Here is a 72,089-nt window from a genome sequence, read left to right as displayed (position 1 = left end):
ACCATGAACCTGAACCACAAAAATCAACCTCAGAGAAAGCCTCTGAGACAACTCCAGAAGCATCCGCTTCTGATAAAGTTGTTTCAGAAGACCCCCCACAACCAAAACCTACAACTTCGTCACCCCCAACTGTTCCTGAACCATCTGTTCTTGAACAAGTCACTCCTCAAAAGACCGTTCCTGAACATATTGTTCCTGAACAACTAGTTACTAAACCCATTCCTGACCTGAATCTGAAACTGCTGCTCCTGAACACATTGTTCCTGAGCCAACTTCTGCTTCCATAACTCCTTCACCAGTACAAATTATCAAGATCACCCACCATACTGGTGTATGTGATATGGACACAGACTCTGAGGATGATCAAGATGATCATGCCTCTGATATGGCAGTTGACCCCTCTCCTGACCAACCATCAACTAGCCAATCCCTAACTACAAATGACCAATCATCATCAAACCTACCCATGGTACACTTAACAACCTTCACCTCCCACCATTTTCCTGGATTCTCAAGTGCTACAAAATGTGTGGGAAGATATTGCTTCTGAAGTTCTCAGACTGATAGCAGGAAGAAATGACTTGGGTCATCAAGTTACCTATCAGAAGCAAGGAGAAGGATCAAGGAAAGGGTCATCAACCTGATTTCAGCACTGCATGATTCCTGCATTGAGGCTCATGAGCAAGCCAAACAGAAGCTGGAAGATTGGTTGAATGGAATGAAAGAGGATACTGGAGATGTAGGAATTCTTGGTACTTGGGTGAAGAACCCACTCAGTATCAGAGGCAGAGAACCTGGTGAATTCCTGTCTAAGGATTTGCATCTGATTATCCCTTCTGAGATCTTGGAGAAGAATGATGCACCTAACCTGGCTCTAGCTCAAAAAAACAAGGAGCTCAAAGAAGAAAATGAAAGGCTTGAAACAGTGCTACTAGAACAGAAGCTGAAGATATCAAAATTGGAAGCTGATATGCAAGAAGCCAAGATCAGAGAAGACAACTACGGAAAAGAGATGGACAAGAAGTATGTTGATGTTCAAGAGCTTCTGAAGAAGATTTTAGAGAAATAAGCCAAATCCATAGTTGCACACTTTTAGCTTATTTTTTTTTGTCTCTTTAGGCTTTTAATTTTCTATGATCATCTCTGCTTCTGATTCAGTTCTTCTTGCTTCTGATATTATATGCTTCTGAATTCTTCTTGCTTCTGAATATCATTAACTGTTTATATCATATGTGTTGTTATTTGCTCTGATAATAATGCTTTCTATGCCGTGTTTATTTAATTTTTAAAGATGGTTAATATGCTTTAAAACAATTTGAATTATGCTCTGAACCTTTAATCTTACGTTTTTCTCATCTCTTCTTTTTGTTTATATCTTTTTGCTAATGACAAAAGGGGGAGTATATGTGATAGTATTTAAAGGCTCTGAGCCCCATTAATAATATTTGAAAATTTTGAAAATATTCTATCCTTTTGGTTTTTACCTTAAAACGGTGTATCAAAAAGGGGGAGTATCAAATTTCAAATAAAATTAATTAACCATTCTTCTTATCTATAAGTCAATTCTTTCAATTTTTTTAAGCTCTGATATTATTATGCGAAAAATGAATTTAATTAACCTGGATAGAACTTAGGGGGAGCTTACAAACCTCACCTTAAAGACTATCAGACTCAGGGGGAGTTAGAGCTTACAAACCTCAGACTCTGAGCTTACAAACCTCAGAAACCCCAAAGTCAACTCGTTAATTAGATTAACAACAATTGACCAATTTTAAATACTATTGTTTGTCATCATCAAAAAGGGGGAGATTGTTGGAACAAAATGTGTTTAACAAAGAACCTTAAAGAGTTTTGATGATAACAAGGTATTAAAAATTGTAAATTGGACTAGCTAATATTTGTTCAAGTATACATGACCACAGTTAAAAAGTTACATCATTAATTGGTTCTGAATGAACAAATAAAGAGCAAAAGAAAATGAAGCTTAGATGCTTCTGAAGGCAATACGCTCCTGAAGACGGAAAGCGCTTCTGAAGTCAAGATGCTCCTGAAGAGAGTAAAGCGCTCCTGAAGAAATGGTGCTCCTGAAGATTACTGCTTCTGAAGATCAGAGGTCCAGAAGCCACATCATCAGAAGCTGCGTTATCAAAAGCTGCATCATCAGAAGCTGTCTCATCATAAGTCATTTCACCAGAAGCTGAAAATCAACTGGTTTTGCAAAAGATTCAAAGATTGAAGAATCAACACTGTAAAAGCTGTCTATTGGATTCGAAAACATAGCAGAAAATTAGTGGAACATTGCAACGGTCATTTCAAAGGTGTTTGAAGGCATGTGCTTGAAATTTGGACGAAAGCGTTGACATGGTACTATTATACGAACTGTACAACCACCTTCTCCACTACTCTATTTTGTGTCCACACTACAAGACAAGAAAACAGCTCCAGAATACGGCTTCGCCTGCATAGATGTTCCTTTGGATGAGGAATGAATTTCAAATTGGTTCTTCATAGGACAACAACCAAATCAAGCAAAAGATCATTGGTGAAAGATCAAGCTTCAACAACGACTCTTTGATGTGCTGGCAATTTCACAACGTCTTTTTCATACCTCTATATAAATGAGTGAAGACTTAGAGTTTTGGTAATGCTGAACGAAAGACTCTCAACATTTTTACAAGTGCCAAACCTCTGCTGAAATTGTTTTGCATTCACTTAGAATTTCTGTGTCTCAAAGTCATATCTTAGAAATTCTTAAGTCATTGAGTCTGTATCTGATTTGTATTGTGAGCACCTCTGATTGTATATCAAGTGTTCAACCTTAAATAATTTTCTGTGTAATTTTGTTTAGTTAGAAGTCTCTTGCAGTTGTGCTTGAGCAGGGAAGTCTCTTGATTGTGTTATTGTGCAAAGGAAGTCTCTTGCTTGTGTGCTTGAGCAAAGGAAGTCTCTTGCTTGTGTGCTTGAGCAATTGTAATCAGATATTACTCTTAGTGAAATCTCCTTGGAAGTGCAAGAGGGACTGGACTACTTCCGGATTGTGGAAGGAACCAGTATAATTGCTTTGTGTCGTTCTTCTTCTCTCTCTCTGTTTTATTCCGCTGCATTTAGATTCTGATAACCACTTCAGAAGCTGTTTCACTTAGCTTCTGACCAGTGTGTTCAGTTTTTTAAGAGAAACGAAGAATTTTCCAAAACACAATTCAACCCCCCTTCTTGTGTTTTTCTCACCTTCATACTTTACTCTCGTGTTGGCTCTTAACCGCCCAACACTCCGTACTATACAACATTGCCGGTCTGACTGCTATCTAATAGAACTTTCCTTTCAGCTTAAGTGGTACTTTCTTATCGCACAAAACACCTGAGGCTCTTCTCCATTTCAACCACCCGGCTTGAATACGATGATGTACATCAGCTTCTATTTCTCCGTCATTTTGTACTATGGACCCAAGATGTATAAACCGTGTAACTTGGGGTATGATATGATCTCCAACTTTCTCCTCCAAGGTAGACCCACTTCTCATTTTGCTGAAGTTACATTCCATATACTCCGTCTTGCTTCTACTCAGGCGGAAGCCATTCGTTTCTAAGGCTTGCCTCCAAGTCTCTAGCCTCCCGTTTAACTCCTCCCTCGACTCACCAAGCAAGATTATATCATCTGCAAAAAGCATACATCTCGGTGCTAACTCTTGGATGTGTTCCGTCAATACATCAAAAACTAAAGTAAAAAGATAAGGACTTGGGGTTGACCCTTGGTGTAGTCCTATTGTTATGGGAAAATCTACGGTATCCCCATCCTGCGTCCTCACACTAGTCGAAGCCCCCTTATACATATCCTGGATAGCTCTAATATAGGCAATCCTCACCCCTTTCTTCTCCAGGGTTTTCCACAAAATCTCTCTAGGTACTCTATCATACGCCTTCTCCAAATCAATGAATGTAACACCCATACTAAACGTATCTAGAAAGTTTAGCACGTGCGTTATTTTTAGTACTGGATACATTAAAATATACAACATAAAAGCTTCGAAGGAATATATTATACAACAAAACGCGTTCGTACATTATCAATACAACATGTCTTATCTAAGCTAAGATAAATACATCCTTGAATCCCATGATCTTCTTGCCTCGAGTACGAACAAGCCATTGCTAAAATATCCATCTGACTACTACCTTGTCGTCCAACCTGTTTATCTAAAACAAATAAGGATTGGGATGAGACAAAATGCCTCAGTGAGTTCCCCTAAATCCTAGGCTATAGGTAACCTCAGGGGAAACCTACGGTTGCCACGTGTCTACAATACAACCTGACGGTTGATTATACGTGTGTGGTCATGCTATCCTAGATGGTAGTGCATGCTAGGCCAGTCATAGGTTCATCTTACTTGTTATAGGCTTCACTTCCTATACATGTCATGGCGGTCAAGGGGGAATCTAAAATCGCATCGCCAAGAATACGCTCTACGTATCGAGGCCCTAAAATAACATAATCATGACACGAACCTAAACCGGACGATTAGGGGAAACCTAAGATCGTCATCGGTATCATGTTCTCTACTTGTTCTATACATGCCTTGTACTTGTCTTATAGCATCTCATGCTCTTACTTTTAACTTAATCATACATGAAATCATAAGCATAACATAACATACATGATCGTGCATAAGTTCATTCATTAGGTTAGCGTTGAACAAACAGTCATTATCTTGATTCATTTTACGGAGAGTCCCGGGTGGAGTAACCCCGAGAACAATCCCATACATGACCGATGTACGTACATCGGACTCCGTCGGTGTCGTGCGGGTCCCTTACGGCTTGAATCGTTCCCCTTGGTTTGAGAACCTCTCGTATCCCCCTGACGTGGATAACAAGAGACACGAGCACCGACATGCGGTTATAATCTTAGTCTTGACATCGTGAAAGATTAAACCTATTCATGCTTACATGTTTACCTCAGAACCTTGATCGATCCGATTAGCGGTAACTCATACTTGTTCATACTTAATCATGGTGGAGAGATTAACTATTCAAACCACGGCTTAACATACTTGCTAATCGTTCTTGTTCATGTGCGAAGAGATTACACTTTGCGTCTTTATATACTTAACATCCTAGTACATATACTAGTCATACTTAGGGATTCTTGTTACCATTCTAGTTCTCGACAAGCTATGTCGAGGCTCTACATTTATTCCTTTTCTTAGTTCATCTCTACCCGAATAAATCGGCTTAAACTCTCTTGTGCCTTCTTGATGTACATGTTAAGATTACCATGATTCTTGATTCAAGGATCATTTGATGTTATGTGCATTGCCTAGATGTTGTTTTGGGGTTATAAAGTTGTAATATGTTGATAGAAAGGCTTCAGAATGCACCACCGGCCCTAAAATGAGCCAACAAGCCAAAAACATGTTGGCTGGGACAGCAAGGTTCGCTAATAGCGAAATATTCTGGGATACTGTCTGAATAATTTCGCTATTAGCGAAAATTTCGCTAATAGCGAGTTTCTTCGGGTCTGTGGTGCAGATTTTACAATTTTGACCCAAAACTCGTCCAAATTGATCCTGCAATGCACTATAAACATCCAGCAACTTATATATCATTATAAAACATCTTTCATAGCAATTTTAACATGTACAAAGCAAGATCTGTAATATCCCGCCTGTTGGTATCGGTATATTACCCGTTAATCGTGCCAGAGGAAATAATTTATGGAAAGTGGATTAATAGTAAATATTTTATGACATGTCAGCGTAACACGGGAAAAGTATCGGGGTCGTTTTAAATACTCTTGAAGCAAGGGTATTATGGTCATTTCATGCAAAAGGATATTTATTGGATTGGGATCAAAGAATATCCCATTATTCCTTTTATTCTTCTCTTTCCAAAAGTTGGTAAAGGCAATTTCTTTCTTCCTCTCCTCTTCTCCATCGTCCTCTTCTCTCTTTTCCCTCCACAATCTTTCCAAAACCTCTTCCTCTCATGGTAAGTTTTTAACCCTTATTCTCTCTTGATCTCCTAAGTTTATGGAAACTTGTTTTGTTGATTCCTCTTTTCTTCCTTTCAAGAATGGTTTCAAAGTTAGGGTTTTGATCAAGTTGGAACTTGAAGCATGTTTTGGTGTAAGCTATGGTTTATTCATGGTTAAGAAACAAAGAGGAAGATGATTAAAGATTGATTGGTAAGCTAAGGCCTTGGATGTGGGACAATCAATAATTAGGGTTTGTTAAAAGAAGCTTTGGGTTGGATTTGAGATGAGCTAGCAAGGATGAAGATGATATGGATTGCAAGGAAACAACAAGAATGGAATGGTATGATCAAAGAAGCAAAAGGGAACAAGAAGCTAGGGTTTGGTTTGTTGATGATTGAAGCTTGGGAATCATGTGTGAATCATGTTAGGTGAGTTCCTTAGATAGTTTTCCCACCTTGAGTTTATATTATTGACTTGTAAGTTAAGAAATGAATTTTAGGGTTTGCATATAGTGTGTAATTACCCCTTTTCATGTTATGCTTGCTAAGCTTGCCAATGCTTGCCATTCAAATGTTTTATAAGTATTTTATGACCTCTAGAATCATATTATGCATAAAGATATTTGGTTTTGAGGCTTTTGGGTCAAGAACACCTTTTATGCAGGGCTGGACTGTCACAGCTCGCCTCGCGAGCAAGTGAGCTCGCCATGGCGAGCAAGACTGTCGAACCAGGGGTACTGCTCGCCCCTAGCTCGCCTCGCGAGCAAACCAACTCGCCACGGCGAGTAATGCTGCTCGCCTCGCGAGCAAGATTGTGCTTGCGACATTGTTTGCTCGCTTCAGGTCTTGTTGTCGTCCTTTGAGCCGGTGTTACCCGAGCAGTCTTTTATGAACTAAACCCCTCAATCCAAGATTCTATTGGCTAATTTTAAGTAAAGATTTCTTGAGAAGAGGCAAGTGTTCGGTATAGTTAGCAAAGCATGGCAAAGAAAGAATGTTAAGATAAAGAACGGATAGCAAGTCAACCATTAAGAAAGGGAAGAACTAGAGCCTCGGTATAGTTATCGAGAATTAGAATAGTTAGAAAGGAATAGAATGCTTTGCATTAGTTTTATGCTCGATAGACGCGAGGTAATGTGAGTATTACCTTCGCATAGAAGCAAGTGCCATACGAGTATGGTAAGACGTGAATCGATTTTATATCCATTCACAAAGTAAGTTAAGCAAGCATATAGTTACCTCTAGTGGGATCGTCTAGGGATTCGAGGTAAAAGAGATAGCATGTTTAAGTTTATTTCTCATGCACAAGACTAAGGCTTATAAGAAAGTAAGAAAGAGTGTCATGTCTCTTGTTATCCAAATTGGATTCAAGGGGTTCCCCAAGGGGGAATGGTTAAGCCGCAAGGGAGCCGCATTTCACTAAGTTAAGGTGCCGTGTCTTTTGTATACCTTCCAAGGTTGGGTACAAAAGGTTTCCCAAGGGAAATGGGGTAAGCCGTAAGGGACCCGCACGTTCACTAAGGGAGTCCGGTGCGCTATTGCAAAGCATTTTCACCGGTAGTAAGGGATTATCTTCCGGGGTTACTCCACTCGGGACTAATCCATAAAATGAACCAAGATAATTGTTTGTTACACGCTAACATAATCAATGAAGTTGACTATGCATATTCATCATACATTTATGTGTTATGTCATAGAGCCTTGGCATAGACTGTCGAGAACTAGAAAGAATATAGAAACAAATAGTCAAGAACTAGCAAGCTAGAAAGAGTCACTTTTGTGGCAAGAGATGATATGTTGTTAGATGCAACATATTCAAGTAACCAAGTAAGCAAGTTAAGAGAGTTATACCGAAGACGATCTTAGTTTTCCCCTAATCGTCCGGTTTAGAGTTGTGTCATGACTTTAGCAAGTGAAGGCCTTGATGCGTAGATCGTATCTTGGCATTGCGGTTTTAGTTTCCCCTTAACCGCCATGACACTTGTAAGATGAGAAGCCTACAACAAGTAAGATAAGCCTATGACGGGTCTAGCATGCACTACCGTCTATAAAAGCAAGACTCCACACACGTATAATCAACCGTCGGGTTGTATTGTAGACACGTGGCGACTATAGGTCTTTCCCCCATGGTTGCCTATAGCCTAGGGATAGGTGGAACTCACTGAGACATTATGTCTCATCCCAAATCCTTATTTGTTTCAGATATCAGGATGGTTTGCAAGCTAGTGGCCAGATGGATGCTACGACAAGTGTTGGTTCGTACCCGCTGCAGATTGACGTGGATATTCAAGGATATATGCATGATATATTAGAAAAGTTAAGATGTAATTTCTTGTACGAACGCACGTTGTTGTATAGTTATTCATTCGAAGTTTTATTGTTGTAAATTTTAATGTATCCAGTACTAAAGATAACGCACATGCTAGACTTTCTAGATACGTCTAGTATGGGTGTTACATTTGGTATCAGAGCAGGTCGATTCAGATCGTGCCTTGGGTCATTAAGTTACAACAAAGGTAGTGGGATCATTGGGTTCCGGGTAAATGTTCTAGTTGTTGATGTTAGTTGAGCTTGATCAACTCAATTTAATATTCGACGATTAGAACGGATGCCTGAGAGCTGAATAGGACCCAGGAGGAACGAAGCATAAGATGGAGATGCACTGGAAAGTGTAAGATCAGAAGTAAGAACTCGGAATGAGTGTTAGTAAGAAGTTGATCGGGCCAGTAGGTGGCCGGTGAACTAAGTAAGTAGAAGTATGAATCCTCCGGGAATGTAAGATAGGGAAGAGAAGGAACGTTCTGACGGCGTTAAGTAAGATGTTAAGGATAATTCGTATACCCATAAGTGAAGAAGTTGTATATAACTAAGCATGACCTGAAGCTTCGGCAAAAGTCGTAGGTAGAAAGGAATTGATCCTGAGATGTAAGCGCAAGGCTTTAAGATAAGGAGAAGTCGACGTATGTTGACGGAGTTAGTGAGCTCCCAAGAAGTAGTTATGTGATGGAAATTAAGAACTTGTAAGTTTAGAGTGGAAAAGGTTCTAGTGTTCTGAAAGTGCGTTAAGTCGCAATGTAGCAAGGCAAGTTACTCGTATTAGAAGAAGTTAAGGATTTAAGCGATAGTTTATGTCATCAGGACTAAGACATTGATTACCAACGGGCCGAATTGTATCGAATTAAGTTGATGCTTGCCATGCATAGATGATAAAATATTTTATGAAGTTAGGAGTGACTGATGTGCATTGGATTACTTGAGAAATGATAATTGTATGTAAAGTATTTTTCCAGAGAATTGAACTGAAGAAACTCGCCAATAGCAAACCTGGAATGAGATTCCATATTTTCCAAAAACCGTTATTTCATCTCCAGGGTTTCTTTAACTATTGGAGGGTTGTTTTCATAATCTTTTTGTATCACAAAAATTTTCCTTTGACATCAAGTAATAAATGCATATCACACCCTAAGATTCCCAAGGGAAAAGGCATGGGCAACCATTAACGGAATTGATTCGGCTTGAGGTAACCTTGGGAAGATAATGTATCAGAAGTTAAGTATGAGCTTAGATCAAGAATTTAGAAGTTCCAGTATTTGGATGGATGTCATGGATGTGAAGACATGAAGTAAGAAGTTAAGTGGCGAAGAGTTACGTGAAAGCACAAAGTTCTTGTTTTGTGGAACTAAGAGTATCCCCCGAATCTATGTTTTGTTTAATTGACTTGCTAAGGCTCGTTACGATGTTAAAGCATAAAGTTTATATAATTTTAGAAAGATATATGCATATGGGTGATAGAAGTTGACATTTTTGAAATTTAAAATTTAAGTTTTGTAGGTACCGATTTGTTACAACTCGCGTAGAGTGGGCTAAACTCACTAGAACCAAGGTTTGATGACACATGAGTGTTAACAACTTGTTCTGTGAATTTTAGAGTAACAATTGGGGCCTTGGTTTAGTATATGTTTTAATAGTAAAGAATCGTCAACGTCAATGACCCATGTGCTAGTTTATAAAGTTTTCTTTAAAAGAAGGACCAACGAGCAAGCATAAGAATGATTAAACAAAATGTAGAATAAGAAGATGCAAGGTTAAATGTTTGAGGAGTATATGCCCGAGAGAAAGAGGAGTTTACCATGGGAAGTCGTGAAGACGACTCATGAGAATAGCAAGTAAGTAGTAGCAAGGAGGTACACCAAGAATCAAGATAAGCTCTTTAAGTCAAGGTTGCTCGGAAATAAGTTTCAGGATAATGAGTATACCGGAAGGTAGAAACAACCAGTAAGAACATAAGGTCTATTCCCAAGAAAAGTAAAAGAGTAGTTGGTATGTTTATCGTGAGAATGATCTAGTAAGCAGTGGTAAGTGTAAGGTTGTAACATAGAAAGTTTTTAGGAGAGTTCAAGAAGATATTAATGAAGCGATAGAAGAAGTGTAAAGTTATTCGTCTCAACGGGTTAGAGTACTGGTTAAAGCTAACCGGTGGTAATCAGAGTAGCGTAACAGAAGTCAGTCAGTAAAGTGTGAACAGTAACCATAGGACCTGGAATTTTGTGGTAGAATCTTCGTGAAGAATGCTCGAGTTAGTAACACAGTTTAGTGAAGAAGCATTAAGAGATGAGCAAAGAGTCTTTGATGAGAAGTAAGCATCAATGCTTATAGAGGCAGAATTGATTAAGGAAAAAGTATAAAGGATGTATCTCTACTTTAGTAAGACAAGGAAGACTAGGGTCATTGGGTTGCCTAATTGGTAATGTCGAAAGCATAGAAGAGCTATTGGTTAGTCAGAAGGAGTATATACTAAGTTGATGGAGTACGATTCATGAGATATGCACGAAGAAGTACATACCCTCCAATGCCAAACTTGTAGAGTGATAACGATACTTACTAGAATAAAGACAAGCCATAATTTTACGACCATTAAAAGTGAAGATTGGTATTAAGGAACTTGGGAACGAAATTGTTTTAAAAATATGATTTTTAAACATTGACGAAACCGATGAGGTGCGCCGTAAGTGAGCAAGCTCACTTAGGACGTAAGGACTTCAGGACTAACTTGATATAGACAAGTTTGGGCGAGTTGTAAAACCTTTTTAGTAAAATTTAGAGACTCATCCTGTGGTTCTGAGGCACCATTACGAGCTTGGTTTCAAAATGAGATTTTCTTTATTCAAGTAAATATTCGTTCCAAGAACCTATGTACCAAAGTTTATAAATTTCTTGAAGCAAAGTACTAGACTGGGTATCGTTGTTAACTAACAAGAAGCGGTATTAGGAAGTATGCTAGTATTATGAAGACAAGGTTTTAAAGAGGAGATGGCAATGTTCGTGCGATACCAATATCATACGGGATGCACGGTTTTGTACTAGAGTATTCAATGCAAGTGCAAATGGACTTAGTGGAAAGTTTTACGGGAAAGTGAATCACAATAACATAAGTAAGAGATATTAATCGCAAGATGCGGTAAGAAAGATTATGTATGCATAGTAAGATGTATGCATGATAAGATGTTACAGATGCAAGAAAGCACTGCAGGGCAAACCTGGAATCCGGTAGGACCCCAGTATAAAGGCAAATCCTGAGTGTTTTAGTTAGTGGAAGATTACTTACGTGAGTGGTTATGCTAAACAGATGAGATATGGAATAGAGGCAACTAGTCCACTTGTAGTAGAAATGAGTTTCAAACACAAAGTTCTGAGAGAGTTCTGTGATTCGGAGAGAGATATTAAGAATGAAGAGATTATATTCGTTTATGCGAATAAAGTTAAAGGATGAGTTATATGTTTCAAACCCTTTGGAGTGAGTATGAACAGATTATGTTTAACTGAGAATTGAAGAAGAAGAGTTTAATCTCAAAGTTTGGTAGATGATTTCTAAATTTCGAGGACGAAATTTATTTAAGGGGGGTAGAATGTAATATCCCGCCTGTTGGTATCGGTATATTACCCGTTAATCGTGCCAGAGGAAATAATTTATGGAAAGTGGATTAATAGTAAATATTTTATGACATGTAGCGTAACACGGGAAAAGTATCGGGGTCGTTTTAAATACTCTTGAAGCAAGGGTATTATGGTCATTTCATGCAAAAGGATATTTATTGGATTGGGATCAAAGAATATCCCATTATTCCTTTTATTCTTCTCTTTCCAAAAGTTGGTAAAGGCAATTTCTTTCTTCCTCTCCTCTTCTCCATCGTCCTCTTCTCTCTTTTCCCTCCACAATCTTTCCAAAACCTCTTCCTCTCATGGTAAGTTTTTAACCCTTATTCTCTCTTGATCTCCTAAGTTTATGGAAACTTGTTTTGTTGATTCCTCTTTTCTTCCTTTCAAGAATGGTTTCAAAGTTAGGGTTTTGATCAAGTTGGAACTTGAAGCATGTTTTGGTGTAAGTTATGGTTTATTCATGGTTAAGAAACAAAGAGGAAGATGATTAAAGATTGATTGGTAAGCTAAGGCCTTGGATGTGGGACAATCAATAATTAGGGTTTGTTAAAAGAAGCTTTGGGTTGGATTTGAGATGAGCTAGCAAGGATGAAGATGATATGGATTGCAAGGAAACAACAAGAATGGAATGGTATGATCAAAGAAGCAAAAGGGAACAAGAAGCTAGGGTTTGGTTTGTTGATGATTGAAGCTTGGGAATCATGTGTGAATCATGTTAGGTGAGTTCCTTAGATAGTTTTCCCACCTTGAGTTTATGTTATTGACTTGTAAGTTAAGAAATGAATTTTAGGGTTTGCATATAGTGTGTAATTACCCCTTTTCATGTTATGCTTGCTAAGCTTGCCAATGCTTGCCATTCAAATGTTTTATAAGTATTTTATGACCTCTAGAATCATATTATGCATAAAGATATTTGGTTTTGAGGCTTTTGGGTCAAGAACACCTTTTATGCAGGGCTGGACTGTCACAGCTCGCCTCGCGAGCAAGTGAGCTCGCCATGGCGAGCAAGACTGTCGAACCAGGGGTACTGCTCGCCCCTAGCTCGCCTCGCGAGCAAACCAACTCGCCACGGCGAGTAATGCTGCTCGCCTCGCGAGCAAGATTGTGCTTGCGACATTGTTTGCTCGCTTCAGGTCTTGTTGTCGTCCTTTGAGCCGGTGTTACCCGAGCAGTCTTTTATGAACTAAACCCCTCAATCCAAGATTCTATTGGCTAATTTTAAGTAAAGATTTCTTGAGAAGAGGCAAGTGTTCGGTATAGTTAGCAAAGCATGGCAAAGAAAGAATGTTAAGATAAAGAACGGATAGCAAGTCAACCATTAAGAAAGGGAAGAACTAGAGCCTCGGTATAGTTATCGAGAATTAGAATAGTTAGAAAGGAATAGAATGCTTTGCATTAGTTTTATGCTCGATAGACGCGAGGTAATGTGAGTATTACCTTCGCATAGAAGCAAGTGCCATACGAGTATGGTAAGACGTGAATCGATTTTATATCCATTCACAAAGTAAGTTAAGCAAGCATATAGTTACCTCTAGTGGGATCGTCTAGGGATTCGAGGTAAAAGAGATAGCATGTTTAAGTTTATTTCTCATGCACAAGACTAAAGGCTTATAAGAAAGTAAGAAAGAGTGTCATGTCTCTTGTTATCCAAATTGGATTCAAGGGGTTCCCCAAGGGGGAATGGTTAAGCCGCAAGGGAGCCGCATTTCACTAAGTTAAGGTGCCGTGTCTTTTGTATACCTTCCAAGGTTGGGTACAAAAGGTTTCCCAAGGGAAATGGGGTAAGCCGTAAGGGACCCGCACGTTCACTAAGGGAGTCCGGTGCGCTATTGCAAAGCATTTTCACCGGTAGTAAGGGATTATCTTCCGGGGTTACTCCACTCGGGACTAATCCATAAAATGAACCAAGATAATTGTTTGTTACACGCTAACATAATCAATGAAGTTGACTATGCATATTCATCATACATTTATGTGTTATGTCATAGAGCCTTGGCATAGACTGTCGAGAACTAGAAAGAATATAGAAACAAATAGTCAAGAACTAGCAAGCTAGAAAGAGTCACTTTTGTGGCAAGAGATGATATGTTGTTAGATGCAACATATTCAAGTAACCAAGTAAGCAAGTTAAGAGAGTTATACCGAAGACGATCTTAGTTTTCCCCTAATCGTCCGGTTTAGAGTTGTGTCATGACTTTAGCAAGTGAAGGCCTTGATGCGTAGATCGTATCTTGGCATTGCGGTTTTAGTTTCCCCTTAACCGCCATGACACTTGTAAGATGAGAAGCCTACAACAAGTAAGATAAGCCTATGACGGGTCTAGCATGCACTACCGTCTATAAAAGCAAGACTCCACACACGTATAATCAACCGTCGGGTTGTATTGTAGACACGTGGCGACTATAGGTCTTTCCCCCATGGTTGCCTATAGCCTAGGGATAGGTGGAACTCACTGAGACATTATGTCTCATCCCAAATCCTTATTTGTTTCAGATATCATGATGGTTTGCAAGCTAGTGGCCAGATGGATGCTACGACAAGTGTTGGTTCGTACCCGCTGCAGATTGACGTGGATATTCAAGGATATATGCATGATATATTAGAAAAGTTAAGATGTAATTTCTTGTACGAACGCACGTTGTTGTATAGTTATTCATTCGAAGTTTTATTGTTGTAAATTTTAATGTATCCAGTACTAAAGATAACGCACATGCTAGACTTTCTAGATACGTCTAGTATGGGTGTTACAAGATCAGAGGCTAAGCTAAGAAAATCTTAATTTCCTAAACTTATCTCAAATCATGTTGCAAAATTAAGCACATAAACCCATAGGTAGGTTCTATCTAAGAACTCACATAATATTTGCAGCATCTAACAAGCTTAGATCCATCTTGCTCAAGCCCAAACCCTAACTTCCAAGTTCCTCTAATCATGCTAACTTCTCCTTCTTGATGTTTCTTGCTCACAAAGCTTCTTTGATTCATGTTTGATCACTAATCCCATGTGTTTGGAAACTTTGAAAGGTTATGGTAGAGAGTGGCGTGGCTAGAGAGAAGGAAGAGAGGAATTCTTTCTCTCAAAACCTAGAGAGAAAGAAGAAGGAAATATGAGGTTTTCACCCCCAAAATCACTTAAATACTCTCTTGTGCTAGATTACTTAATTGCCCTTCGTCTTAGTCGCGTTTAGCCTGACACTGATACATAAACCCTTGCTTGACTGATATTTCATAAAAATATCTTCCGTCGTACTTAACACGCACCTGACTTATGCCATTAATAAAAATTCCATTACCCTTACTTTCCATGAACTTCGTCCCCTTGCACGTTTGACTGGTAATATTCCGATACTGACAGGCGGGATATTACAATGAATACTAAGTGTAAGTCTTTTTTATCCGTCCGATATCGCTCCATCACGCGTCGAAGTAAGTAGATCGCTTCCATAGTCGACCTCCCAGGCATAAAACCAAATTAGTTATCCGTAACGTGAGTCGCTTTTCTTAGTCTTCGCTCAATTACCCTTTCCCACAACTTCATGGTATGACTCATTAGCTTAATTCCCCTATAATTCGCGCATGTTGTATATCCCCCCTGTTCTTATAGATTGGAATTAAGGTGCTTCTTCTCCACTCGTCTGGCATTTTCTTCGTCCTCATAATCTCGTTGAAAATTTTTGTGAGCCACACAATTCCTCTATCGCCAAGACTTTTCCACACTTCGATAGGTATGTTGTCCAGCCACACTGCCTTACCATTACTCATCCTTTTCAACGCTTCTTTCACCTCGTGCTCCTGAATCCGACGATAATATTTATAGTTCCGGTCATCCTCTCTGATGTCTAACCTGTTAGAGTCTGGTAAGATCACATATCCTTCATTAAATAAGTTGTGGAAATACTTCTTCCATCTATCCTTAATATCTCTTTCTTGCACCAAAACTCTACCCTCTTCATCCTTAATACACTTTACTTGGTCCATGTCTCTTGTCTTTCGTTCTCGTCCCTTCGCAAGCTTGTATATAGATTTCTTCCCCTCCTTGGTACCTAAAGATTGGTATAATCCTTCAAATGCTTGAGTTCTCGCTTCGCTCACCGCCTTCTTAGCCTCTTTCCTAGTTATCTTATATTTATCCCAAGTTTCGGCATTTTTACACTTAGACCAATCTTTAAAACAATCTCTCTTGATCCGAACTTTACTCTGAACACTGTCATTCCACCACCAAGATTCTTTACCCCTAGGTCCAAAACCTCTAGATTCTCCCAACGTCTCTTTTGCCACCTTCTTAATATCATGAGCCATCCTCTCCCACATATCATTAGCGCTTGCATGTGGTTGTTTGAAACCTCCCTCTAATATCTTGTGTTGGAATATCCTTTGTTTGTCACCCTTTAAATGCCACCACTTGATTCGCGGAGCCCCGCTACGATCTCTTCTCTTTGCCCTCCTCTTAACCCTTAAATCCATCACCATTACTCTATGTTGGGTAGTTAAGCCCTCTCCAGGTATGACTTTACAGTCTAAACAGATCTTCCTGTCTGTTTTCCTAATGAGAAAGAAATCGATCTGAGAACATGAGGCCCCACTCTTGTAAGTGATGAGATGTTCCTCTCTTTCCATCTATCTATCTATCTATCTATCTATATATCTTTGAATTAGAAACTTGAACTATTCTTAGGATTCCATTTTGCTGATGTGGCATGCTTTAGAGATGTTTCTCATCTCTAATTTAAAAGCTTCTATCTCTAATTAAATATTTTGTCAAAAAAATCTCTAATTAAATATGACCCTCTATATTTTACCATCACAATAATGTCATGCTTTAGTAGTGCTTCATTGAACATCCCTTCATAGTCCAATCCAATAAATTATGTAACTGCTTAAGAAATTTTGGCATAACCAATCAAAACCACAAACCCCACTGTATCATTGGTTTGTTACGGTATCAGAAGTGGAACTTTAACAATCATTTGTAAAAAAAAAAAATTTAATAATCATATATAAATCCACAATAAATAGATATGTTACTAATTCTTCCAATTCCATTTCATCTTTTGGTTCATTTTTGTTTCTACTACACTTTCTATTCTATCAATTAATTCTTAGCCACCACTAACCTTTTATTTTCCCTCAATTAGTAACAACTCATGTTACTTATTATCCTCCTCCCATTTTTCTTTCATTTCATTTTTTTGGTAGTTTTCATTTTCATTCTTTCTAATATTTGTTATTTTATTAGTTTCATTGCAGGTTTTAGAAACAGGTGAATTTTTTTGAAATGTCACTTCTTATATGAAAAGGTAGTCATCTTTACATTTTCTTTCATTTCATTTTTTTGGTAGTTTTCATTTTCATTCCTTGTAATGTTTCTTCTTTTATTAGTTTCATTGCAGGTTTTAGAAATAGGTGAATTTTATTGAAATGTCACTTCTTATATGAAAAGTTACTCATCTTTACATTTTCTTTCATTTCATTTTTTTTTTGGTGGTTTTCATTTTCATTCCTTCTAATATTTCTTCTTTTATTAGTTTCATTGCAAGCCATAGAAATAGGTGAATTTTGTTGAAATGTCACTGAAAAGGTAGCCATCTTTACATTTTCTCTCATTTCATTTTTTTGGTGGTTTTCATTTTCATTTCTTCTGATATTTCTTCTTTTATTAGTTTCATTGGAGGCCATAGAAATATGTGAATTTTGTTGAAATATCACTTCTTATATGAAAAGGTAGTCATCTTTACATTAATATTGATTTTTCTTCCATTATTCTTACTTATTCTATAATTTGGTGGTTTGTTACATTTGTCATTAATGACTTATAATTATTTTTTGTGACAAAGCTATAACATATTCTATGGTATATGAAAAGTTTTCTAAAAAGATTCACTTTTAGAACCTTTTTTTTTTTGGGTGATAATTCCCTCTTGTACCTTCAATTAGCATTAAAAATACACTATAATATATTATTTTGAGTTGGAATAATATGATAGATTTTGGAGTATTTACGAAAAAAACTATAATACTATCGGTAAACTAAAATTGAAATGAATCATCAACCAATATTGATTGGAAATTTATTTAAATTCCAATCACTATATGCATATATCCCATGCAACTTCAATATATTTTGTGTTATTTTCATTTCTATAAAGTACTTTGACCCTTCCATTCTAACTCCACCAATTCTTACCTATTAAATGTCATTTTTCCTCTTGGTTATTCTTAATCTTGGTTCATCCACTAAAGTTAAGAATTATCCATTAAAAAGTTTGATTTATGTGTAAACTTCCTCACATTAATTTTTTTTTTCCTCACTGTAACGGTGATATATGTATTTCATATATCAACCTAGGTGTATCTCACAAACAATTCAGCTAATGCAATCATTCAAATGAGAAATTTTTATCTCAGTTTCATATTTATTTTCATGCCACACTATATTTACACGTCATTATGCTATTGCAGAAGTACCAATGATATGTATATGTTTGAAAATTGGACTCTCATGCCTTTTATTGTCTATTCCAAACCAGATAGGACGATGACTATATTTGAAATTTTTTTGTTTTACAACATCAAAGAGTAATCTATCAATATATATATATATATATATATATATATATATATATATATATATATATATATATAGAGAGAGAGAGAGAGAGAGAGAGAGAGAGCATATTTTCTTGGACAGATGCAGTTTTGTTTTCAGGTTTCATCCATAACAATAGAGAGAGGTGTAATTACTAAGATGTACTTTTATATCTATTAATTTATTTTAATAGATTTCTTCCTTTTCAAAACTATTTGTTAATGGCCTTTTTGATAGTTGAGAGTCAAAGTTTTTTTTCCTCATGATTTATTATTGAAAATCCTTTAAAAATAGTTGACTATTTTTTTTTGTAAGTGTGATATATTTTTGGAATTAGTTTGTTCATGATCTTTACATGAAAGTTATTCTCTCAAATTTAGTTTTGTATTTAGTTTCTTTTGAAATACTTTTATACATTGATTTCGATATTTGGTCATCTTACATTTCATAGAACGTATTTTAGTTAGGTTTGTTTGTTATCTAACTCATGATGACATTTTTTTGGGAATTATGATTAAAATTTATAAATAATTTTTTTAGTTTCATTACGTGATATTGGAGAAGGTTTTATATTGCATGAAATTTCATCCCAAGCTAAGATAAATTGAAGTTTTCTCGAATATCACAAGTTATGTTGATTTATGTTTTGAGAAACTTAGTTTGGCAAAGCTTACCATTTTTTAAGTCAAACTTAGATAAATTGAAGATTTCTTGAATCTCAAAAGCTATGTCTATTCATGTGTAAAAGTTGCATTGTACTTATACTATATACTACGAGGGTTATGGAATTTGAGCAATTGTTTGTTAGGAGTAAATTATCAATTCGATCTTTGAAATTGTTATGCTCAGTCAATTTAATTCAAAAATAATTGATCAATTTCCTTCTATAATTTTTCATCATAATGTTAATGTTTCAATATTTTTTTTTATAGGAAAAAAATTGTGCATATTTCAATAATTTGTTGGGAATAAAGCCAAATTCATGATATGGTAGATAAATAATTTTTTATAGTATTTACGAAAAAAACTATAATACTATCGGTAAACTAAAATTGAAATGAATCATCAACCAATATTGATTGGAAATTTATTTAAATTCCAATCACTATATGCATATATCCCATGCAACTTCAATATATTTTGTGTTATTATTTCATTTCTATAAAGTACTTTGACCCTTCCATTCTAACTCCACCAATTCTTACCTATTAAATGTCATTTTTCCTCTTGGTTATTCTTAATCTTGGTTCATCCACTAAAGTTAAGAATTATCCATTAAAAAGTTTGATTTATGTGTAAACTTCCTCACATTAATTTTTTTTTTCCTCACTGTAACGGTGATATATGTATTTCATATATCAACCTAGGTGTATCTCACAAACAATTCAGCTAATGCAATCATTCAAATGAGAAATTTTTATCTCAGTTTCATATTTATTTTCATGCCACACTATATTTACACGTCATTATGCTATTGCAGAAGTACCAATGATATGTATATGTTTGAAAATTGGACTCTCATGCCTTTTATTGTCTATTCCAAACCAGATAGGACGATGACTATATTTGAAATTTTTTTGTTTTACAACATCAAAGAGTAATCTATCAATATATATATATATATATATATATATATATATATATATATATATATATATATATATATATATATATAGAGAGAGAGAGAGAGAGAGAGAGCATATTTTCTTGGACAGATGCAGTTTTGTTTTCAGGTTTCATCCATAACAATAGAGAGAGGTGTAATTACTAAGATGTACTTTTATATCTATTAATTTATTTTAATAGATTTCTTCCTTTTCAAAACTATTTGTTAATGGCCTTTTTGATAGTTGAGAGTCAAAGTTTTTTTTCCTCATGATTTATTATTGAAAATCCTTTAAAAATAGTTGACTATTTTTTTTTGTAAGTGTGATATATTTTTGGAATTAGTTTGTTCATGATCTTTACATGAAAGTTATTCTCTCAAATTTAGTTTTGTATTTAGTTTCTTTTGAAATACTTTTATACATTGATTTCGATATTTGGTCATCTTACATTTCATAGAACGTATTTTAGTTAGGTTTGTTTGTTATCTAACTCATGATGACATTTTTTTGGGAATTATGATTAAAATTTATAAATAATTTTTTTAGTTTCATTACGTGATATTGGAGAAGGTTGTATATTGCATGAAATTTCATCCCAAGCTAAGATAAATTGAAGTTTTCTCGAATATCACAAGTTATGTTGATTTATGTTTTGAGAAACTTAGTTTGGCAAAGCTTACCATTTTTTAAGTCAAACTTAGATAAATTGAAGATTTCTTGAATCTCAAAAGCTATGTCTATTCATGTGTAAAAGTTGCATTGTACTTATACTATATACTACGAGGGTTATGGAATTTGAGCAATTGTTTGTTAGGAGTAAATTATCAATTCGATCTTTGAAATTGTTATGCTCAGTCAATTTAATTCAAAAATAATTGATCAATTTCCTCCTATAATTTTTCATCATAATGTTAATGTTTCAATATTTTTTTTTATAGGAAAAAAATTGTGCATATTTCAATAATTTGTTGGGAATAAAGCCAAATTCATGATATGGTAGATAAATAATTTTTTATTATTGGAGTAAATATTATAAAGGGTTAATAGTGCTTTTCACCCTGGAAAAAAAATTAAATTTCTAAAAATCTGGATACATTTAGAGGGTTTTGTCATCGTCGTGGAAAAATGATTTTTTTCCAATATTTTATAAAAATTGTGGAATAAAAAATCTGAATTTTCAAAATTTGTATACAGATTTTTAAAATTAAAATTTTTCCAGAATTATTTTTTAAAAAATCAGACCTTTTTTTTAATTTTGAAAATTTGCTTTTTTTGTATTTTGAAAATTAAATTTCAGAATTTTTTAAAATATTTTTAATTTTAAAAAAGATCTGATTATATTTTCTAATTTTTAAATTTCAATAAAAATCTTATAGTTTTTTTCTGATTTGTTAATTTTTTGAAAAAAATAAATTTGATTTTTAAATTTTTTGGAAAATATCCGACTACTTTTCTGTTTTTTTCTATTTCGGAAAAAATCTTAATATTTTTTCTGATTGTTTTAATCTTTCATTTTTTTTCGATTTTTCAAATTTTTGGAAAAAAACATGAATATTTTTATTTTTAAAAATTAATTTTCAAATATTTTAAAAATAAAATCTGATTTGGAATTTTTTTTTTACACGTGGCCAATTAAAAAAATGAAAAATGAAAAAAAATGTCAAATCAGTGCCACGTAAGTGAATTTGCTGAGTTAGATGGGAGAGGGGGTATTCTGGAAAAAAAAAATTACGAGGATGCAAATCAAACCGAAAATTTAATAGGGGCGAAAACCGGAAATGACATATATTACAAGGGTGAAAAGCATTATTAGCCCTATTATAAAATAAAGAGGTTTGATTATAGTTTTGCTCTCTTTATTTTCACTCACAAAATTTGTCCACTATATTAAAATTCAACAATATTGGTCCCACGATAATATAATAGACTTGAGTTATTATAGCATTAGTATTATCCAACAATATTATATTTTTCTTAACAATGTATAATAGACTTGAGCTTTTATATAATTATTAAAAGAAAAAATAAAATGAAACAATATATGTTAATATGATTCTTTGCTGTTATTTTTTATTGAAATGTTACTAAAAAACATTCATATATTAATTTGATTCTTTGCTATTATTTTTTATTGAAATGTTACTAAAAAGCATTCATTTAATGTATGTGATGATGTGCAACTTTTAGAAAAAAATTCCACTCTTAAGCGTTGGTTACAGAAAAATATCACAATTTATTATTCCATAATGTTTATATATGATTAAATAAAAAAATAAACAAACAAAAATATGAATTAAGAAAAGTGACAAGAAGGTAAACCAAACTGCTGACTAAAATAATTTGGACCAATAAATGTCAGAATAAAATGTTAAAAATGAAAGTTTGATAGGAAAGTTCAAAGAACGTGGTCAAATGATGAAAAAGACAAAACCACCAAAGATTAATCATATCCTAACTTGAACTTATTTCAACATATTTCTTGTGAGTAATATTGACATGAAGCATGAATGACTCTAATATGATTGCATTATTAAGACCATAAAAGAATTTTCTTATATGATTGCATTATTAAGATAAGTTATATATATGCCTTTCAACTTATTAAATATTATAGGATCCACCAACAACCATATTATTTGTTCTTAAAATATTTACACAAATTTACAATATAAATAAATACAAATTGTCCTTAAAATATTTACACAAATCTACGATATAAATCAATACAAATTCTCATATGTTTTAAGGAATACTCCTATTTTAGTATAAATTGACATATTATAAAGCAATAAAATATATGTGATTATACTTCTTATAATTTTTATTTTCTCAAATACAACTTGTTGCACGGGTTAAATATACAGTCTTTATTAATTTAGACCTTCAAAGTATCCTCATAACATCTCACCTCTTTCTATGCCACATCACTCAACTTTTGCCACGCCACATCACTCAACTTTTGCCACATGAGATTGAAGACGGATTTGTCATGTTCAACTCAACAATCCACTCTCTATTTCTAATCATACACAAAAAATCACTTAGATTAACGTTCAACACACCGTTTCCAAAAATCCCTTGAATGTCCAACCAAGTCATTATAAACCTGCATTAAATTTATAATTGATAGTACCAAATATCATTCAGATTTTTACTAATGTGTTTTAGAGAGTTCTCTCCCTCTTCAACATATGATTTGATTGGAGGAAACAATGTGATTCATCAAAGTGTCCACAATCTTCCTAATGTTGCCAAGTATGTTTTCTTTCACATCCAAATGATTTGGGTTTTTCAGATTTCATATGATCTTTCAGATTTTTATTACCAATGAAGGATGTATGTTGCTTATGTCAAAAGTTTTTTTTTTTTTTATGTATTACTACCAAAAGCTGCATGCATGTCTAAAATATCCATAGTAAAGGTAGAAAAGATTTTGCGACAATGAGTAAATGAATGATATTGTTTAGGCTACTTCTTTGTGCTCACAGTAATGGTGATTGTTTCATGTTTTCTGTTCTCTTTTCATGCTCGTAATAAAGGTTAATTGTTTCGTGTTTTTCGCTACATATATATCTTGCTCACCGTAGTAGTGATTGTTTCATGTTTTATGCTACTTCTTCGTGCTCACAACGTTTGTTTCTTCTTTCTTTTGACAAAAAAGAAAGACCACACTCTTCAACTCTGTTCACCATTTCCCTACATAATTTCTTTCTAGAGGATAGACAACTCTACACCACCCTTGTGATCCACCTCTATAGAGATCCATGTCAATCAATGGTGTTGCTTTCTCTATGGCATTGGTTGCAAAGAGTAGGATTTCGTAACCTTTCCCTTCTTCAAAGCCTAATAGTAGGAAATGGCATATCTCTCACATTCTTTCTTGAGAATTGTGTGGAAGCAATTTGTGGCATGGAGAAAACAAGACAAGAAGGAAGAGGATAATGGACTGACATCATGCATGCAACAATGGCTATGAAATAGTTATATTTTGGTATGACTCAAGTTCAAGAGTTGTGCAACAACACAACAATGGAGGAGGAGGATCAAATGTTCCAACTGATGAAAGGACTTTGTGTGTAACATTTTCTGAAGGGTATCATGTGGAGGAATGAGAGTGTAGGTAAATTTTTACTAGGATGGGTTTTGGAGGATGTTAATGCAGAAAATTTCACAAAATGAACAACCAATTTACGTTAGGATTGTTCTTCGTGAGTCCAATATTATGTATATGATTTTGAAAGGGAGTATATAGTCTAACTTACAATAAATGATATACATGTTTCGATCAAAAAGCACAAAAAGAATTTTGTTGCTAAAGAACCTTGCAGGGTGGATCTGGACTCACTAAGGCAAATATTTTTGTCAAATAATTAAATAATACTAAATCTGATTAGAAATTATATTAAAAATGGTTGTAGCAACCAAAATTATATATATATATATATATATATATATATATATATATATATATATATATTACAAGAGATGAATCAAATGCTCTAGTAGGATAATACCGTGCATACGGACGGGTGAGCGTGTTGCGCTATTTTTTTAAAGCAAGTCGCAATGACGTAGAAATTAAAATAAATAAATCTTTATATTGATACTCCCTCCATTCCTTTTCTTTTGATGTCTTAGCTCTTGGCACAAGTTTTAAGGAGTAATTAAAGTATATAAATATTTATGTGTTTTTGACTAAAATGTCCTTATTAATCATTAAATTCACACGTGATAAACCAAATGTCACAACTACTTTAATAGTTTATGGTGTTTTCCAACAAGGGTAAACTTGAGAAAACAATAATAAATTCACTAAAACTTCAAAAGTTTTGGAATATAATTGAAACTCTAAAACATCAAAAGAAAAGGAATGGAGGGAGTATATAAATAAAAATATAGACAAATATACAAATTGTAAAAAAAATTATTTATTTACTAAATATGAGTAAGAATATAAACATGTGTATAAATTAAATAAATACATTTATTAATCAAATTTTTTAATCAAATATATTAATTTTTGTTGATCAAAATTTCTTTTATAAATAAGATCGGATAGATGGAGTGATTAATACGAAAATATTTGTTTGAATGAAAACAATGACATTTCTTGCTCTTGTCATAATTAAGTGTGTCTGTCACACGTGTCAAAGTCAATTAAGTTGTCGCCAGCCACCACCCAAAAAATCACAGAAGCATTTCCACACTCTCACTCAGTTTTCTGTAAAATCATTTTCGAAATTGAGAAAGAAAACGTAAGGGGCGTGACCTGAGATCATAATAAAAACACATCAATCAATCAATCATGTTACGAAGACTACTCGTTTCTTCACACCTCAAAACCCTAACTTCTTCTTCTTCTCTCCGATCTCCTTCCCCCGCCGTCGCTGTTTCATTACTCTCTCGCCACCACTTCTCTACTCAATCCAGTTATTACTCTCTCTCTCTCTCTCTCTATTCGCATTTCTCGTTTCGTGATTTTGATTATTCTTTCCTGTTCCATTGTAGGTGACGACAGTACTACTGGAATCAAAAAGAAGGTTGAAGATGTAATGCCAATTGCTACTGGTCATGAGCGTGAGGAGATTCAGGCTCAACTTGAGGTCTCTTCATTCTATCTTACCGATAATTGTTTTCATTTATTCATTTTTTTATATTATATTCATTTATTATTAGTGTCTGTTTGGTTAGACTTAATATTGAGCTTATGGCTTATAGCTTATTTTCATGAGCTTATAGTGGTTCTTGATGATAAGCTCATTCAAGTAGCTTATCACTTTTTATCTCCATTTTACCCCATCAATCTTAATTGAAAAAAATAAAGGCTTAAACACCTAATTTTGCATTGGTTGCGATTTTGACCCCCTATTAAAAAAAACACATTCCAGCCCCCTGAATTTCCCTCTTTTGTTTCAATTTTGATCATTCAAAATCAACCATTCAAGACAGTAAAACCAAGTGGGGTGTTTTGTTGAGCAAGTTTCAGATTTATGGGGCAAAGAATATGGCTTGGGACTGGTTTCTTGATCTTCTTCATGACTCATGAATGGTTGATTTTCAATGATCAAAATTGAAAGTTGCAAAAGGGGTAAACTTAGGGGGACTGGAATGTGTTTTTTTATTTTATTTTTTTGTAATAGGAGGCCAAAATCACAACTAGTGCAAAGTTAGGGGGGCTAAAAGTGCGTTTAAGCGAAAAATAAATATTAATTAAATGCACATTTTTTACTGAACACAATTCAATCAACTAGCTTATCCGATATAAGTTAACTTGTAAGTCATCCACTCTAAACTAGTTTATCAGCTATCCACTATTTTTTACCAAACATAGCCTTAAGTTAAATGTTAGTTTAAGTTTGAATATAGGCCTCTTTGGATCGACCTATTTGAACTTATCTATTGAGATAAGCACTTGTGATGCTGTTGGGAGAATTTGTGGAAAGAGCTTATGACATGTTCATAAGCTCTCTAAGATATGTTATGAAAATAACTTATAACTTATGCAAAATATAATTTAACTTTATTTTATTTTATCTTTTGTTATAGAAATTTCTTATACATAAGTGCATATCATGACAAGCGCTTATGCTATAAGCTGCAAACTAAGTTGTTTATACAAATGGGACCTATGTTTATGACAAAAGTTAGTTGAGCAATAAGTTTGAGTGTAAAAATTATGTTTGAAGTCAAGAGCTACAAATCATAGAATTCTTTTGGTTTGGCGTTTGGAATTGAGTTCCCGCATCCTGATGCCACTTCAATGTGACTTATAGGAATTAGGAAGCTAGATATTCTTGCTTCAGTCTGAATGTGTGTTAGGTGGCCTGTCATTCGTAATTGCAAACAATGGCTTAGCCTTCAAGTTAGAATAAATCCTAAAGGCAAAACCAATTCTAATAAAGAATTTCGAAACATATCAATTTTAAGTTTTTAGAATCACTTTAATTTGTAAATTAAAAAAACATGTATTTAATGTTTTATTGGGGTAAAAAGTAGAAATTCTCTTTTCTTTTTTGACAGTTAGCTTATTTTGTGTTCATTTCATAGAAAACTTATAATCAAAATACTGAAGAAAAAGCTCTTGATTGAGTGTCATTCTTTGTATATAGGCTGAGAATTTTGTTGTATAGTTGGCGTTTTTTGCATTTGAAGGGCGATTATGTTTTTTATTTTCACATGTGTGTTGTTTTTGTTAGGGTAGGGATATTCTTGAAATTGACCATCCTGAAGGTCCTTTCGGCACTAAGGTTAGTGTTATTTTATTGTTTATCTTTTCTAGTTGTATTTAGTATTTATGATTATGCGTAATTTCCTATGAAGCATAGACACCAAATACGACACTGGCATGATGAACACACTAGTAATAATTTGTGAAATGGAACTGATTGAATGTAATTACATGTGTTGGCACCGACACGTTTTTGATACCAGACATGACTTCAGTTCAATATGAAATGTTGGTGCTATGTGGCTAATTTATGTTCTGTGAGAGGAAATTAAAAGAATCACATAGCATTGTGTGTAGAAATCTTTTTCTTTAAATGTATTCTATATTGAAAATTAAATAGAATGATGTTCTTTATTTTATTTTGAGAACAATGAGAAGCACTACCAACAGTCCTATTATTGGTTTAAATTTTTGTGTCCAACATAAGTTCATGGAGCCGTCGTGAATTTTAGTCAATTGTGAAGAAAGTGTTGGTACCACTCCTCTTTTATCTTTCTTTTTTGTGAAGAAGCTAAACTAGCCCACCCAAATTGGCACCGGAGAGAATCGAACCTGAGACCTTGAGGGGGAGACTCCTTTTTTATTTTATTGCATCTCCTGTTCTTGTTTTGTCCTTGTGCAATAGTTAATATTCTTTTTCATATTTGAAAGTAAGGAAAACATGTAATCCGTTGTTTCTTGGTTCTCTTCATATCTAGAGCGAACTTGTTGTAATTGCTGCTGGTATTTTATTGTTTAGATGTTAGTATGACCAAGCATTTTAATGTGAAACTGGCGTATGGAAGTCTTGATACAGAGAGTGTTTATGTTACTTAAAGTGAAAATTACATATTGGAGGCCATTAGCTTCAAAAGCTATTGATATTAACCATATGGTTCACTAGATGATAATCCTCGGTTTTCATTAGATTTTAGTCTTTATTAACCCAGTAAATCAGTCTCCATTATTTTTATTGCAATATGTGTCCCTATATTTTCACTCAGTTGGGTTTTGACTCTTAGTTCCTACCATCATTATTGGTTTCTATATTTTTCACTTATTTGGATTGTAGTAGTTCCTGTAGTTTCTATTTGGTAAGGTTTTGGTCGCAATTGTCCCTTAAAAGCTGGCCCCCCTGTAATTTTCACATATCGAGGTGTTGGTCTTTGGTAGTTTTTTCAATTATTTGGATTTTAGTTCCCTATCATTTCTGTTCATCAAGGTAATATTTGGTCCCTATTTTCCGATAAGAATTGGTTTCTGTAATTTTCACAAGTTGAGGTATTAGTTCTTATTTTCTTCAATTAAGAATCAGTCCTTGTAGTTTCCACTTTTCACTTATTAAGATATTGGTACCTCAGCAACCAAAACCCAAATGAATGTAATTTTATTAGCCGTAGTTTTTAATTGTTTGTCAAGATGTTCATATTTTTTTCTATTTTGATGCACCCTTAACTGAAATTTCAAAAACTCTTTAACATGTTTATAAGGTTAGTATATTTATTTATGTTTCATTATATTTATACGCGTTAGTGTACTAAATAGAAGCTAGGAAGCCTGAAAGCAACAATGGATATATTTCATCATTTATACTTAGTCCAATGATTCTTCCTAAATTCAGTTAGCTACTTTTGAACAACTGCTACCTGTTAAGTCACTACAAAAGTTACTGATTTGTTTTCTTGAATTGATAGCACCTAAGTATCCAACAAATTGGAATAACTAATGGAAAGGATGTTGTGATAAATGAATATATATGTGCATAAATTTTGAATTTAGGGATAAGATTATGATCCTCCTTAGAAGTATTGCCAACCAACATAAAGTTATCCCTGTAAGATGTAAAAGAGCTTGACAACTTTTATATGGTAATGGTGGTAAATTGTCAGTCTATGCTGTCGCGGTGGTAAACTGTCATGTTTGGTTGTGAAATATAAAAAATAAGCATTAGGCTAGAAAACCAATCAAGGGGACTCAGCTCTCATAACAAGGATCCAATGGCTTTATGTCATATCATTGGTTCTAAGATTGTCTAAACCTTTATTATCCTTTACCCTACCAAAATGGTATACTTGGCTTCTTAACATTTCCATTTTTGTTTTTCATTTGCCCAAAAGAGCTATATGCTTATCTTAGTATTTATGTTTCTTTCTCTCTCTGCAAACGGTTGATTCTGATTTACATTGCTGTATTATTAGTAGATAATGGTTTTGAATATGTTTCATCCAGCTACTTTAATTGTTTGTTTTGGTTCATAGGAAGCACCTGCTGTTGTTAAATCTTACTATGATAAAAGGATAGTTGGATGCCCAGGTGGTGAAGGCGGTGAGTTCCAGAGTATTCTTTGTTTCTCTTAATGTATTCTTGCATGCAAACTTCTTCTGGAGGTGATGAAAAATGCTAGAATTTGGTTATAGCGTTGAGGAGGTGAACAAATTGTTTTGATTGCAGAGGATGAGCATGATGTTGTCTGGTTTTGGCTGGAGAAGGACAAACCTCATGAATGTCCCGTTTGTGCACAGTATTTTGTGGTAAGTCGATAGTGGGGTTAGTAAACCTTTTACTGTTATTGCAGTATTTTTTGGTAAGTTTAGAAGAATCATTTTATATATCTTGTACTGTTACTTAGACAAGTGTGGAGTTGAATGCCAAGATATGCGCCCCCGTAATTGAAAATTACCTTACTTTGTGCTTGCACGCCCACACATTAGTTGTCAAGGATTATTGCTTGTTATTGATTGCACATAATAAGGCTTCTCCTACAAGATGTTTTTAGTTCCTTTAGCTTTAAATATTTCGTAATCTTGATGCCTTGACTATTAAGTATGATTATATCATGTTGTTGCATGGTTCTGGTGTTCTTAGCTGTTTTCTATAGCATGTAGGATAATTTCTATTTTTATAAGAAGGCGTGTTTATTTTGTTAATGTGGTAGTAAGAGCCTTTCAATCTGCTTAGAACATTGTTTGACCTCAGTCTCCATTTAGAGCCTATATATTGGTTTAAGTTATCTTTGACCTTTATTTCAACCTCATGAAAGCAAATGAAAAGTCAAACAGCAAAGGTTTTTTTCAGCATCAAAATTTTATTAGCTGCAGGTCATCTAAATAGTAAGAATGCATAGGTTTGTTTAAACGGTTGTATGTATCTAGTTTTTCATGAATGAATTATGACAGTCAGAACAAAATTTAATGAAATTCTGATTTACTTTTTGGATCATTTTTGGATAGTCAAATTGCTATGTAAATATGATGCTAACTAACAATCTGTTTATTTGTGGAACAGCTCGAAGTGGTAGGACCTGGTGGATCACCTTATGGGCACGGCGATCCTGATCATCATCACTAATGGCATCCTTCAATTGTCCTTTCAGAATAAATTCTGGAAAGATGGAGACATTGTTTTGTTTAGCATACCCTACGGCCTTTCTAAATCATGAGGCCTATGTTTGGTTTTGATGTTACTTTCTGTTACAATTTGCAGCTTATGACAAAAGTCTCTGTGATTATTTTTAAGTAGGATGCTCAATTGCCTGAGCCATGGATTCTGTCAAATTATGTTTCGTACGTCATGAAATAATTGATCGACTATTAAGGTTGTACTTTTAAAAATGGCCTGGGAGTTTAATGAAAAATAAAGTTATTGAAATTGTTTGGAAATTGGTTAAAAGGAAAAGTGAAATGGCAATGGCAAGAAGGATTCCTTGCCATCCATGTTAAATGGTGTTTTATTTTTTTCCTCTGCTTTTTTATTTCATTTCATTATGAATAACGTTTAAATCCTTGGCATATCTGAAAGTATCAAGTCAAATAAAGTTTTACATACGAAAGGTTAATTAAGAGGTGTTATTTGAACATCTAAAAGTCGACAATGTATTTGATTTCGTATACAAGTACATCACTTATAACTACTAATTCAACTCAGAGAGAAAAAACTAATAAGAAAACAAAATATCTACACTGCATATGATGAACATGGCGTTGGACAACCAAATTGTTGTCCAAATATCATTTATTCTTTTTTAAGGGATACTACTCATGCTTACTAAACAAAATGCAGCATAGGTTATGGTTCATGGGTTGATTTTGTATTATTTTTTCTTTCTAATCATGTGGAATGTTGATCTTCCTATGCAATGTGTAACTTTCAAAAATTTGATAATGAGGACCATTCGTCTCAAGGACAATCTCAAAGCAAAGACATTCATATAACAACCTTATCACGGCTCTTCGTTATGAGGCAAGCACAACCTCAACATCAACATGATGCTATCTTTGGAGAATGTTTTGGTAAAGCTCTCACTTGACTTCGTTTTTTTTTTTTTTTGCGTAGTATACTAGTAACGAGCAAGATTAAGTGGTTGGATGTGTAATTACCAAGTGGCACAATTATTTTAGAGAAACAATTTTTTATATCAAAACTTTGATGTTAAATAATGTGGCATTTGATTTTAGGAAAATTACACTCACCACACTTGAGGTTTCGTTATGCATCAGATATATCCCATCTAGTTTTAAACTCAAACACTCATCTTCCTTGATTAATTTTCCAATTGACATGGACCTCCTCTTTTGTTTAATGTTGTTTGTCCTCTATTTCCCGGCGCACATATGTTGCTTTAGTGCATGGTTGAAATTCGCAGAAGGGGAATCTCAAAACAAAGAACATATTTAACGTTATTTGACTAACAATGTTAACCTCAAAGGAGATGAGTGTTGAGTTTAAAACTAGAGGGGGTGTTTGTGAAATTCAATGAAACCTCAAGGGAGATGAGTGCAATTTCCCCTTTGATTTTTGTGTATTTTATAAATATGCATAAGTTGTAGAAGAGAAAAACAAATAAGATAAATATAGAGATACACACTTACAATGTTACACACAATGTCCGTATTTTGATATTCAAATAATACATATTTGAATATGTTATTTCACGGCATGATGACCAAGTAACTTAGTATACATAATTTTATTTCAATTCACCATTTAGCAGCTATCCAAAAGATATCAATGCCTTTGAACCTTGAAATTGAACACCACATGATGCAAAGAGTTAACAGATCAAGCTTTGGATTCGCTCCATTCTTGTAATGTTGGGGTTGCAACTCCTATATTTTTCATGTCTAACACATTGGCTGAAACCACCCAAATATCAGTCATCATTAGACTGTAATCAACTTTGATCATAAAATTAGTTTATAAAGCAGCAAATTCTACCTGCCTTGAGGGAAGCTAGAGTATCGGAACACAGCCACAAAATAATTGGATTTAAAGAATTGCAGGGTACGACATCATCATATAAGTTGCCAGTGTAACCATGTAAATTCAGGATTAAGGTTAAAACTTGGCAAGAAATTTTGCCTTTGGTCTTTACAACAATATTGTCTTAAATACCTCAAGCATGTCAACACACTTGTATGATATTATATTACACTCCTCTCATACAAAATAATAAACTAAATTACATATCTACAAAAGTAGCTTATAGGATTAGAATTAATTTCCTCCCCCTTATAACCAATATACAAGTCATACCACTATCTAATGTGGGACTCTCAACACACTCACACCTAGACTAGACATCTAGAGCACGACCCACGTGGCCAAATAACGGATGGTCTATATAATGTGAGACTCTGATACACCCCTGATAGGAATCCAAAATCAAACAAAATAGAAAATGATATTATTCATTGGAAATGGATGTAGTATCATAGAAAGAAAACTCATTGTAACCCTAGAGCAAGAGCTCCTCAGAAAAAAGACATTCCTCTTTGTGCAAACCATAAGGTTTCTAACTGCAAGATACTAATACCTCCCCTCTTGCTTACTGCAAGATGACTCCATAGTGGATGGTCCGAATTTATAATAAGCTTTAATACTATCTTAGGATTTAGGTTATACCTTACTTAACCATGCAAAACCAGCTAAAAAGAGCGAGGATCACTATTCATGTGTAATTGTGTATCACTGTCCAATGTGAGACTTCCAACTTTTTAGTCTCTAAATTTCTAATACTGGTACAATTTTTAAGAGGTCAAACACTAGTAATCACATGCCAAACTAATGGTAACACAAACTTTACATAGATCAGAGATCTATAGATCTCTCCAATCAAATTCTTGGACATATTTGGATCTAATAGATACTCTATCAGAGACAACACAAAAATTTAACCATTGCTTACTATTAACATCTACGACAGAGTCTTTTTAAGATGATTATCCAAATAAAGTTCCATCAAATGCAACACTTGAAATTGATAATACATACCAAGATGAATTTCAGGTGTGGCTGCTGCTGTAGCATCAACAAGAACAGTAACAGGTTGATAATCCAATGCTACAGCGTCAAAGACAGTTTGCCGGATACAGTTTGGAGTTTGAACACCTACAAACAAAGTTCTATTTTGTTAAGATAAACAACTTAATTAAGAACAAATAGCATAAGCTTTCATCATAACTGCTTATGTAGAAGCTATTTTAATAAGTTATCGTGGAGAGCTTATGAATATGTCATAAACTGTTTTTATAAGCCTTCTCAGAGTCACATGCGTGTTTATGTCAATAGATAAGCTCAAATAAGTCGATCCATACATACATAAACATAAAACTGTTGGCTCATATTATACATTAGAACTGTTATGTGTTAACTCACCAGTGACCACCAGACTATTGATTCCTGCACCTTGAAGGAATGAATGAAGGTGTGTAGAAAAGAATGCACTAAACCTTGTCTTCACAACTTTATAATCCCCTTCTTTAATAACAAGTCCATCAACTAATTCTGCACCTTCAGTTCCTTTTGAGGTCGGACCAACTTTCCCTTCTGCATATAGATGCCGACGAAAGAGTTCAACATCTCTTCCCAAGGGATCGTGTTCGCGTACTACCTGAGACAGTATGAAAGAGACGCAATTCAGCAATTAAAGAGCTACTTTGTTGAATATCTGCAACTGATGAAGTCCACAATCATGTCCTGATGCAGTTAATGACAACTAGCATTTTGGATAAAATAAAGTAGATAGATAGAAAAAGGGAGAGCAATCAAATTTTCTTTAGAAATCTCATTTGTTTAGATTTCTTGACTTGTTTTATGAATGCACTAGTACATAGGTATTTTTGGGTACATAAGACACCTATTATTAACTAATAAAGGGAAATAATCTAATGAAACCTAAAATACACAAACAAGTGAATGAATCAGGCTTAATTTATATACTTTTAAACACCTTCGCTAGCAGAATATTTCCATAAAATTTGTTTACTCACAGCTATAATACCATTAATATTGAATTTCGCTCCCCTGAATTCAGTAGAGGTTAATATTTCAACCGTCTAATGACTTGTCTAATGATTTGTTATGCATGTGCATATAATATCTATTCTTGATTTGTTAGTGAATTGCTTATAATACTCACTTTACAGTCTATTATCTAACCTTGATTTATCAATGACTGATATAGCCACATGACACCGACATGTGTCAGACATGTCATCAATCTGAAGTGTTTGTGGCTATGAAGCACGGATACGGACATTGACACGCCGACACCGGCAATAATTTGAGAAAATCACATAATTCAGTGTAATTATGTCAGTGTCGTGTCGGTGTCTGACGTGTCCTACACCAAGACACGTCTAATCCGAAGAGTGTATGTGTTTCTGTAATGAACCTGGATAAGAAACTGCCACATCACGCATCTTAGGTTAAGGGGTTATAAGAATGAGAAGGGAAATAGAAAGGGGGTGTGAAATATGTGATGATCTCATTTCTCTTCTAATCTCTCTCTTTCTCTTTCGAGTACCTCTGTACCTTCATAATTTTCTGCAATTACTTGTTATTGAACATCCATTAGACACTGTACTAAATTCCCCATTATTCAAGTTCAGTTCCTTTGAATATTTGTACTATCATTACAGTTTCATAGGTTTGTGGGATATAGGATTATACTCATTTTATACACTAAAGTGAATTGTTCACTTTGGAGAAGTGAGATCCATTAATATTGATGTGTATACATGTTTGGAAGTCTTGGGGAGTGTCGGGAGCAACAACAAGGCTAATGATCGAACACCGCCAAAAACTTTGACACCACATATCCACCCAAAACCTTATGGCATTAAGATAAGAATATAGGTATCCCTCTTATATATCCAACATTAAACTCATCCGTAGTCGATGTGAGACTAATCACTCACACTTCAACTAAACAACATACTCAGGTAAATCCAAAACAAAGAAAAAGGAAGGAAGTTAACGGTAATTACCCAAACAATGAGAATTCCACGCTGTCTAGCAATTTCCACAGCCTTGATCACATTTGGGACAACATCTTTCCCTCCTTTTACTTGTACAGGACTCTCATCTTTTATAAAATCTTTCTGCAAACAAACCCAGAAACAGAATTCTTAATTTCTCCAAAAAAATAAAACATCCTAAGTAAAGAGACAGAACATAATAATTACTACCTGCATGTCGATTACAAGAAGAGCCGTGTTATTCCAATTCTCTGTCATTCTTGAAAGCACGAGAAGAGATAGATTAGAGAGAGATTACATTTAAGGTTTCTCATCAATGCTCATCTTTCTCTCATTATCTAACAAAAGTTAAAGCACCACAAATAATTTATTTTTTTTAAATATATAAAAAAATTACATTCATTCTTTAACTTAATTTAAGATAACGATTTCGTTTTTTTTTTTCGTCTTTTTTTCATGTCGATTTTATCTTTTTAATCTGTTTGAATATGAATTTTCAAACATCAAATTTAAAATTTATATCAAAACATGAGTGAAGGATCATGTATTTGAACTCAATTGTTTGGTTGAAGTATAAATCATAAATAAGTACAACATATAGCTTAAAAATCTATATGCAAAATTACACGATTCGTCCCTTAACTTTATTTCCCTTAACTTTATTTCAAGTAATATTTTTCTCGTTTATATATTTTTTTTCTTGGTTTAGTCTTTTATGTTATAGTTATAAAGTGTCAACTTCATTATTTTTTTCTTCCTAAAAAAAAAAATCTTCATTATTTTTTTCATTAAAATAGCCAAAAAAAAAAAGGTCATCAAAAACCCACAAAAATCATCATAAAACTCAAAACTCAATAAAAAAACACATAATTTCATCAAAACTTCATCTTGTTTATTTTCTCTCTCATCAATCAACCTAACACTTCTACAACATAAAAGGATTTTCATCCTTTTCACCTTTTCTTCTTTGGTTTCTTTTATTTGAGTACCGAGTTAGAATTTGAATATGGTTGTTTTTTAGTTTTGGTTATGTTTGATTTTTCTATGAGTGGAAGAAAGATGATTAAAGTTATGTAGAAAAATGGATTTTTGGTTTTTTTTTTTTTTTGTAAATGAAATCTGGATTTTTAAGTTTGTGTGATCAAGATATGAGTTTTTTCTTAATAAAAAAAAAGGATAATGATGTTGACATTTAATAACATAAAATATTAAATTATCGGGAAAAAAACTAAAGGATAAAAATATTATTTAAAATTAAGTTAATTGACAAATTGTATATAATTTACAAATTGTATTATTTAAAATATATGCTTTTAATATTAATAAAAAGTTGGACAATAAAAAGTTAAGACTGCACAAATAAGGGACTCTCTATAATCTAAAATTTGGATTTCATGTGTCTTGAATCTGAATATATTAGGAACAAAACAAAATGGGCAAAAGGTATGGTGCATAAGCAATTTCCTTATGCACCATGCATAAGGACTTTACAATCATAGGATTTATTGGACACTTGTAATAATCCTAGGCTCTCACACTCTCACAATAAGCAAAAAACAAGGGAAACAAACATAATTCTCATATGTTCCTCTCTCCTCTCTTCAACGTTCTCTCTACTCTCATTCCTTCTTCTTCTTCAAAATAAAACGCAGAATCCGATGAAGATTTCGGCCGACCAACGCCTCCGGCGCAGTGGCCGGATTTTTTTTAACTCTTTTTTGAAAAATGAAAACAGCTTTTGAATTCCTTTTTCGTCCTGATTACGAATCCGAACTTAGATTTTGAAGAAGATAAAGAGAGGATCGTAGATCTGAGATTTTGTTTCGAATGTTTTTTTAATGTTTGTTGTGAACTGTGAATCTCACTTTCCTCAGTTCCGAATCTCACTTTTCTCAGTGTAATGACTTCTACTTTCGTTGCTGAATGGCTCGATTTCGTCAGTGTAATTATTTTGGTTTCGAATCTATGAGCTTAGATCTTGGCTATTTGAAAACTTTTTTTGAGAAACTAAGGCCGGATCTAGGACAAGGAAGAAAAATGATATGTGAAGATGTAAAAATTTCTGAAAATAGAGGAGTTTTTGAACTCCGGCGCGGTGGTGCCACCACCGGCCACCACGCCGGGGAAGTAAGCTTGCCGGAATCTTCATCTCCCTCACTGGTTTTCTGGAAACCATTTCCACAGCATAATGGTTTTTGAGTTCAACTCACAGAAACCATTTCCACAACAAAATGGTTTTGGAGTCCAACTCATAGAAGGATTTATGATCTCAAGGTTGAAGATGAAGTTCATGTTTCTGGAAACCATTTCCACAGCAAAATGGTTTCAAAGTACAACTCACAGAAACCATACACATAGCAAAACCATTAGACAATTATTTTGGTTTCGCATAGAAGACTATCAAAACCATTAAACCATAATTATGGTTTCAGTAATAATTTCAGTGTATAACATCATAATCATTATTCAAAACCATCTAACAATAATAATTTCATTAAAAACCATTACACAATTATCTTGGTTTCACATACATGACTATCAAAACCATTAAATCATACTTATGGTTTCAGTAATCCATAAGACCAACCATTAAAATGACTAAGAGATGCAATTTGATGTGAATATTACTAGTTTGGTGAAAGTTAAAAAAATTCCCAATATGGTGTAAATGAATAGTGCTCAGGGTAAGTCTCATAACTGTACGACACAACCTATGTTAGTATCTTTTTCAAATATATTTTATTGAATGGATAAAGGCTTATGACTTAGGTTTGGATCACTATTATTTGCTCACATAATTTCCTAGTAATGTTGTGGCTCTAAGCAATAATTAAGGTAGATTTTCCCCCAATTGAAGTTATGGCCCAAAGCAATGAAGAATAAGGTTTCTATGTTTGTAATATTTTTTTTTAGCTGAAGCTTTCAATCATTAGAAGAGTTGAGGTGTCATCTACCTATGCCATAATTTCCTACTAACGCGTGTGATGCTCTTTTTTGATTCGTTTGCTTTCTTCACCTGTTTTTCTTTAGGGTGTAGGAAGTAATTCTGTTGGGCTAGGTGCATAATGAGCTGGACTAATGCAGGCTTATGCATGGTGCATAAGTTATGGCTTATGCATGATAATCACACCCAACAAAATGAAAGAAAGGCTCAGCACTGAAAATTATTATCGAAATGACAACTAAATATTCTAAATTCTTTTGAAGATTTATTATATGTCTGCTTTTGGACTTTAGTGATTTCTGCGCCCTTATAAACCCTAAGCAATTAAGCATAAGTAATAATCAAAACCCAAATTAAGTAATTGGCATAAGAATAGAATAGGTTCAAAGGGTCACACATCACCTTTCATCAATAATGAATAACGATAAAGGAGACTAGTCACTTTCTTTCAAATTGAAGTTACAAGGAGTGAGTGATTTCTTTTTAAGGTATAAAAAAAATTAGGTACAAAGGTATAAAATAAATATCTTTTAGATCGATATTTACAAGTATGTTAGTTTTTTACTTGTAATGTTTTCATACAAGAAGGTATCATTTTACAAATATCACATGGACCAAAAATATTTTTATGTAAGAGATCACCACTAACCTTAAAGTGAATTTCTAACCGCTTGTTACTTGAAAAAAAAATTGAATTCTTTAAGTATTTTCTGACATTTTAAGTCTATATTTTGAGGTTAAAGTCATAGCTTAGATTGGTTGACCCGGACCCAGTTGTAGTTTAACCGTTGATATAAATATAACTGGCTAGTTTTAATTAAACCAAATATCAAGTTGGAGTTTTGCAAATGAACAAGATTATTAACTTAAGAGTCAAGAGAGCTTTGCCCATATATTTAAGTTGGAGTCAACTCAAGATGCATTGGGGTGAACGTTATAATACTTAATAAGTGTAATTGTAAAAAAAAAAATGCTTATGAAGTGTTTATCATAAATGTGTTTATGAATTAGTTATTTTTTATCTTAGGTGGCTGGAATGTGCTTGGAGCAATTGGACAGCCACGTGGTACAATTGCGAGTTTGTTGGAGAAGTAGTACTTGCAAATATTATGAAGCTTAACTCAATTGTTTAATGTATTAAACTATTTTCATAAGTTGTTTCAAAAATTTACAATTGTATTTATTTATATCACAAGATTTTTTTTTTTAGGGAATTTATATCACAAGATAAACTTGTTGGGTCACTGGGGGAGCCAGGGGAACGGTCCACATCAAGGCTTGAACAACCGCACAAGCAAGAGAGACACCACACTCTTACCCAAAACCTTAAGGCAATGGGTTTATGGGTCCTCTTTAGAGTTTGTTGGAGAGGTAGTACTTGCAAATATTTTGAAGCTTAACTCAATTGTTTAACGTATTAAACTATTTTCATAAGTTGTTTCAAAAATTTACAATTGTATTTATTTATATCACAAGATTTTTTTTTTTTTAGGGAATTTATATCACAAGATAAACTTGTTGGGTCACTGGGGGAGCCAGGGGGACGGTCCACATCGAGGCTTGAACAACCGCACAAGCAAGAGAGACACCACACTCTTACCCAAAACCTTAAGGCAATGGGTTTATGGGTCCTCTTTACTTTATAAGGTGTTCAACCTTTACTATTTACTATTTTATCCGATGTGGGACATATAAACTCACACTTGTACACAACAACACTCCCCCTCGGGCTCTGATGCCATTGTTGGGTCACTGGGGGAGCCAGTGGGACCGCCACATCAAGGCCAGAACAATCACACAAGCGAGAGAGACACCACACTCTTACCCAAAACCTTAAGGCAATGGGTTTATAGGTCCTCTTACTTATAAGGTGTTCAACTGGACATATAAACTCACACTTGCACACAACACTCCCCCTCAAGTGGAAGCTCTTACTTTGCATCATGCTCCCCCTTCAAGCGGAAGCTCTTATCCATCTATTCATCATGCTCCCCCTTCAAGCGGAAGCTCTTACTTTGCATGTATCGTCGTTGCTGGTTTCTCCGCATGCTGGTTTCTCCAGCGTTGCTGGTTTCTCCGCAAACGGACCGACACTGCTTTTTACCGCCGCAAACGGACCGTCGTTGCTGGTTTCTCCGCAAACGGACCGACACTGATTTTTACTGCCGTTGCTGCTTTCTCCGCAAACGGTGTCGTTGCTGGTTTCTCCGCAAACGGACCGACACTGCTTTTTACCGCTGTTGCTGCTTTCTGCGCAAACGAACCGGCTACCTCGGTCGCACCCTTCGTCGAACCGAGCTCTAATACCAGCTCCGCAAACGGACCGACACTGCTTTTTACCGCCGCGTTTGCGCAGAAAGCAGCAACGGCGGTAAAAAGCAGCGTCGGTCCGTTTGCGGAGAAACCAGCAATTATTGCCGTTGCTGCTTTCTCCGCAAACGGTGTCGTTGCTGGTTTCTCCGCAAACGGACCGACGCTGCTTTTTACCGCCGTTGCTGCTTTCTGCGCAAACGAACCGGCTACCTCGGTCGCACCCTTCGTCGAACCGAGCTCTAATACCTCGGTCGCACCCTTCGTCGAACCGAGCTCTGATACCAGAGTTGGGTCACTGGCACCCTTCGTCGAACCGAGCTCTGATACCAGAGTTGGGTCACTGGGGGAGCCAGGGGGACCGTCCACATCATCGAGGCTAGAGCAACCGCATAAGCAAGAGAGACACCACACTCTTACCCAAAACCTTAAGGCAATGGGTTTATGGGTCTTCTTACTTTATAAGGTGTTCAACCTTTACTATTTTATCCGATGTGGGACATATAAACTCACACTTGTACACAACAACAAAACTCATAAAAGTTGCAAGTAAGCTCTTTCAAGTGCACCCTAAATTATTTTCTACTAGACAATAGAAAAGACAAGCAAACATCGGCTACTAATTTAGAATTGAGATTTTGTAAACAATGGCCTTGCATATTAGATGATGCTTCTACAGGTTCCTTCTTCTTTAAGAAGGTACCTATGTTTGTGTTTATAATAAATGAAGAATCTAGGATGTTATTTTGCAGTTAAATATCTATAGAGCTTATTTAATTTTGTGTGCGCTTTGAACTTGTGCTGTTTCTCATGAATGACTATAAACAATGAAAAAAAAACAAAACTTTTCTTCGAGTGGCAAACAAGAAAGCAACTGAGAGGGAAGGTTACTTATAGTAAAAGACCTAAGTGCTTTTTCTTGTCACTTCTAATTTAAGATCAAAGTTACTGAGCTTTTAATTATTATTATATATAAGAACTAGAAAGTAGGGGAAGGAAAATAGTACCTAAAAGTTCATGTTCCTTTTCCAATATAAATATTTTTTGATGACTTACTTTTTCTTTAATGATTTCTCACATGCTTCCTTTATGGGAAGTAATCGTGTTCACACGAGTAGACATTAAATGCGGACACCTTTTTCAACCATGATTCAAACATTGGTTCGCCACATTGTGGAGACTAACCTCTTCCGTTAGATCCAACCCTGATTGATTTGTTGATTTTTTTTTAGTGCAAAAAGAAAGTAAAGAAAAAAAAATGAAAAAACTAAATAGCTTGAGGGTATCCATCTATCAATCAAGAAGGATTTGATAAACAACTGTGATAGTTACAAGCATGATTTTATACTCTTTATTGTTTTGAGCAATATTCTTCATTTGTTGTTGCTATCTATCTTTATTTTATAGCCACTGCCCACAAGCATAGATTCTCTACTATATGTGAGTCCTTAGAAATGGATGAATGTGCTTTGATCTGCTTTGATTCTCTCTGCCCCAAAAAAAGGTTTCATGCTTTTGTTTATCTATGCATCTCCTTTTCATGGATTTTTCTTTCTCTTTGGCGGTTCTAGGCACACCTTATAGCTGGTGTGATGTGAACACTACACATATACAAAAATACACACATATCGTTAAAATAGTAACTTTGGTACGAAAGTAATTTAGGTATGAAGTTCGGCCAATTGTGCTTATGTACAGAGTAGTCACGGTAACCTTGTATTATTTAAACTTAGGGTCTAAATAATACAACTTGTATTTAAATACTATGATCCACTTTACGATCGATGTATCTTGTATATTATTCCAACAATGAGGCATACCAAACAAATATGTATTTTATTCCAACTCCACCTTACTCATTTGTGTATAAATAGCCTTCACCATTCTACATTTTCTTCACTGCAAAACCTCTTCCTATAGTTACTTGAATATCTTCAATAGGTGGGAGATTGATTTTAGAAGTTTGTAACAGCAAAATGAACCATGCATGTTATCAAATGGGGTCTGGTTCTGGTTAGTTTTTCTTCATATCCCTTGCAAGAAATTTTCCTTTCTTGAAAATTCATTTTTACAATCCATGCATCATTTTTATGTGTCATCAATGATAAATTCCTTGACCTATTTGGATGATTATCGTCAACGTTTTAAATTGCGGCTACGCTCAAAATCTTTGATATTGCGAAAAATTATATTCAAATACAATTAATGCAGCCGAAATGTGGTCATAGAGACGTTAAAATCATTGACGTCACGACCACATTCACAGTCACATAACTTGATTACATTACCTTTCTTTACCATGGTTTAAAATATCAACAATCTTTATACTTTATATGCCTTTTGAAGGTAGTGGAACTGCTAGAAGAACTAATTTGGAGTTTGGTAAGACACATGTAGTGAGGCCTAAAGGAAAACATCAAGCAACTATAGTTTGGCTGCATGGTCTTGGTGATAATGGTTTGAGGTATGGATACCATCTTTTCAATACAGTTATATTATATGTCTTTTTTATACCACTGTCGACATAGTTTTAAAACGCGGCTGCAGTCACGATTGTGGTTAAGGCCATTACGCTGTAAACTTTTATATTGCAGTAAAATGTGGTTAATATATATATGATCATGGTCTACACCTTGTCTACCTTGTGATCAGAATTTCATAATCTTCCTGATGAGAAAGACAGTAAGTTATATCACAAGGGTCCAAATTACCAACTTTTTTTTTGGTATGTTTTTAGTATGGAGCTTTCCTTCTATTGAGATTCTATTTGAGATAAATTCTGTTGGAAAAAGTTGTTATTTTTTTATAGGTGGAAAGCTTAATTTGGAAGAGTATCTACTAAGATTCTGGACTAAGGGACCACATGATAACTTTGTTTTTCTACTAAATTGAGTAACTTGACATGATTTTTTTTTGGTACAGTACTTGACATGAGTTTTAAATTGACAGAAGAATATTTATATGAATAGCAAAATAATTAATACTGTAGTCACAAAAATTACCATAGAGTCAGGTCATTTTAATATATGGATTTTTATCTAGCAAATATGTGTTTTCCTAATTGATGTTTGTTATCTTCTTTTATATTCTAATCTATGAGACAAACATAATAAAAAATTTAAGCTTGGTTTTCTTGCAGCTCATATCAGCTCCTTGAATCACTTCCACTTCCAAATGTAAGTTTGTATTCTCACCTATTAACATCCATACTTGAAATTGAAGGTGTGTCTCGTGTACGACACATGTCAGTGTTCCATACCAACACGTGGTTACATTCAATCATTTCAGTTTTGTCAAATTATTACCAGTATCTACGTGTGTCCGTACGTAGCTCTATAGTATTTCGATAAATTTATTCTCATGTACTCAACATATGATATTGTGTCTTATGATGTTATATGATGCAGATAAAATGGATTTGTCCAACTGCTCCTACCCGACCTGTAGCTATACTTGGTGGTTTTTCTTGTACTGCATGTAATGTTAAATCCCTCTTGTTTTCTATAAGATTTTTTTCCTAACTAAATCATAATTGTGTAACTGTTAAATATGCACACATAGTAAGTATATATTATAACCTTACATTTTGCTATTTAACAATGATCAGGGTTTGATATGGGAGAACTTTCAGATGATGGTCCAGATGATTGGGAGGGTTTAGATGCCTCAGCAGCACATATTGCAAATTTGTTGTCAACTGAGCCAGCTGATGGTACTTTCAAGGCTAAATAATATAAAGTTTTCATTTATCTAATTCTAATTTTAAGCACATTAATTTGATACTTGTGATTGATATTATTCTAGACACTAAAACATCATTTTTATTGTGATATAGTGAAAGTTGGGATTGGAGGCTTCAGTATGGGTGCTGCAACAGCCCTATATTCTGCAACTTGTTTTGCCATTGGAAGGTATGGAAATGGCCTACCCTACACTCTCAACTTAAGAGCAGTTATTGGACTAAGTGGATGGCTTCCGGGATCAAGGTATATACCTTTATTATTGTTCAAGCGATGTTTGGTTATATATGTTCATGAATTGTACGTCAGGTGGTGATAAGAGTTTGATCTTGTAATTTTTAGGGACGTTGTTCAAATACCTTCGAGTAGAGTTGTAAAATGATCATTAGTGCACATTAAATCTTAATTTGGTTGTCTACATGTGGTCACATACTAAAATCTAATGATTGACACTATGGTTTGCAATTGATGTTAATGTAGGAGCTTAAAGAGCAAGATAGAATTGTCACATGAAGCAAGAAGGAGAGCTGCTTCATTACCAGTTTTTCTGTGCCATGGAATTAGTATGTCACTAAACATCTTAATATGTGACATTTGGTTTTTTATTTAAATAGAACGTTGGTTATAAGTTACATTTTATTATAGCACCGACACTTCAAATTAAAGAAGTGTCTGTTGTCCAACATGTGTGAGATACCGACATAACATTGATACAAATGTCTATGTTCTGGTTCGTCTCCGTGTTTATGTTTCATATTTTACTACATTAGACTCAAAGCATGGATTAAAGAATTTTTAGTTTCTCTTCATATTTTCATTGTTATTTTAGTAAAATCTAATCCCATCAGTCACAAAAGTTCTTCAACAGGACAATGGTGTTTAAAAATTCTTTCTACCAACTTCATAAATGAATTTACAGATATAGATGTCTTTTGCTTCTATCAATAAGCTTCTGCTTGATTAAGCTAATAAGTTATAACTTATAAGCTTATGTGCATATTACTATGATTTGCATTGAATGCTCAAATGGTGATTTATATATGTATTCAGAAAGCATGGTAGTAATTTTTTTTTAAGCTAACATCTAAAATTTATTTTTCAGGTGATGATGTAGTTCTCTACAAATATGGAGAAAAGTCAGCCCAATCCTTGTGCTCAGCAGGGTTTCAATATATAACATTCAAATCCTATGAGGGGTAAGCCTTTTTTTAAAAAAATTATAAATTTTTTAGTAGAATTAACTCAACTATGAAATAATAAAGCAGTGTTTTAAAAATAATACTTGAGATCAAATCAATGAAATCTCTAGATCATGGTTCAATTGGTTCAGCCACGATTAAACTAGATGATAAATAAAAAACTAAAAAAAAAAAATAGAAACTTAAAAAAATCGGTTGAAACAACGGTAGTTCAACCATTAGACTTGAACCAACCGACAAATTGATCTTTTGATCGGTTCGGTCTAATTTTTAAAACATTAGTTAAAGCAATTGTTTTTCACTTTTTGGCTTGTTATTTTGTGTAGGCTTGGTCATTATACAGTTCCTAGAGAGATGGCTGAAGTCTCCAATTGGCTTGGCTCATGCCTGGGGCTTGGGGGACCCTCAAATAATATTGCATCAAGTCATGTTGTAGAAGACATGCAGAACAAAAACAAGGAAGGTAGAGAAGGACATTAACAAGTAGCTAGATATCATGGAATGGTTCATAGAAATATAATGTAATATGGTGAAAATGAATTTTGTAAACTTTGAATCTCATGCATTTTGGTAACTTCAGACTTTTTTCATGAGAGAAAAGTGAGAAAGAGATCGAGAAAAATAAAGTAAGATATAGTGTGTTATACTTATATGAGAGTGATAGATAAAATGGTCGGGTGTATTTTCCGCCATCTAGGTAGAGAATCTATGTCGTATAATATGTTATAAGAGAATTAGTTATATAGAAATTTTGTCATGTTGAAAAATAAAGATCTAAGAGTATGTTTAGTATCGCGGTGGGTCGCCGTGATTTTGACACATTCACCATAATACTAAGCATAATTAAATATGTTTGTCCCTAATTCAATCTCTTTATTTGGATATTTCCCATTTTTTTCTTCTTTCTATCAAGTGCCAAATTTGCAAGAGAAGTCACTAAACAATCATACCCCCCACTTGAATCAATCAGTCATGGCCGGTTCAAGACAATTTTTAAAACATTGAGGTTTAGAGAAATTCCATAAATCTAAGTCTTCATTGCTTTTACAAAAGTCTTTTTGTTTCAAGCTATTATTTTTAACGATCACAACACCATTTGGATCGGCATGGGTTGTCATGTCAATCACAACCATTTGTACAAGATAATTACAACAATTATAGTATTAAATCTGATAACGTATTCTTATAATAATTTGATTTTTTCTAACCAAAATACCTCGTGAGACCAATTCCACCGACTAAAATACTGAATAATGACGTTCAAAATTTTGATTTTGATGTAAAATTAACTAATGGTTGAACCAATTTTTTTTAGGGAACTAGTTGATCAAACTTGTAATATCCATTTTCAGTTGAATGTAAGTCGGATGTAACTAACGTCTATTTGAATCGCCCTAACTTTCTAAAATGTGCCATAATAAATTTGGTGTCCACATATTTCTTATCACTTACTTCAAAAGTTCAAGTCTCTTACCTCAAAAGTCTAAGTCTTCTCCTGATTTTTTCAAGTCCTAATTTTTGGAGCTATTTAATTTTTTTAAGCTTTCCCATACCCTATAACATATGTTATTATTATTATATAATATAATAATAACACTAAAATCAGCAACATATGTGACTCAACCACTAACAAATGTTTCTAGCGATTAGGCTGCTTAAAGGTAAAGCCACCAAGGTTAAGCTTTTTCGTATTCTACTATTTTTAAAATTAAAATTAATTAAAATAATTAATTCGTTATTACAATGGTGAAGTTAACATGTTCTGCAACTTTGTTTTCTTTCTTTGGAACAAATTTCATGTCAGGTTTATTAGGTGTTTATATTCTCATGGTTAGTCTCATAACTTCTATCATACTCAATTTGTATTGCTTTATTAATTTTGAATGACAAAGTATAAATTTAGCTTTTCCAAATCAGTGCAATATAATATTCAAAAAAATAATTCTATTTCATTTTAATTTGATTTTTTTCCCATAAAAATCTTTGATCTATCATCAGACACACAGATGTTTTGCTCAATTTTAATCTCTACAGCATATATTCAAAGCAAGTCTAAAACATGAGGTTCAAAGAAATTACTAAAATTCCACAAAATAACAAAACTGTTATCCACAAAATACTAAAAATTAAACATTTTACCAATTATAATAAGTTTTAGATAATTTGGTACCAAGCTTAAAACATAGGCTCAAAGAAATTCAATAATTCCAAGTCTTCTCTGCCTTTTCAAAGTCTAAGTCTTGCACTTTTGGAGCTATTTGATTTTTCTAACAACTAGACCCCATTTGCATCTTGAAACTGTTGTCCACATACTTTCTTATCAGTCACACACACCCCAATTTATCCTGTTTGGAGCTATTTCTTTTTTCAAGCTCTCATAACCCAATATCTTATATTTTTTTTAAGAAGATAAATTAACCCACTCAAATTGACACCGGAGAGAATCAAAGTTAATACCACCAGGCCAACCCATGTGGGTTCCCAACATCTTATATATAACCACACTAGAATCTCTTAACAATTCATACTCCCATTTGAATTAAATCTTCTTCTCTTATCCCCAAAATCATTCATGGTGACCATTCTTACTTCACAAATGCCACTTCTTTTACTTGTACTTTTATCTATATTAATCACATTCCACACAAGCATGTGCAACAATGACAACAGATTGGTCCGATGCAATGAGAAAGATCAAGAGACATTATTAACATTCAAAAGGGGAGTCATGCCTTTCACACCTGATCCGATGTCAACGTGGTCAACCAAAAAAGATTGTTGCACATGGCAAGGAGTCCAATGTGACAACATTACTGGCAGAGTTACAGAGCTTGATCTTAATAATCAATTTTTGCAAGGTGAGATGAATCTTTGTATTCTAGAACTTGAATATCTGAGTTACTTGGATTTGAGCGAGCATTATTTTGATGTGATAACTATTCCACCCATTCAACACAACATCACACATGCATCTAACCTTATCTACCTTGATATATCTTCTGGTGGATATTCGAGTAATGGTCCTCCTCACATAGATAATCTTCATTGGCTTTCTCCACTTTCTTCTTTGAAATATCTCAACCTCAGTGGAATTGATCTTCATAAAGAAACCAATTGGCTTCAAATAGTGAATACACTTCCTTCACTATTAGAAGTACAACTGTTTATGATCAACCCATCATCTATTGCATATTTGAATTTGTCTTCACTTGTAACTCTTGAACTTTCTGGGAACAACTTCACCTCTCATTTACCAAATGAGTTTTTTAATCTCACCAAACACATCAACTATCTTGGCCTTTCATATAGCAATATACATGGCGAGATACCTTCTAGCTTGTTAAACCTTCAAAATTTGAGATAACTTTCTATCTCTAAGAACCAACTACAGGGACCAATTCCAAATGAAATAGGCCAACTAGCACATATTCAATACCTTGATTTTTCCTCTAACATGTTAAGCGGTTTCATTCCTTTAACTCTAGGAAACCTCTCATCCTTAAAGTCTTTACATATTGGCACTAATCATTTTTCTGGTGAAATTTCAAATTTAACTTTTTCCAAACTCTCTAGTTTAGATTCACTAGACGTGAGTAGTTCAACTTGTGTATTCCAATTTGATTTGAATTGGGTTCCTCCTTTTCAACTCTCCGAACTTTCATTGGGATATACAACTCAAGGTCCAAACTTTCCATCTTGGATATATACACAGAAATCATTGCGATTTCTCGAGCTCAGGAATTTCCTCCGTAGATAGAAAATAAGTTCTCGAGACTTATAGAAGGAATACCTTTTGTTTATTTATCATACAATTCAATGACTGAAGACATATCAAATCTAACGCTAATGGGTGAAATAATAAGGATGGATCACAATAATTTCACAGGAGGACTCCCAAACATATCACCAATGGCAGCTGAAGTTGATTTGTGTTACAACTCCTTCTCAGGATCAATTCCACATAGTTGGAAGAACTTGGAAATCATGAACTTATGGAGTAATAAACTATCTGGTGAAGTTTTGATGCATCTCTCTAATTGGTATGGATTGCAAGTCATGAACCTTGGAGAAAATGAATTTTCTGGAACTATACCAATCAAGATGCCGCAAGATTTGCAAGTGCTCATATTGAGAGCAAACCAATTTGAAGGGACTATTCCAACACAATTATTCAATCTCTCTAAGTTGTATCACTTGGACCTTGCACAAAATAAACTTTCAGGATCTATACCAGAGTGTGTCTATAACTTGAGTCATATGGTTACCGATTCTTTTAAAAGCAGCCCACTTAATGGTAGCCATGACCCTATAATTAATTTGTTCACTAAAGGTCATAACTATGTGTTTGAAGTACATTCAGATAGGCGAACTATTGACCTTTCAGCCAATAGTTTGTCTGGAGAAGTGCCATTGGAATTATTTCAGCTTGTTCAAGTTCAATCATTGAACTTATCTCACAATAATTTGACTGGAACAATACCCAAGATGATTGGAGACATGAAAAATATGGAATCTCTCGATCTCTCTAACAATAAATTTTTTGGTGAAATTCCTCAGAGCATGGCTCTCATAACCTATTTAGAGGTTTTAAATTTATCTTGCAATAATTTTAACGGAAAAATCCCAATAGGGACTCAACTTCAAAGTTTTGATGCATCGAGCTACATTGGGAACCCACAATTATGCGGAGCTCCTCTTAAAAACTGTACTGTAGAAGAAGAAAATCATAAAAAGGCAATGCCATCTAGAGGAAATGAAGATGATGAATCTATAAGAGAATCATTGTATCTAGGCATGGGAGTTGGATTTGCAGTAGGTTTTTGGGGGATTTGTGGTCCTTTGTTTCTTATTAGAAAATGGAGGAACACATACTATCGGTTTATTGATGGAGTGGGTGACAAGCTCTATGTAACTTTGATGGTAAAGTTAAACAACTTTCATAGAAATCGAGCTCCTACCAGTTAAGGTTAGTGAACCTACTTCACATTTTATTGATCAAACTATACAATATTTTGTTTTATTCACAATTTATATATGGCATGTTTTATTGATCAAACTATAGAGTATTTTGTTTTATTCATAAGTTATGTATGACATGTTTTGTTAATCAAACTAGATTATTTTGCTTTATTATGTAATTCTATGTCAAACTTTTATTCATTTCATTTTCTTCATATTTTATCAGGTGGTTAAGCGTGTGGCAGTTCCTGCATTGTTATGCAAATTGTGGATATAATTTTCCAAAGAGAGCCAATATTGTCACATCAATAATTAAGAGTTGTTGTATAAGATGAGATCATATATGATTGTACCTTTGTTGCTTCTGAGTTAATCTTTTACTTGTTGTTATGTTTTTATACAAGTCATGGAATGGTTTGCATTGATGTTGTCAACTGTTCTTGGAGTTTGTCCTCACCTCAGGTTCTCTGTAGCTATGTCCTTAATTTTAATTCAAAATGTATTGATTTTGGAAAGTGTTGCTAATGTTAAGGGTTAAAGTAAATTACTTTTGTTTATTTGTTTATATATCAGATTATGCAAATGGTTGCAATAGGAGTTTATGTAGAAATTTGTTTGAACAATAGTTAAAAATGAGTTCAAAATTATTTTCAGTCATCAAAGAGATTATTTGGTTGAGTCGCGGACTAAGTCGCTCTTATTGAGAGAGTTGACTTAGGAAGAGTTGCACTTGACATGCGTTCAACATGTCCTGCCATGTGTATACTGACGCATGCAAAACGCTTACGTGGTGATGACGTGTACTGAAACAAAAAAATTCTAAAAACTAATTAATTAAATTTATATTTCAGGTCAATAAAAATTAATACACCACGCTGATAAAAGTTTTAGTGTTTAGGCATAGATCACTAGATATAAATTATAGCATATCATCAGTAACAAAGAATGAACAAGAAATTGTGTACCTTTGAATTAGATTGATGAAGGATAACCACCGACAAGCATGAGAGGGATGACTACCCTCATTCCGTCTAGCTTTAGGTTTTCACAATTATGTTCAGAATAATTAACCGTCTGATGGGATGACGTTTAAATAGCTAAACGGCTGAGGGCAGGGACCTCTAATTGGACTTAGCTAAATGGTTCAACCCATCACGGTCCATTTAGAAAGAATAGCCCAATCACATATATTGATCAACTAATTAGTGCTTAACACAATAGACCATAATTTATATTATGACATCAACTTATAATAATTGATTATTGTGAATCCATAATTGATTAATTAAATAATTAATCCAACACACACAACCCAAACCCAGCCTAGCCTGATCAGAAGTTCGGAGGCGGCATCGTGCATGTGGTGGTAACTTAAAGTCCGTCATCACCCATTTACAAAATTGTGTGCGCTCCTCAGTCCTCAAGGGCATACACACCCTTGAAAGTGATACCTCTACTATATAAACACCAGTGTAGTGTATAATCTACCTGACATTGGACATAAATATTTTTCAGTTCACACATCGAACACTCATAAAATTCGAACTTGCAGCTTCCAATTTAAATTATGTGAAGATGCCATCTGATTTGATTTGGAGTACAAAAGAAATACTACAAATGGCATATATATCTAAACTTAATTGGAATTGGAACTTGGTAACATTTTTTGGATACAATCTTAAAACTTAAATTAATAAATAGAGTTGATAACTAATGATTAGAATTGACCACTAGTGTTAGGAAGAAAGCATTGTGATGGATTCTTTCAAACAACTAATCTCGTAAGATATTTAAACCTTTTAAAAAGTGATAATGTGTTCGATCTCTGATTTTTGCGTTTGGAGAAAATTCATCTAGGAGAAAAATATTCATCTTAAATGTCTTATATGTTTTCGAACGAAGATTAATCATTGCCAAATGACAGTCAAAATTTCGTGCCAATAACATAGTAACAAAAATAAAATAAAAAATATTTTCGCACTTTTTTTCATAGTTATGTTTAATAAGTTCGATGGACTTCAAGCCTTGAAGTTCAAGGACAACATGATTTTTTTTGGAAAGATTCAAGGAAAAATGTTATGAATAATTAGTTAGTTGGTGTATATCCTTAGTCTTTCATATTCTTATATACATTCTCTTATTATTAGTGGTCGTCTATTACCTTTCATTGTTCACTTGCATATTCGTGTCTTATAAACATACTCATATTTAACGTAAAAAAAATAAAAATAAAACTAACCTCATATTTTAGTGAATCCCCTAAAATAAAACTCATATTTTTTAATCATATTCTTTATAGTTTTTTTTTATAACCTTTCTATTTATTTTATTTTTTTACAAAAAAATAAAAATAAAAAAAAAATATCTGTTTTTCCTTTAAAAAAAAAAAAAAAATCCCTAAACCCCTAATTCTTGTATCTCTCGTCTCCTTCGAGTTTGTTTTCTTTCTTTTCTAACAAAACAGACAGAGACTCTTCGCTTCTCTTCTCCCGCCGCCACTCCCTGTCCGGTCCGCCGCACACATCCGGCCCTTCACAGTTTACATCTTCAGGTTTGTTTTCCCTTTCTCCCTCGTTACTCCTCCATTGAACCTTTGTTCCAAACCTTAAAGGGTCATTTTCGTACAGGTTTAGGGTTTATGTGTTAATTAGGTTTCATTCCTCAATTGAAATAATCAAATTTTGATTTTTTTTTTTTTTTAAGTTTCATTTTATTTCTTCTAGTTTGTGAGTGCTCAAGTGTTCAATTAAGTGTTTCTCATTTGCTTGAATTGACTTATTTCAGCTTATCTACTAGTGTAAGTTTTGCGAGACTGTTTGGGAGAACTTATGAAAACAGCTTACAACATTGTTCATAAGCTGTTTTTCAGCTTATTTTCATAAGTTCTCCGAGATAGTTAATGAAAACAACTTATATCTTATACGAAAAAAGTTTAACTTTATTTTATCTTTTGCTATATAAATAGCTTATACATCAGCGCTTATCATTGTGTTATAAGCTGGAAATAAGTTGTTTATCCAAATAGGGCCTTTAATGATGCTTAGGGCTATATGTGGAAAATAAGCTGCTAATGTGGGTTTTTATTAATGTGGAAAATTTTGAATGGTGCTTGGTGTTGAGCACTATATTTCTTATTTCATTTATTTCTTATTCGCGTTGGACCAATTAAACCATGAGCTGGAGACTTCTGAATTGGATCTTAGGTCCGGTTTTTAAGTCATTGAACTAAACACATTTTTTAACAATCGAAACCCTAAAACAACAAAACTGAGCAGCTCCACGAAATCAAAGTAAGCTTTGCCCTTGTTGTATTGTATATCAAAAACAACTTGAATTAGAGTTGCACCATTGAAAATTTCTACTGCCTTGTTAACGCAACTGGACTTCTTCTGTGTCTAAAACAGTGCGAAAGTCATCCAGGTTTTCCTTTTTTCGTATATTTTATGGGTATCTCTATATTTGTAGTTAACTGAACAAAGAGATTTTTATGTAGTTTGTTAAAATCTTTGAACTCGTGTACTTTTGTGTTGTTATTTAGTTTTGCCGTGTCAAATAGACAAAGCATTTTTTTGTTATGTAGTCTATGTGCTGTTAAAGTTGATAAATTACCATAAGCTTTACTCTTTATTTTATGTAGATCTCATTTTCTTTTTTATATGATGGTTGGCAAGGAATGTTGAGTTGAAATCTTTGAACTTTTATAGTTCTGTGGTCTATTATATTGGTTTTTATCAGTTTGTTGTAGTAGTTGAACTTTTAAGTGATTTGTGATTGTTATTTTATCATTGAGTGACCCAATTGGGCTCTTGGTTTGGATTGATAACTAAAAAGTGATTATCTTTACATAGTACTGACAAAGTCTAATATCTGATTTAGGTGATTTTGGTACCTCTTTGTTGTTTGAAGGTTAACTGAGATGGTGAAGGGTAAGTTAAAGGAACCTGTTCTTACGGCTTTCACACCTAATGGTGACTATGCAGCTATTCTGTCTGCAAATGGGACGGCAAAAGTAAGCACTGCCTTCATCTCCCTTTCTGCATTTGATGTTTGGTAGTAGTTTTCATGAGCCATTTATGTTAGGATAAGTGTCTTGTCTAATTTTGGTTCAATTTTTTCAATCATAATTGTTAACTCTTACTTTGGCATGATTTCATTTAGCTTCTAGTTTATAGAAGCTTCTTAGTTAAAACATGTTTATTGTTCTTTACTTGAAGAAAAGTCAATATAAGCTTAAATGTGTTTATGAAGTTAAATTAGAGAGCTTATGAAAAAGTTTAGTTTACTAGCCAATTTTGTCTTTTAACGAAAACTGTTGCTTAACAAATATTGCAAGGTTATTTGTATTTGTTTTTATCTAAGTGTTTATCGAGAAGTTTATCCAAACTGCTTCCTTGAATTTACGGTTCTGAAATAACTAACTCATACTCTGCCCGTCACTCTACAAATCTTTTTCATATATGCTGAATACCTATTCAACTAAAATGATGTCAAATGAAATTTATAAATGACAGAATGTCAAACAGTAGAATTCGTATCCAATCCAACGATCAATTTGCATTGTTGTTGCAAATAAGATTTTGTTGGATATTGGAATTCTACAATTGCGCTTCTTATAGTTCTTGTAATGTTGATGACAAAAATTCATCTTCTATTTTTCAGATTTGGAATACAAACAATGGAGATTTGTTAGCAGAGTGGAAGCCATCAGATGGAGTTCATGATATTCGTTATTCTTGTATTGCATGCAGTTTCACTGGGAAAAAGGTAGTGTGGAATTTTAAGAGAATATTTTACTCTAGTTCTTAAAATAAAAATAATTTCATCAAAGCCCCCAAGGTATATTCATCATATCATAACATGAAGACTGTCTGAAAAATACACACAAATTAGATATTTACCTCTTCAGAAGGGCAAACAATGTTTTTTTAATGCTTTAAAAGGCTTGATTCTTACTTTCTCCATTGTGTTGTGGGCTGCTTTATGTTGTAATTAGCGTAAAAAAGGTAAGGGACCTTACTTATTAGCTCTCGGAACGGAAGATGGAAAAGTTCTCGCTGTTGATGTTTCCACTGGTGAGAGGAAGTGGCCTACTAGTCATCCGATTCCCGGGTATTTCTGTCATTTGAATTTATTTCTTTTAAATGAAAATTTTCTACATATTCATCTTATGAAGTGTCAAAACATTATTGCACCATTGAACAAAGTAAAACTATTCATTCAAATGAGTGCTTTTTGGCTCCCTTTAATCTCCATGCATTGTATATTTAATAAAAGCAATCATTGTTTGATTATGTAAAAGTGTTAATTGACCTTGGTTATCTTGGAGAAACTTGAGCATTCTTTGGTATATTAAGCAAATATTAAATTTGTCATTGGACCCAAAAGACTTATAGTTGGTCTGAAAAAATCTCATGGGTGGGACCAAATATAAAATGTGAACCAATGTCTGGGTATTCATGCAGTCATGTTAATCCATTGCCTAAGAATTTTCCCTACCCTATGAAATGAAGCAATGTTTAATAAAATGCACTGGATGTTTTCATGTTCACTACTACATTATGATTAAACATATTGATGTCATTTATGCCAACCCTTTCTTCGGTTTCATACACTGGCTTTGTTGCATAGTCTATGTAATTGTGAACGAGGGTATCAGTCAGTGTAACACATTAGAAATACTGCACATTGGCTTAGTTTTAGAATAAATTTTTGTATACTTCATATTGGTATATGATGTGTATAGTACACACAGATAATGAAACAGAAACTCCCATCCCATATTTAAAAATGTATCGATTTCCTTAATATTATTACCAGTTTCACAAGTGACGTCCATATGTTGATTATGCTGCTTTAATATGATATTAAATGATAATTAATACCGTTATATAATTTGTTGTTCTTGCTCATCCATATATCATCATACAGTGGGATTTGCGGACTTTCATTTGCAAAAAAAGGACAGCTTCTTTGTGTTGTTGGACATGATGGGAAGGCATATGAGTTTAATTCTGAAACAGGAGAGCTTCTAAAGGAGTTTAAAATCTCAAAAAAGTCCATCTCTTCACTGGCTTTCTCACATGGTGTGTACTAAATTACTTTTGGATCTTGGTCCATCCTAACAATTAATCTTGTTACATGGTAGTTGACACTCGTCATTTTACTTTTTGTCCAGATGAAAAATATTTAGCTATTTTCAGCTCTAGACTACGAGTTATAAGTTGGGAAACTGGTAAAGAGGTTCTGAAGTGCCCTAATGATATGGTAAGTGTCATTACTTATTGTGGATATAAATATTTGTCTTTACAAGCTCAAAGTATCGTCATATTTTACTTTTATGCCTTAACAGGGAAATATACATCGTGTTTCTATATCCAGTGATGCAAAATATTTAATTACATCAGATTCTGAAAGTAAACATCTTCAAGTTTGGAGGTGTGACTTAAGTTTAGGAACTGTGAGTGGTGGTCCAACACTACCCTTGAGGCATGCTCCATTGGTTCTTGATTGCCACTCCGGTGGCAATGAAGATGATTTAGTTGTCTCAGCAGTTACGTCTTCAGGTGGAACTTACATATGGAAGAATTTGAATGCCTCTTCTGAAGGTCAAGTACACCGAACTAAAATAACCTTGAAAACAGACAAAGTCGAAAGTGATAAGGAAAATAGCGAAAGTTCAAAGAAAAGGCGCAGTTCCTTTATTGCATCCAAATTCCATTCCATGGGGGAAGACGGACAGATGCAAGCTGTGTTGACTTATGGCTCTGTAGATCATCCACAGTTTACAGTCTTAAATATTAGTGATTTAGGGGAGAATGTGGTATTAAATGTGGGAGATGAGCTTGATTCCATTCAGAAGCATGACAGCCTTTCCAAGAAAGGTCAGATATACTAAATATGTGTTTAGTTTTTCTTACACCCTCATTTTTGGTTCCATTTAGGTAATTATTAGGTGATCTTGATTTATATGATGTTTTCAGAAAATACTTTTCCTGCCCTAGTGGGAGTTGTTTTTCAACTTCATAGATTGTTGATATGTTCATTTTTAGGATAGACGGGATATGATGTATAAATAAGAGAAATAAGGGTAGAAAAATGGGTTATGCAAGTTTAGAAAGTTAATGTGAAAAGAAAAATTCATTGTGAAGGGGAAACCCTTAAAGTAGAGATCCTATTCACAATCATGCATTCACATTGTCAATTTCTTTTCATGTTTTAATCAGTTTTCAACTCTTTTCTTTAAATAAAACATGAAATTCTATTTGGAATAAAATGTCACAATTTTTTTAGTTGGGACACTCTTAAATAAGCTTGTTTATCTTTTACAAGTTCTCTAAACGTTTAAAATCTTATTTCTGTCTGTCGCTTGGAATTGAAAGCAGCAGTAGAAAAGGAAAGCAAAAAGTCTAAGAAAAGACAAGCAACATCTGATCCTGATCTTCCAACCACAACTGACAAGGTGGATTTGGGTAAGAATTATAATATTTTAAATTGTTTGCTGGCTCGAGCAAACTTTCTCCATCATCTTTGGTTAGGTTATCTTTGTGTTTTGGATCCCATTTTCTTGGTCTTTTGCTCCCATTGAAATTGAGATTACTGTTTTATTGACAGCGGTTTGTTAACCTGAATTTTGAAAAGAACATATACCATTAATGTATTTATGCTTTGCATTGAAAACTTTTGAACTCACGATAGTTATTTTAGGCTATAGCAGAGTGCTATTAAGAATAAAAGAAAAAGGAAAAATAGCATCTTTGTTTCCATATAGTTTTTGCTAAGGTGTGATAAATGTTAGTTTCCTTCAACTCATGATTAGCTTTAATAAGACAATTTGGTTTATGAAAATTGTTTTCCATTTGCATGTTGATTTATCTTCAAATGTGCGTACCACTTTGGTATGATGAGTAATCTTACCATCTGCACTATTATTTTTTTGAATGGTAATCGAACCCTCGACTTCCTCACTCCACTCCAATTTATTTTTTGAATGTTAATTATTGGTGAAGTATTGATGGTATTTTTGGTACTGATATTTAATGTAGATCAATGTGAGGTTGTTGACGGAGTCCTTGATGATGATCCAAATGAGCAAACAATTGGGGAGAAACTGACTAATCTCAATTTACTGGATGAAAACAAATCCAAGAATGACACAGAGCTGGATGAAAACAAATCCAAGAGTGACAAAGAGCAAGTTTCATCGAAGCCTCCAAGTGCAGATAGTGTAGATGTTTTGCTTAAGCAAGCATTGAATGCAGATGACCGCACCCTTCTTCTGGATTGCTTGTACACGCAAGATGAGAAGGTTATCTTTTTCTCCTGTGTACTGAACTGTGTTTATATTTGAATTGTAAATTGCCCACTTTCTCGATCACTTATCTGTGATGCAACTCCTTTTGCAGGTTATTATGAACTCAGTTGCGCAATTGAACCCATCCAACGTCCTCAAACTACTTAATTCTCTTATATCCATTATTGAATCTAGGTAATACATCATAACTATAATAAATTAATATATGTTTAGTATGCCAGACAGTGTTCCCATGGAGCATTTAACTTACTTGGCAGATGTCTTACATGAGTGGCCATTTCTAGATTTTTAATTTCATTTTGTTAGTTTTCCATCTTGCTTGTAAGGGAGGGGGACAGAGGAGATAAAAAAAAATTAATATAGCAGTCCATTGATTTTCGTAGAGAAAGCATGAGCAAAGAGATGATACTCTCCTGGTTAACAGCCAGGAATTTGTTGGTCAAAATTTTGGTCCTTTAGGATTATTAACAGAAAAAATGGTAGCATATTAGAATAACAAGTATCTTTATGCAGTACTTAAGCAGCAACCAAACAAATGGTTATAATTAACCCCTTTAACAAGTATCATAATTATATATCCAAGTTATTTTCTCTTTCTTTTACAGGCGTGCAATTTTTACTACAGATGACATAATTTTGAAGTTATTTTCTTTCTTTCTCATTCTAGGGGTGCAATTTTGGCATGTGCTCTTCCATGGCTGAAATGTCTACTTCTACAGCATGCAAGTGGAATAATGTCCCAGGAATCTTCTTTAAAAGTTTTGAACTCTTTGTTTCAAGTGAGTTCTGCATGATGGTTCTACTTGATTAGCACTTAATTTGTCATTTGATCTACCCATGTCTTTTAAATTACAAATTATATGCATTTCATATCTTATTGCCGTGCTTAAGAAAAGCATTGTATTTAACTGTAAACAAATCGAGCTTTTATGTGATATGCTACAATACAATATGATAACTCAAATTGAGCTTTTAGTGAATTGATTAAATTCTTGTTATAAATCTACAATTTTTGGGTAATTGGTAGTTATCTTAGGAGAAGATATTTTTTATGATCTGCTACAATACAGTATGACAAGGCATCACCATTGCAACACACTATTTTCATTTTCTTTATTATTTGTTTTTCTAATAGTTCATGAGCTTGATTCAATTGTTCAACAAATTGGAGCAACAAAATCTCTCAAAAGTTTGTAGTATACTTGACATGCTTGTGAAAGGATCTTTGAACTATTGATCATTTATACCAACCAACTAGTAATTCTTGCCTTTTTTATCTATTTATTGTGCAGCTGATTGAGTCTAGAGTCTCCACTTTTAAATCTGTCTTCCAACTCTCAAGTTTCTTAGACATCCTTTACACCGGGGTAAGCTTCTTTCTGCTGTCTACAAATGGTTAGCATGAAGTTTATGATCGACTTGTGTTTATGGTGCTTGGTTTCTGTTGAATAGGTGCTTGACGAGGAGGTAGATGAAGTTGAAACAGTGCCAATTATCTATGTGGACACGGATGATAGTGAAAGAGAATCCGAGGATGCCATGGACACTGACAAAGATAGCAAAGAAGGGGAACTATTAGATGAAGCATTTGATAATCTTAGTGACGTTGAAGGTAGTGATGGTATGATGGAAGATTAATGATGTCGTCTGTACACGTTTTTGGTTCTTTTTAAAACATGTCATACCATTAAGTCCCAGCTATTAGCAATTGATAACATTTTTGAGTTGACTTCTCATAGATTAGTCTTTAATGTATTCATTGTAGTAGATCTTTGAAACACCGTATACATTTGCTTGTCCACAAAGCATCACAGTTTTGAGAAATTGATACTAGTGTACTACATAGTCAATCAAGCATTATAACTTCTTAACACTCTTTAAGTGATTGAATGAAAACGTTATCATGGAATTCATTTTTGTTTACTTTTTTTATGATCATTTTATATTGAGTTGAAGAGAAAATTTGTTTGGGGAAGAAATTTATTCTTAAATAAAATGAAAAAAGTTGAATAAAATTTTATTGACTTTACAGATGATGTTCTTGCTTTCAGATATCCTAAATTGAGTGTAATAGACAACTACTTAGAAATTTGAAGTATGTAAACGATTTATTTATTTATTTATTTTTTTGTGTAGGTTGGTTAATTTTAAAATTGAGGTAATTATTTTAGGAAGAAATGAATTGATTTCTAGTGAAATATTATTGTAAAATAAATTCACTGCATATTATTTTACAGTAATTTTTCTTTTGATGTTGAAAAATAAGTTTTTATTTATTCACTTGATGTTTTAGCTAATGAATGGTCTATTGTTTTATGTTAAGTTAAGGATAAATGTAATTGATTGTTACTTGCACTTCGTGGTCTAATTTGGTTTTTCGTCTTGTCTTATTATTTTTTTCTGACACGTTTCGTCTCATTAATCAAACTCTTTATTTCATTTGAAAATTCTCCAGCACTGTGTTAAAAAATTCTCCAGCACCTATATTGAATTGCAGCGTGGGAAGTTAAATGCAGATTTGAACGTGTAATTCTCATTTATTTTACAATTTTACAATTATTACAATAGATAGATGGATGTAAGTTTATAAAGTTTTTTTTTTCCAGTATTGTTTTAAATTATGGATACAATTTTTTCCTAAACGATAAAAGATTGAAAGAGTATTTATTAAATTAGGACGCATGTTTGAACATGAAATGCATTTAGATAGCATGAATGCAAGTTTATAAAATGAGCTAAATTCCATTTAAAAATAATTTCACCTTCAAAATTTACTTTGTGGGTTATATGTGTATGATGACACACTGATCAATGGCGAATTGATCGTTGAGATACTAAATTGTTTTCGATCTAAACCCACGAATGGTGAATGGTGAATCAATCGGTTATATGTTCATGACATTGAGAAGTGGTTATTGTATGACAGAGAAATTATGAAACCAACTTCATCGGATAACTGACATATGATGGCGAAATAGAAGTTCATGTTTTTGCACACCTTAAATAAATTAATTATATAAAATATATGTTACGCATTGCCCCTTCAAACTGCACGCATTGCCCCTTCAAACTGTTTTTTTTTTCCTCTTATGCAAGATATAGGATGAACGCGTAACCGCTTATTTAAGGGATCATTTCTTTTTCTCCGAAGGGATCATATCTCTTACCACACATCTATAAATCCTTGGTAGATTTTTTTTTTTTTTAGAGATTTAATTGTTGGTAGATTTTTTTATTTTATTTAAGGAATTAATCATATATATATAAATACATGATACAATAATTTCCATAATCAAATAATAATAATAATAAAATCTAAAAATAAATATTTTAGCTATTTATAGTATATATAAAGGGGATACATGATTTTTGGGTGGATTATTCACTTCCAACTATACCATTAAACAAAGTTTTTTTTTTTTTTTTTGACAAGTATACCATTAAACAAAGTTGTCTACAAGAATGTTATATTGTTGATGTCATTTAAAAAATAAGAATTTATATTATATTTGGTATATTGTTGGTTACATTGAAAAATGTAAGTATGGTTTGTTACAATATGCAAGTGTGAAGAATATATCTATACCTAAAATTTTAATTTTATAATAATATAAGCTAATAATTAGAGAGTAACAATTTATGGTACCCGCATGAATGCAAAAAGAAGAAAGAAAGAAAAATAAGAAAATACAAAATAATAAAAGAACACAACCAATAGACCAAATAAATAATTAACATTGTTGATGTTACTCGTTCAATTTTAAAGTGGTAACTGATGTAATTTTTTTTAAGGGAACTAATGTAATTTATAACTCGTCGTATTTGTCGTAAAATTATAGAGTACTACAAAGTTTTATGTGATTATTTAGAAAACCTAATTATTTGATCGATTATAAATACACAATACATAAATTTAATGAGTTGAAATTTACAGTTACCTTGTATTTTGTAAAATATATAATATTCATTTTCACATGACATGCATGACTCAAAGAGCTATATTTAATACATGAAGAAGCATTGGGATATGTATTTTTTTTTGCAAAATATATATGAGTGGTTTGTTTATTAAGTTGATGATGTTGTTTGAGATTGAAATGCATGACTCCAAAAGTCATGTTTAATTCATGAGAATGAGATAAAATTAATTGAGTATATGATTTATCTAACATTCAAAATTGATTTTTAATTTAAAATTAATGATATATTAAGTGTCTTTTTATCTTTTCTCTAATTAATAAAGCATGCATTCACCAAGGTACAATATGTTTTTAAAATGATTATCTTCGTTAATTGATTCAAACAAGTTGTGAATCAATTTACAACAACACTTGATTAGTTTCTTAGACGAATTTAAATTGATTACTTTTTAGGTCATTTCATATCAACAAAAGAATACATTTAGTTGTTTATTGGGACCGAGACTTGATTAGTTTTGAGGGGAAAAAATAGTAGGTGGTGTTATCTTTGTGTTGTTTATTGTGATAATTTTTTTTGAAGGAATGATATTTATTAGATTCATTGTATGTTATGCAAAGAGGTGTATTTCTTTATTTTGACTGATTGTACATGTAGCTCTACTAATGCTATTATACATTATTAAATTTTCTTTTTGATTTTTGATTTTTTTGGTACATGAAAAGTCAAAAAGAAAATTTATGAAAAATAAAATAATAAGATATACTTCACATATGCATTGCAACATTAGCATATGACTTCAACTTATTATTTAACTTGACACATTAGCAGACATAAGCCTCAAATTCAGTGGTGAAGAAATTCAAAACTTAGGGAACTATATATATATATTTTCAAACTTAGAAATAAATGAACTAAAATTGTAAATTGTGAAAATAGAGGAAGCAAAAGGGTATTTAATCCTACATATATATAAGCTGTGATCACAAGTGTGCTATAGGATCTACAACTCTCATTCATTGCAATTTGCAAGCTACAAAATCACTTCAATGTAAGGTATCAGTTACAGTACAGTTATTCTTTGTCAGTGTAAGGTATCAGTTATCCTTGTCATATGAACCCTCATTTCTGAAGTCAATTAATGGCAATTCTTCCTCATCTTCACTTACTTTTGATTCTACATCAGCAGTAGGTCCATAAGCCCAACTACATACTACATAATACAGTATATTAAGACCACTCACTGTGGCAATAAGCCAATAGTACTTGTCGAATCGGCCCTTGTTAATATTATCCGATATCCATCCATCATTTCCACCTCTCGAGGTTACCCTTTCGACAATGCTGAATAAAAAAGAAGATATAATGTATCCTACGGCCATTCCTAGTCCGAAAAGTGATGAAGCGATGCTCGACATAGTCTTGGGAAATTCGGTATAGTAGAACTCATTTTGGCCTATAACATTGAATGCTTCAGCTATTCCACCCAAGCAAAGTTGAGGAAAAAGCCACATTGCAGACATGTTCAACACTGAATGAGGATCATTACCATATCCTTCATTGATTGCTCTTCTTCGCCTTATAGTCTCGACAATTGCTGCAGTTACCAAGTGAAGAAAAGAGAAAAACAATCCAAGTCCCATTCTTGTCTTTGCACTAATCCTAACCGGTTTTCCTCTGAGCTTCGAGGCTAGAGGAATAACGACACGATCATAAAGAGCTATCCATATAAATATTGTGAATATCATGATTACACTAAGTGAACCAGCCGGAACTTCGAAGTTTTGGGTTATGTGTCTGTTCAGCGATTTCGCTTGCAGTAATCCAAATGAGCCTCCAATGTTAAGTGACATCAAGATGCTTGTAGACCACAGTGGAATAACTTTAATGATAGCTTTTAATTCTTCTACTTGATCAATTGTGCATAGACTCCAAGGATCTGAAGCTGATCCATCAGAGGTTATGTCTTTTTCTGGACTTCTAATGAAGCAAGCTTTATTCAGAAACCTAGAAAACAAAGCATTACCACAAATTCAGTATATTAATACATAATGATATTTTAACACAAAATGACAACAAAAATTGGCAATAATTTGAATATCAACTTATCTAAATGTAGGGACTCTAATACTAATGTGAATATGCAAGTGATTCAACCTTATTTTATCAGTTGGAACAGTAAGTTCAGAATCCTTTATATGATGATACATTCCAGCCGCGTTCTTAGGTGGTAGTCGAATTTTCCTGTTCTTATAAGCCGCAACGGTCACTCGTACAAAGCCGGTAAACAAGGTGCTATTTGTTTTATTCTTTACATAAAGTGGAGAAGCAAGAAAAAAGAAGAAAGTGGAAAAGAACATAAGTGCTGCTGGAACACCAAAACCAAGTTTCCATCCAAGATGATCTTGGATATATACTATTCCTGTGAATGCAATTATGACAGAAATAGCCGAGGAAGCATAGTACCAACTGAAGAATATTTCCAATGCCCTTTGGTTATCAGGGTTATCTTTTCTATTCACCTGGTCCGCGCCAAACGCTATGGAGCATTGAAGGCCACCATTTCCAATGGACATAAGAGCAAGGGAAGAAATCAGCATTGCCATTTGTGAAGTTGTTGCAGATATGCATTTTTCAGTTGCAGGAATGCAAGGAGGAGGTCTTGCTTGTGGGATCATGGCTGTTAGCCACAAAAGTATCATTCCCTGTTACCAAAAGAGAGAAAATTGAGTTTTGCTTTTCAATACAAAATCAGCTACTGTGTTTGGTTCAAGCGAGGGAAAGGGAGATGATCTTAAGTTGCTTGAAAGGGCTTATTTTGTGCTTAATTTATGCTGTAAGCATTTATGTAAGAGCTTGGACGAGTTTAGAACATAACTTATGAAGTATTCATAAACTATTTTAAGCTTATTTCATAAGCTCCTAGTAATAACTTACTAAAATAGCTTATATATAGCTTACGCAGAGTTCTAATATAACCTGTTATTAAACAAGCTCTTTAAGATTGCCAAATTTTAAATAAGTATCTGGTTAAGCTCTTTACACCTAAATGCATCATCCGTATTTGATTCACCAAGGAGAGAGATTTCACTAGAGGAGGAGGACAAATTACTTTTTACAACCTATAAACTTTCATGTTACATCAAAGTCAACATGTTTAATATATCTTAAACACATCTCCTCCCCCGTCGAAATCTCACAATAATAGAGAGAAGTCAAAATTCAGCGAGGATAGATGCCGTGCCCCTTCAAATCGCTGAGCCAAGCAAGAACGATTCATTGAAAATTTTTCCCTCCCCTCGATTAAATTTTTTAATCTTGTCTTCACAATGAAACATTTGGTGCACAGATGAGCTATGTAACACCAACACGATACCGACACATACAGTTAGTTACATTTGATCAATTCCATTTTCTAAAATGTCTAGTGTTTGTGTCGGTGCTTTTTAGCAAATGAGTCAAAATACATATCCTATTCATCTCTTCTTCCACACAAGTTAATCATTCACATGATAATGATAGAAAAAATGAAAAGTAGTCTACTTACCATGAAAGTGATGATGGAACCTAAACCAACAGCAAGGAACCGTCCAAGATGAGAATCAGCAATGAAAGCACCAATAAGAGGCATGAAATTGGTGGTTGCAACAGATAAAAGGAGTATATGAGTAGCTTTAGATAAATGAAGATTATAACTCCCCATCAAATAAAGTATCATATTTGGCAATAATCCTAATGTTGCAACTCTAGCAAGTGATTCATTTGCTGCAATTCACACATTAATTACCACTTAGCATTAACATATCCAAAAATATAAAACACTGAATTAATAATAGAGTTTAGTGATCCGGCAGTTATGACTTATGATTGATCAAAAGTGTAAAGTTTCTTTACATTGAAATTAAATCAATATAAATAAATAAATTTCAACATGCAAAAGAAATGAACCTATGATGAAAGGCATGGTAATGAAGCCACCCTTGTTGTGTAATTGTGGTTGTGAAATGGTGTCTTCTTGGGAAGCCAATTTTGTATGAGGAGGTGAAGAAAGCTCAATTTCATTTTTCTCCATCTTTGAGTCACTGATGCAACAAAGAAAGATGATTTAGTTAAGCAGAAAAGAAAATTGGTGTTCAACTTAATTCACATATCTATCTATGTATGCAAAAAACATGGATGGATGGAGTCATCAGAGTTTTAGATCTTCTCCTTTCTTAAAACAGTCAAACAAGACCATTCCTGTCTCACTGTTCTGTTCGGACCAAAAATATTTCTCTCGTGCTCCACGTGTGCACATGATTTTATTTTGAGAAAGAGAAATGATATTTGTACAACCACTTTTTGACAATTCATTAAACAACCCTCTCTCTCATACTCACATTATCTTTTTACTTTCTCTCTATTGCTTTGGTTTCCGTGTCACTATCTACTTTTCCTTTGAAAATTGGTGGTTGTCACAAAAGTTGTTGATTTTTGGTTGTTAGAATATCATTGCTCTTTTATTTTTGTAAGAGTCGTGCAACATTTCTTAAATATATCAAAACCCTTCTTGTGAATCCAAAAGATAACGTACAATTACTTCTTAATCAATTTACTTATTATTCTGTCATTTTGAGTAGGCAGAAATGAAATACAACATTTTTTTACTTAATATAAATATGCTAAATGTGTCCCGTGAGCATAACTCAGTTGGTAGGATAATGCATTATTATATGCAGGAGACGGGGTTCGAACCCCGGACACTTCACTTATTCACCTTATAAGGTGAATTCTAGCCACTAAGCTACCTGAAGAAAAAAAATATGCTAAATGTCCCTTCCAAAACAAATGTCCCTTCCAAAACAAAAAAAGTTATGAATATTCTAAATCTGATTCTCTTTATTTTTTTAAAAAAAACTATAATATTGTTTAAATAAAGTCATATGAATACTTAATTTATACTCTCTTTATCTCATTATATGACGTTTTAGACATTTTACACATATTAAAAAATGTGATTAATTTTGTATATGAAAGAGATATTATAAGTTGTTTTACAAAATTGTCTTTAATAAATGTTATGGAAAAATAAAATTAAAGAATTAAAAGAAGAGAGAGTAATAAATAGTAAAAATAAAATCAATGTTTTACTGGTATTATAAAGCTATTTATAATTTGGGACACATTTTTTCCACAAAGCAACATATAATTTGGGACAGAGGGAGTATGTGTATATAGGGTCAACCATAAATTTCTACTTTAAACTTCTTATCAAGTGTCATAAGGATACTTGTTAGTATTTCCCTTATAATAATCGTGTATTTCTTAATTATATTATTAGAATTATTTCATTTGTGTACGGTGTCAGAGTTTGAACAAATAATTTGAAGATGTGTGGAGATAAAAAAAAATTAAGTTGAAAATGTACAAAAAATAATCAAAAATAAAAAATTCAATAATATATAATAGCATTAGTACAGCTACATGTAATCAGTCAAAATAAAGAAATACACCTCATTGCATATATAATAGACAAATGATGACCGTGTGTGTTTTAGATTTTAAAAAAAAATAGATTTTTCTTTGTATTTCCAAAGATGGATTTTTTGGAAATTTACTCAAAAATAGTAGAAATTATTTCAAACTAATTCGGTATAAGTTAAAAAAGAGATTTTGACATTCACTAACTTAAATATTCATTGTTCGAGATTTTACATAGTAAAAATCACATATTTTTTTCAAAATGACATCTTTCATAATAGATTTTTATGAAAAGCTATTTGAAATAGCTTTTTTTTAGAGATTTTTTCAAAATTTTAGTGTAAAAAAAATTATAACAAAAAGATGAAATACTTAGAATGACATTTTAAGATAAGTTATTCAAACGAATTTTTCGTTTGAAACTTTCCTTAAAAATATCTTTGTTAAAAAAATTATAACAAAAACGCATTACACTACAAAACTCTATAACAAACGGGTCCTGAATCTAATAAATATCATTCTTCAATAAAAATTATCACAATAAATGTACCAAAAATTTTTTTATCACAATAAACAACACAAAGATAACACCACCTACTATTTTTTCCCGTAAAACTAAATGTATTCTTTTGTTGATATGAAATGACATAAAAAGGAATCAATTTAAATTCGTCTAAGAAACTAATCAAGTGTTGGTATAAATTGAATCATTTTAAAAACCCATCGTACCTTGGTGAGCGCGTGGTTTTTTTTTTTTGTTTGTGGTGGCCGACCCCGGACTTTGCATATATTATGCATTGTACATACCAACTGAGTTAAGCTAACGAGAACGAACGCATGGTTTATTAATTAGGGAAAAGATAAAAACACACTTAATATATTATTAATTTTAAATTAAAAATCAATATTGAATGTTAGATAAATCATGCTCAATTAAATTTATCTCATTCTCATGAATTAAACATGATTTTTAGAGTTATGCATTTCAATTGCAAACAAATATCAACTTACTATGAAACCACTCATATATTTTGCAAAAAAATACATATCTCAGCGATTCTTCATGTATTAAATATAGTTCATTGAGTCATACATGTCATGTGAGAATAAATATTATATATTTTAGAAATACAAAGTAATAATAAATTTTAACTCATATTACATTTATGTATTATGTATTTATAATCGATCAAATAATTCGGTTTTCAACATAATCACATAAATTTGTAGTATTCTATAATTTTATGACAAATACGACAAGTTATAAATTACATTAGTTCTCTTAAAAAAAACATCAGTTACCACTTAAAAAAAAAGTAACATCAGTTACCACTTAATTTTGTATTTTCTTATTTTTCTTTCTTTCTTCTTTTTGATATCATGCGGGTATCATAAATTGTTACTCTTAATTATTAGCTTATATTATTATAAAAATTCAATACCCCTCTAAATATTATATATTTACTTCTACATTACTTGTCATAAATAGTGTTCAGATGGATACTTCATGCTTGTCTATCTGCTATTTCTATTGCGCTAATGTGTATAAATTACGGGCAATAACTTTTATGAAATTATAATTAAAATTATAGGTATATATATTTCACTGTTGCATATTGTAACAAATCATACTTACATTTTTTTAATGACACCTACAATAAATCAAATATAATATAAATTCTTATCTTTTTAAATGACTCCAACAATATAACATTCTTATAGACAACTTTATTTAAGGGTATGACTGGAAGTGAAAAATCCACCCAAAAACATATTTAACCTATATAGTATAAATAGAGAAAATATTTATTTTTAGATTTTGTATTCTTAATCAATCTTATTATTATTATTATTATTATTATTATTATTATTATTATTATTATTATTATTTGATTGTGGAAATTATTGTATTATATATTTATTATGTATACTCAATAAAATAGATATATATATCCACCCATGATTAAATCTTTAAACAAAAAATCTACCATTATATATACTCAATATAATAGATATATATCCACCAATGATTAAATCTCTAAAAAAAAATCTACCAATGATTAATAGGCCTGTAGTAAGAGATATGATCACTTAAATAAGTGGTTATGTGTTCCATCCATATCTCTGGTTATATTTTTATGTAAGAGAAAAATCAAGGCGCGCGTGTTGTGTTCCATCCATATCTTTGGTTATATTTTTATGTAAGAAAAATCAAGGCGCACATGTATAAGAAAACAATGGACTTTGTATTTCGCCACCACATGGTAGTCAGTTGGTTTCATATATTCTATATACTACAACAACCACTCCTCAATGTCATGAAGATATAATAGACGATTGATTCACCATTCATAGATCATGGATAAAAAACAATATGTGTCTCAACATCAAAGATTTAAAAACCAAACATTTGTACCATACTAGCAACCCGAAGGCTCACTAAAAAAATATTCTATATGCCTCATTTGTAACGTCCCAGATTTTTTTTTTATCTAAGATAGTATGTTATTTGTTTTATTTGTTTCATTTTATACAAATAGGACTTAGACAAAAGTTATTAAAATAGTTTGATTAAAATTCCTAAAATAAACAAACAACCTTTAAAATCATTAAAATTACAATCCAATCAAAAATCCAACTTTGTCCCCGTATGTGCCACAATTATAACATAAGCATACATCATTAAAAAAAAAAACATAAACATACATCATCTCTTTTTTGGTACATAAAATGCTGTAAGGATTAGCCTTTCATCACCCATGATCTGAAATCAATAATAAATTAAGACATCAAATAAGAATATAAACCATCATTCAGGAGTCGAACATTTATTTTTTACTTTGAAATATTTATCACTCAAAATATACGATAAAAACAAACAAAAAACCGGATTTTTTTTAAAAAGACAAACTCAATGTTAATGCAGATGCATGAAATGCAACTAGACCATGATCTGGATATCGCTTCAATTGACATTTGACATATAATATTAAATTGTCCCATTTGGCAAATAAAATTGAATCGCCCAATTTATCATACAAATTTAAATCGTCCCATTTGACACTTAATGGTGAATAATTTTGGTACCAAGAACACAACTATAAGCCCTGCTATGTATGCAATGTACTATTTCTTTACATCTTCGAAGTTTTATACTTTCGAACCACAAACTATTGTTAGTAGTTTTTTTTTTGGTACAACTACTGTTAGTAGTTTTATTAGCATTATGATAATAGCAGGGATCGAAACTTTATTTACATTATGTGGTCTAGAGACGTGTGTTTTTTGATTGGTTACAAAGGCTAACTAAAACAAGAAAACAACAAAAAAAGAGAAAAACAAACAGAGAGCTAAGCTCTCAAATAAAAGGTTCCAGCAACATCACTTTAAAGAAGGAGGAGATCCGCTGGTGGAGTGTCATGGCGAAAGAAGCTAGTTTCGACGAGGTTCTAAGCTTAACCGTAAAATCCGCACATTGATTTCTTCACGAAAGTTATGGTCAATCGATGCATTAATCTGTTCCATTAAATATTTTATATCTTGAATGAAAACATCGTAAACATGGTATCTCATGGAGGGACCGGTGATGATGGTGCTACAATAAGGAATTAGAGCGATATAAAGAATATCCGAAGTATGATGAATATAAAAAAAAAAATCTAACAAATAAAAGTATGCCTCATT

General features: G+C 33.2%; 6 protein-coding genes and 1 pseudogene across 9 annotated transcripts; 4 read left to right on the top strand and 3 right to left on the bottom strand.

Annotated features, from left to right (window-relative positions):
- Positions 1-15,455: 15,455 nt before the first annotated feature.
- Positions 15,456-16,523, bottom strand: LOC146926028 (uncharacterized). Its single transcript, XM_085706850.1, has one exon. The coding sequence runs from the start codon at positions 16,521-16,523 to the stop codon at positions 15,456-15,458; it is 1,068 nt and encodes a 355-aa protein (XP_085562976.1).
- Positions 16,524-25,288: 8,765 nt separating this feature from the next.
- On the top strand, positions 25,289-30,965 carry LOC146926027 (cytochrome c oxidase subunit 5b-2, mitochondrial-like). The gene is made up of 6 exons (XM_085758453.1): positions 25,289-25,528; positions 25,608-25,702; positions 27,296-27,346; positions 29,565-29,631; positions 29,758-29,837; positions 30,592-30,965. The coding sequence occupies exons 1-6, from the start codon at positions 25,405-25,407 to the stop codon at positions 30,652-30,654; spliced, it is 480 nt and encodes a 159-aa protein (XP_085614579.1). The 5' UTR covers positions 25,289-25,404; the 3' UTR covers positions 30,655-30,965.
- Positions 30,966-32,126: 1,161 nt separating this feature from the next.
- Positions 32,127-35,882, bottom strand: LOC146926026 (Isochorismatase family protein). The gene is made up of 5 exons (XM_085758450.1): positions 35,775-35,882; positions 35,574-35,687; positions 33,961-34,195; positions 33,577-33,693; positions 32,127-32,438 (listed from the first exon to the last, which is right to left on the bottom strand). The coding sequence occupies exons 1-5, from the start codon at positions 35,820-35,822 to the stop codon at positions 32,365-32,367; spliced, it is 588 nt and encodes a 195-aa protein (XP_085614576.1). The 5' UTR covers positions 35,823-35,882; the 3' UTR covers positions 32,127-32,364.
- Positions 35,883-42,656: 6,774 nt separating this feature from the next.
- On the top strand, positions 42,657-46,641 carry LOC146926025 (uncharacterized). Its single transcript, XM_085758449.1, has 9 exons — positions 42,657-42,831; positions 43,165-43,282; positions 43,958-43,994; positions 44,226-44,295; positions 44,426-44,530; positions 44,654-44,804; positions 45,039-45,121; positions 45,661-45,754; positions 46,084-46,641. The coding sequence occupies exons 1-9, from the start codon at positions 42,795-42,797 to the stop codon at positions 46,235-46,237; spliced, it is 849 nt and encodes a 282-aa protein (XP_085614575.1). The 5' UTR covers positions 42,657-42,794; the 3' UTR covers positions 46,238-46,641.
- A 1,640-nt stretch (positions 46,642-48,281) lies between these two features.
- On the top strand, positions 48,282-50,409 carry LOC146926024 (uncharacterized; annotated as a pseudogene).
- Positions 50,410-53,154: 2,745 nt separating this feature from the next.
- LOC146926023 (WD repeat protein) lies at positions 53,155-60,936 on the top strand. 4 transcript variants are annotated; one of them, XM_085758447.1, is made up of 13 exons: positions 53,155-53,267; positions 54,623-54,725; positions 55,376-55,480; positions 55,710-55,825; positions 56,645-56,799; positions 56,892-56,980; positions 57,066-57,597; positions 58,099-58,185; positions 58,759-59,021; positions 59,119-59,201; positions 59,695-59,806; positions 60,320-60,394; positions 60,480-60,936. In XM_085758447.1, exons 2-13 carry the CDS (start codon positions 54,633-54,635, stop codon positions 60,663-60,665), a joined length of 1,896 nt encoding a protein of 631 aa, XP_085614573.1. In that variant the 5' UTR covers positions 53,155-53,267; positions 54,623-54,632; the 3' UTR covers positions 60,666-60,936. The 4 variants fall into 4 exon arrangements, with proteins under 4 accessions (XP_085614573.1, XP_085614571.1, XP_085614572.1 ...); XM_085758445.1 differs by having other exon boundaries at positions 58,096-58,185; XM_085758446.1 differs by having other exon boundaries at positions 54,593-54,725.
- A 2,945-nt stretch (positions 60,937-63,881) lies between these two features.
- Positions 63,882-67,136, bottom strand: LOC146926022 (protein NRT1/ PTR FAMILY 1.2-like). Its single transcript, XM_085758448.1, has 4 exons — positions 66,894-67,136; positions 66,493-66,710; positions 65,103-65,650; positions 63,882-64,952 (listed from the first exon to the last, which is right to left on the bottom strand). The coding sequence occupies exons 1-4, from the start codon at positions 67,015-67,017 to the stop codon at positions 64,043-64,045; spliced, it is 1,800 nt and encodes a 599-aa protein (XP_085614574.1). The 5' UTR covers positions 67,018-67,136; the 3' UTR covers positions 63,882-64,042.
- Positions 67,137-72,089: the final 4,953 nt, after the last annotated feature.

This window comes from Medicago sativa, chromosome 4 (genome assembly GCF_051527215.1).
Source record: "Medicago sativa cultivar Bolivia chromosome 4, Bolivia_mono, whole genome shotgun sequence".
In the NCBI taxonomy this organism is placed as follows: Eukaryota; Viridiplantae; Streptophyta; class Magnoliopsida; order Fabales; family Fabaceae; genus Medicago; species Medicago sativa.
This window is presented reverse-complemented; position numbering and strand designations above follow the sequence as displayed.

Coding starts and splice junctions, on each gene's coding strand:
- LOC146926028 (XM_085706850.1), bottom strand. CDS start 16,523: ATGGAAAGAGAGGAACATCTCATCACTTACAAGAGTGGGGCCTCATGT.
- LOC146926027 (XM_085758453.1), top strand. CDS start 25,405: ATGTTACGAAGACTACTCGTTTCTTCACACCTCAAAACCCTAACTTCT. Junction 25,529..25,607: donor CCACTTCTCTACTCAATCCA/GTTATTACTCTC, acceptor GTTCCATTGTAG/GTGACGACAGTACTACTGGA. Junction 27,347..29,564: donor AAGGTCCTTTCGGCACTAAG/GTTAGTGTTATT, acceptor TTTGGTTCATAG/GAAGCACCTGCTGTTGTTAA.
- LOC146926026 (XM_085758450.1), bottom strand. CDS start 35,822: ATGACAGAGAATTGGAATAACACGGCTCTTCTTGTAATCGACATGCAG. Junction 35,688..35,774: donor TTCTTGTAATCGACATGCAG/GTAGTAATTATT, acceptor GTTTGTTTGCAG/AAAGATTTTATAAAAGATGA. Junction 34,196..35,573: donor GTGGAATTCTCATTGTTTGG/GTAATTACCGTT, acceptor ATACTGTCTCAG/GTAGTACGCGAACACGATCC.
- LOC146926025 (XM_085758449.1), top strand. CDS start 42,795: ATGAACCATGCATGTTATCAAATGGGGTCTGGTTCTG. Junction 42,832..43,164: donor TCAAATGGGGTCTGGTTCTG/GTTAGTTTTTCT, acceptor TGCCTTTTGAAG/GTAGTGGAACTGCTAGAAGA. Junction 45,755..46,083: donor ACATTCAAATCCTATGAGGG/GTAAGCCTTTTT, acceptor TATTTTGTGTAG/GCTTGGTCATTATACAGTTC.
- LOC146926023 (XM_085758445.1), top strand. CDS start 54,633: ATGGTGAAGGGTAAGTTAAAGGAACCTGTTCTTACGGCTTTCACACCT. Junction 55,826..56,644: donor ACTAGTCATCCGATTCCCGG/GTATTTCTGTCA, acceptor ATCATCATACAG/TGGGATTTGCGGACTTTCAT. Junction 60,395..60,479: donor TAGACATCCTTTACACCGGG/GTAAGCTTCTTT, acceptor TCTGTTGAATAG/GTGCTTGACGAGGAGGTAGA.
- LOC146926022 (XM_085758448.1), bottom strand. CDS start 67,017: ATGGAGAAAAATGAAATTGAGCTTTCTTCACCTCCTCATACAAAATTG. Junction 65,651..66,492: donor GTTCCATCATCACTTTCATG/GTAAGTAGACTA, acceptor TTTTGGTAACAG/GGAATGATACTTTTGTGGCT. Junction 64,953..65,102: donor GTTCCAACTGATAAAATAAG/GTTGAATCACTT, acceptor TTTGTTTTCTAG/GTTTCTGAATAAAGCTTGCT.